Raw genomic sequence first — 72089 nt, 5'->3', positions numbered from 1 at the left:
CAGCTTATATATCATTTTGTGAGATTAAAACATCATTTTATCCGTTGATAGTATCATTTTATCAGCTTATATGTCATTTTTTCCAGCTTATACATCATTTTATAAGGTTATTGTCATTTTATTTGCTGCGAGTATCATTTTTTCAGGTTAAAGTATCATTTTATCAGTTTATAAACAAAAGAATGATGTTATCAGCCAAAGTATCATTTTATCAGTCAGAAGTATCGTTTTATCATTTTATCTGCTGAAAGTATCATTTTATCAACTGCGAGTATCATTTTATAATTTTATAAGCCAAAAGTATCATTTTATCAGCTTATATATCATTTTTTATGTCATTTTTTCAGGTTAAAGTATCATTTTATCAGTTTATAAACAAAAGAATGATGTTATCAGCTAAAGTATCATTTTATCAGTCAGAAGTATCATTTTATCAACTGCGAGTATCATTTTATCAACTGCGAGTATCATTTTATCAGCTTATATATCATTTTTGATGTCATTTTTTCAGGTTAAAGTATCATTTTATCAGTTTATAAACAAAAGAATGAGTTTATCAGCCAAAATGTCATTTTATACACCTAAAATACCTAAACTATATCAAATGGCTTCAATCTGACTTCTCATTGACTCTACCACAATTTCTTGAATCATGACGACCCATCTCATGACATTTACCACACCGTCGTAGAGGCTTATTTGCTTTCCTTATTGCACTCTGCCTCTTTGCTACTTTGCCACTAGCTGATCCTTTAGTACTAACAACGTCTGGAGGATGTACATCAATTACATCAGGTACTGCCATTCCATAAAAATCCTCAACCATCTTCTTCTTTTCAATGACTGAAGGTGCTGCACAATTTCCAAACATATGCTGTTCCAAATCATCAAGACCAGCACTTAACAAAGACAAATGATCCATACTTCCTTCAGACTTTTGGACTAATCGATAAAAGTTGGAGAACAACTTTTTCTTAACTTCCTGCTTTTCATCCAAATCTGCAAGATAAAAGATAACATTATTACAATAAGTACTATCATTTCTCTGACTGAAAAATAGAATTTTTACAAATAAAGGTTAAAAATGGAACACACGTTCAAATGGTTGTTGTTCCTCAGATGGTAGACCATGTGCTGCCTTTAGTAAAGAGCTCTTCAACCACCTTCGACCAAAATATTTCTCAGGAATGAGATTAGCAGACTTATTCTTCAACAAACAAAATATATGACAACATAACAAACCAATTCTGGAAAACTTCTTGCAACTACAGTCGAATGTGTCTTGCTTACAATCATACATAACATCCAATGTTCTACCATATTGGTCCTTGACCTGATGCTTCTTGATGTTATCCTCAACAGTAGTTATAGAAACAATCTCACATACAATACTTATTTCCTGTTGTACATGTTTGAAAATAGAATCAGTGTAGATTGTAGATGCATGCTTCTCAATAGGCAATTGGGTTGACAAATCAGGAATAGTTGAGTAATCCAAGTAGTTCAATCGTGAATTGGCATTCCTTTGATCTCCCACAGCATAATTAAAGAAATTGATGAACTGTACAAGATTTGCACGTGGCTTTGTGTAGTTTTTAAAAAAGCTATTCTCCGATTCAGACATCGATGTAGTCCTAAGAAGCGACCCCATGGGAAAATCTCGAAAATAAGCAGGAACCCAGAATTCTCTACCTTCAAACATTGATCCAAACCAGTGCACGTCTTCTAATCCATACCGTTCCATTATATCATTCCATATTATATCAAACTCATCAGGCTCTAACAAATCAGACCAAACACATGCATTCAACTCTTTTTTGAAATCTTCATTACCAAGTAAAGATTTGGGCAACTTATCTGACACCTTAACCATGATATGCCACATACACCATCGGTGCCTTGTTTGTAAAAGTACTTGTTGAACAGCAAGTTTGATCCCCCAATCTTGATCAGTGATAATCAATTTGGGTGCTACCCCCATGCATCGAACAAAACAGCCAAACAACCAAGAATAGGATTCTCTACCTTCACTTGATAACAAGCCAGCTCCAAATGTAACTGGTCTAGAATGGTTATCTTTTCCAGTGAATGGAGCAAAAATCATGCAATACCTTCAGAATATAACATAAAAATGAATTATATTTATCAGCTATGAGTATCATTTTATCAGCTATGAGTATCATTTTATCAGCTATGAGTATCATTTTATCAGCCAAAAGTATCATTTTATCAGCAATGAGTATCATTTTATCAGCCAAAAGTATCATTTTATCAGCAATGAGTATCATTTTATCATTTTATCATGCAAAAGTATCATTTTATTAGTAAGAAGTATCATTTTATCTACTGCAAGTATCATTTTATCAGCTATGAGTATCATTTTATCAGCCAAAAGTATCATTTTATTAGTAAGAAGTATCATTTTATCAGCAATGAGTATCATTTTATCAGCCAAAAGTATCATTTTATCTGCAATGAGTATCATTTTATCAGCCAAAAGTATCATTTTATCAGCAATGAGTATCATTTTATCAGCTATTGACAGAAGGGATACTATTTTATGATGCAAAAGTATCATTTTATGATGCAAAAGTATCATTTTATCATTTTATTATGCAAAAGCACAATTTCTATCATTTTATCATGCAAAAGTATCATTTTATCAGCAATGAGTATCATATTATCAGATATGAGTATCATTTTATCAGATATGAGTATCATTTTATCAGCAAAAAGTATCATTTTATGTCTATTAGCAACAAGAGTAATATACCTGTTAGTGTTGTATGTTGAATCAAATGAAATTACATCTCCAAACATATGATAATTTCGTCTTGAAATAGCATCAGCCCAAAAGAGTCTAGTTAACTTTCCATGAGATCCTATCTCAATTTCATAATAGAAGGCATCAGATGATTCCTTTTGAGAACGCATATAATCAAAAATCATTTGAGCATCTGAACCATCAATATTGGACATAATATCACGATAACCATTTCTAATATCAATAATATCACATCCAACATTTTCAGGTCCACCCATTATCTCCTTCAAAAGTTTGAATGTGAGAGTGGGACCAATATTACACCTGCCACAATCCTCCATAAACCTCCGATGAATAGGATCCAGATTGCGATTGGCCATCATAAAATGCCTATGCTCATCCGCAACCATTAAGTGATTATGATACTCAACAAACTGATAAACCTCATATCCTCTGCTCTTGCCATCTGAATAATATCTCAAATTGAGCTTAGCAAGACATTCACACCTAAATGACCGACACCTACGCTTCTTAAAAGACACTTCAGTTGATTGGGATGCATGACCAGGTATAAAATTCTTAGAGCCTTGTCTGTTGCAAGCCAAATACTGCCACTTAGTAATACCTTGAACTGATTTGTTACCCATTTTACGAATGCCAAAACCAACTGAACGAGCATAATGTTCATAGAAACCAACTGCTTCTACTAATGTATTGAATTTCATACCAATCATTGGCTTCAAAGCATCATCACAAACAGGAATGTACATACCTACAAATCAGTAAAAGTATCATTTTATCATAATATCATTTTATGCACTAAAAGTATCATTTTATGCAGTAAAAATATCATGTTATGCAATAAACCTATCATCACAAACAGGAATGTAAATACCTACAAATCAGTAATAGAATCATTTTATCATAGTATCATTTTATCATAGTATCATTTTATCCGACAAAACTATCATGTTATGCAGTAAACCTATCATCACAAACAGGAATGTACATACCTACAAATCAGTAATAGTATCATTTTATCATAGTATCATTTTATCATAATATCATTTTATCCGACAAAACTATCATGTTATGCAGTAAACCTAACATTTATAAGCCAAAAGTATCATTTTAACACATAATCGACAATACATAATATAATCAAATAAGAATTTCAGTACATCAGAAACATAAACCAATCAACAACTAATATTAATCTAAAATCAAATTCAATACATGAATATGAACACAATCAATAAGCTAAATAATAGATAATGATTGTTACCTTCGTTATTTGCTACAGATTCCATCGAAGCAAATTTTCACAGCAATTGAAGAGGTAATCAATGAAAATAAGAACGCAAAATTGAAAACATCTTCCCGATCACAATTATGGAAACAAAATCTGAAGACTATGGAAAATGAATCAAATCTGGAGCCTATGGAAACAAAATAAGCGAGAAGTATGGAAACAAAATCGCAGAGAAGAGGAGAGAATCAAATTGAGTGATCTGGATCAAAATGGAAACAAAATCACAAAGAAGAGGAGAGAATCGAAAATCGCTGAGAAGAAACCGATGAGAAGAGCGTGAAATCTGGAGTGAATCTGGAGCGAAATTCAAAAATTAAATTAGCGAAATGACATATTTACCCTCTGCGCCTTTTTTTATTAAGTAAATCTAAGTTTTAATCTCAACCACAAGATTATAAAATATGTGTGGTCCAGATTTAGTTATAGAGTTATCATGTGATTTGAGGGTTATGATATGATCGCATCTCTATATATATATATATAGGATTTGAATATATCCATATATATATATATATATATAAATATTGTGATCAATTGAGAAATGAGATGCAATATCAGCCACTCATTTTTCATTTTTATTAAATGAGTGGTCCAGCTTTTACCACATCAAAAATATTTTTAGATTAATTAATTATGAAAGACCACAATGGTAATTTCATGGTAATTTGCCAAATCTCCTCAATTTCATCCTCGCCGACAGCAACACTTCGTCGGTGGCGCTCAGCTGGTTCTTCTGGCTGCTCACGCTCAATCCGGCGGTCGAGCTCTGCACGGTCCTCAAGGAGTCTCGCGGCGGCGAAATCGACAAGTGGCTTGCCTAGGCCGTGCACCTCGTCATGGAGCTCTGCGAGGGCAGGGAATTGTTCAACTGAATCGTGGCGCGCGGTCACTACAGCGAGCGGGCGGCCAGGACGATCGCGGAGGTGGTCAGGATGTTGCACGAGCATGGGGTTATGCATTGCGATTTGAAGCCGGAGAACTTCCTTTTCGCGAATAAGAAGGAGAATTAGGCTCTCAAGGCTATTGATTTTGTATTGTCTGTGTTTTTCAAGCCTGGTGAGATAATCTCTTTCTCTTCTTATGTAGAATTAGGTATTAAATTCGCTTAATTCACGAGGCAGTTTTCATCCCCCCTTTGAATTTGGGGGTTTTGTTGTTCTTCTCTCCAGTGGGTTTGGTGTATGTTATGTTTCCCCAAATTCGACTGTTTCAGTGATTTTTGATTACTCTTTTTGGATTGTGGCAGTATGTTTTCACTCAATTCCTATCGATTTGATGCTCTACTAATATTATAAACTCTTTAATCTCTATTATTGAAGCAGTTGTCCCCCATTTCAATTTGGGGGTTTTGGTGTTCTTCTATCCAGTGAGTTTGGTTTGTGTAAATTTCCCCACAATTCAATCGTTTCAGTAATTTTTAATTCTCTTTCTGATCGGTTGCTTTTGATTGTGATTTGGTGATGGTAGTCGGGAGGAATTGGATTATCAATTGTGTTGGATGTGAGCTGGATTAGGGAATCAAGCTTGCAGTCTGGGTGTTTGGTATTCTAACTATTGATATGTGAATTATTAGTCTTACTTTTTAGTGGTTGACATTTTAATACGAGTTGTTGACATTTGATATTTTGGCTATTGATAGGTAAGGTGAGTGACGGATCGCGTAGAAGAGCACCTGGAGCTTTGACCATTGAAATGCTCTGTTCCAGTTCGCTTGCTGCCTCCCTCTGCAACTGGGCCTTCTTCGGCTTCAGTCTGTCCAGATTCACAAGGCATGTAAGTAGCTAGTAACACTGTGTTTATCTTTGATATCTTTGTTGCTATTTTGTGCTGTTGTTTGGTGTGTTACTGGAATTGCTTTGAAGTGATATGAAGGAAAATGAGTTAAAATAACTGCAATTGATCACTAGTTAATTGATGAAGAAATTATTGAATCTTGCTTTGGCAAATGAGTTAGATAATAGAGTATATTATTGATGAATGTAACTGATTTACGTAGGTGAGGTAAGAGAAGCGTATGATAGGGTAGGATTTGAAGTGGTTACTGTTCGAATTACTGATTGCCTTTTTAATTCGAAATTTGTGAATTCATTTGTTAATTCCGTGGATTCGATTTTTCTAAAATCGAAAGCAAATTACAATAATTTGTGAAATATATGGATGCAGCTTTGAATTCGATTGTGTTGCTGGAATTTTTGAGTTGTGTAGATAAGGTGTTTGTGATATTGCCCAAAATATTATTGTTGACATAAATTATATAAGTTGTTGACATGAAGATGAAGATGTTTATTTTTGACATGAATTATATAGCTCGTTGACATAATAACATTTATTGTTGACATAAATTATATAGGTCGTTGACATAAATTTTATGAAAAATGTTGTTCACATAAATTATATGTAAAACATTGTTGTTGGCATGAATTATATTTAAAACGTTGTTGTTGACATAAATAATATAGGTCGTTGACATGAAAATATTTGTTATTGACATTAATTATTCGTAAAATGTTGCTGTTGATATAATAGTTGACATAAATAACGTTTGTTGTTGACATCGTAGTTGACATGGATAATGTTTGTTGTTGACATCGTAGTTGATATGTGAATTATAAGTGTTACTTTTTAGTTGTTGACATTTTAATACGAGTTGTTGACATTCGATATTCTCAGTATTGATATGTGAATTATAAGTGTTATTTGTTAGTTGTTGACATTTTAACACGAGTTGTTGACATTCGATATTCTCGCTATTGATATGGGAATTATAAGTGTTATTTTGTTAGTTGTTGACATTTTAATAGGAGTTGTTGACATTCGATATTCATGTGAATTATAAGTGTTATTTTTTAGTTGTTGACATTTTAATATGAGTTGTTGACATTCCCTAATCTCGCTATTGATATGTGAATTATAAGTGTTATTTTTTAGTTGTTGACATTCGATAATCTCGCTATTAATATGTGAATTATAAGTGCTATTTTTTAGTTGTTGACATTTTAATATGAGTTGTTGACATTCGATATTCTCGGTATTGATATGTGAATAATAAGTGTTATTTTTTAGTTGTTGACATTTTAATACGAGTTGTTGACATTCGCTAATCTCGCATTGATACGTGAATTATAATTGTTACTCCCTCCGTCCCATAAAAGTTTATACAAAACTTTTGGGCACGGAGATTAAGAATTTATATTAAATAAATAGGAGAGATGAAAAAAAGTAGGAAAGATAAGAGAGAGTAAAGTAAATGATGGAATAAAATAAGAGCGATTAGATGTTTTGTCTTTTGTTAAAAAAGAAAATGACTCAACTTTGTTGGGACGGACTAAAAAGGAATACGACTCAACTTTTATGGGACGGAGGGAGTATTTTTTAGTTGTTGACATTCAATAATCTCGCTATTGGTATACCAATTATAAGTGTTATTTGTTGACATTTTAATACGAGTTGTTGACATTCGATATTATCGGTATTGATATATGAATTATAAGTGTTATTTGTTAGTTGTTGACATTTTAATATGAATTGTTGACATTCGATATTCTCGTTATTGATATGTGAATTATAAGTGTTATTTGTTAGTTGTTGACATTTTAATACGAGTTGTTAACATTCGATATTCTCGGTATTGATATGTGAATTATAAGTGTTATTTTTTTAGTTGTTGACATTTTAATAAGTTTATTTTATTGAATGTTGAAGATTTGAAGATTTGAATGTTGAAGATTTGAAGATTTGAATGTTGAAGAGATTTGAAGATTTGAATGTTGAAGATTTGAAGATTTGAATGTTGAAGATTTGAATGTTGAAGAGATTTGAAGATTTGAATGTTGAAGATTTGAATATTTGAAGGTTTGAATGTTGAAGATTTGAGAGTTTTAGAGAAGATTTTAGAAAATGATTTCAAATACAATTTAATGAAAAGACAATTATACCCCCGTGTTGACATAATGTGATAGTTGTTGACGTTAAGTTAATCTTATGAATTAGTGGCTGAGATTGCATCTCATTTCTCAATTATGCCCAAAAATCTCATTCTAACAAGACCATATATATATATATATATATAGGGGTGCATTAAGGTCCTTACACCCCCTTAGTCTTAAACACAACACTAATATCATCCATTAGATGATATTTTCGGATGGTGGAGATTTAAAAGCAAGTTGTTACATTATTACCAATTTTCGGATACATTATAAGGGTAAAAATGGAATCATTCCAATTAACTGAGTGTCGTTCCAACTGCATGTCCATCATTTCGGGATTGTAATTAAACCCATGATACGTTTCACTCTCTCTCCTTCGTTTCTTCATTTCGTCTCCCCATATTCTCTCAAATTGAAGTCAGAACCCGCCTCCACATTTTGAGAAGCGAGAACCCTAGATTTCACAAGCAAACCTCGATACCCGACGGCGCCGGCGAATTTGTTTGGAATCGAACCCGTTTTCTACATTAATTTCCATAGTGGTGTTGATTTTATCATCTGGGGGAGCTTGGGGGAGCTTTCTGGGTAGGGTTCGCGCGTCGGTGGAACTAGGTAACAGTAGTTGACCACGAAACTGGTGGAAAGTTGTTTAATTGAAAAAGACTTGATTTTTGTGTTGTTGAGAAATATTTATTGGTATGATTTGCCAGTTGGGTTTACATTGCAGTCTCAATTTCATCGATTTAAAGTATTCTGTAAACCATTGTTGTGTTTTTGTTCAGTCGATAGTTTCAACTGAAGAGTTTTTTTTTTAGTCCATTATCAACAAGGTTGTGTGCGCCGAGTTAGGATCGGTCCATGTCTAAACATTTGCTACATTATTTAACTAAATCTCAGTAATCCTTCTTGAATAGGGGAGTTGGATTTTGAGAAAATGGCGAAGCAGGGTAAGACTTTGAAGCAGCAAGCAATCCAAGATGCGAGTGAGTAAAAAATATATTGGATCTGAGAAATTAACGGTCATTTTTTTAGTATCTGTTGGCTTGGTAGATGTTTTATGCGTATGGTGTTTTTTTGATTTTGTAAAATTTTGCTGCATAATTCGTTGAATCATGGAATGGTACTTTGTATGCTTGTTTAGATTCGTTGTTTGTGGTAATGTAAATGGATGAATTTTCCGGTTTATAAGCTACATCATCTGGAAAATTCAAAACTTGGATGTTATGTGTACATTGTTCAATTGATATGCTGCATCATTCCAGATACTCAATTGTGGGTTTATTTTGTATATTGTTTATGAAATTAGCTGCATTGTCTTTTGTAAATTTAATGTTGTGATGTTTTATACATTTTATACTTGTTAGGCTACATTATTTAGGAAGCACCATTTTATACTTGTTTAGCTACATCATATACACTGTATACTTGAATCTGTAGTGTGTAATGTGTATCTACATTTTAGAATTGTTTAGTTACATAAATCAGGTACTCAATGGGGGTGTGTAATTTTTACATTATTTATGAAATTAGTTGCACTGTCTTTTTTAAACTTATTGTTGTGATATTTTCTACATTTTATACTTGTTAGGCTACATTATTTAGGAAGCACCATTTTATACTTGTTTAGCTACATCATTTACCCTGTGTAAATGAATCAGCAATGTGTAACGTGTATCTACATTTTAGAATTGTTTAGTTACATCATCCAGGATACTCAATTATTGTGTTTAATGTGCACATTGTTTATGTAATAAACTGCCTTATTTTTGTGACCTAAATTTTGTGATGGTTTCTACATTTTATGCGTATTTGGCTACATTATTTAGGAAGCACCATTTTATACTTGTTTAGCTACATCATTTATCCTGTATAATTGTATCTGCATTGTATAGTGTCTTTCTACATTTTATAATTACTTGGTTACATCATATTGTGTAGCTACATCATCTCCCTTGTGTAATTTTGTGATGGTTTCTACATTTTATGCTTATTTGGCTACATTAGCTAGCCATCACCACTTTTAAATTGTGTAGCTACATCATCTCCCTTGTATAATTGTATCTGCATTGTATAGTGTCTTTGTACATTTTATAATTACTTGGTTACATCATCTTGGATACTGTCAATTCATGTTTTTAATGTGTACATTATTTAAGTCATAAGCTGCATTCATCTTGGAAAACTAAGGGATGTGTTGTTTTCCACATTTTATACTATTTGTGCTACATTTAATTGAAAAAGCATTAAACTACATTGTTAACTTAGTAAGCTACATTTTTTGTATGTGTTCATTTTTTGGCAGATTAAACTACATTGTTAACTTGGTAAGCTACATTGTTATGCTATCATCTATTGTATGTGTTCATTTTTTGGCAGATTAACTACATTAAATTATGCAGTACATTATACGATGAATACCTTACATTAAATATGTAGTACATAAGAGCATCTATTATTTACATCATGGCTCAATATCTGATTTGTGTGTACATGATTTGACTGAAGTAATCACTAAATCTTTATACAATCTGAATAGGTTCAAAGAGGGCAAGAGTTGAAGAATCTGACGACTTTGTCGACCCACCAGGGGAGATCCAACAACAGCCACAGAAGCGAAATAAGAAGGACAATGTTCTCTATTTCAGGAGGACGTCATAAGAGTTTGTGAAGATGATTAAGAAATTGAACCCGAGACAAATCCAAGCTGTCCACGAAATAGGGTTCGGGGGAATCCTGCACTTCAATATCACACATATTCCAGGCGATTTAGCACACTGGATTCTATCTGTGTTCGACAAAGCTCGGTGTAGAATCAATTTCTCTGAAGATGAGTCCATTCACATTGGTGAGGACGATGTGCATCTAACATTTGGGTTCCCAAAGGGGCATCTGTACATTGAACGACCGAAGCAGCAGACAAACTTTGTGTTTATGGACTCAGTAGCACACTGGTTAAAAAAGACCCGATATATGTGCACCCCAGGAGAGTTGGAGGAGCTGATGTTGATGGATGTAGATGGTGGTCCCGAGTTCAAGAAGCTGATCATGTTAATTATGGAGAATGCAATTATCGAGACGCCCGGAGACTCAATGTGCAAGACCAAGATCCTGCACTTCATTGATGATGTTGATCAGATCAGGAACTTAAATTGGTGCGGTTATGTTATATCAGTCTTGGAAAATGCATTCAAAAACTGGAAAGAGGGGGAAAGTGTTTCATTCACCGGGCCAATCAGCTTACTGGTGGTAAGTAATGTACTAATAATACAGTGTACTGCATTTTAATTACGTTCAGACCCTAATTCATGATTCTTTTTTGGGTTTCTTCACAGTGCTGCTATGTGGATAGAGTTGTTCACTGCAGATGTAAGGTGATTCGTGCCTGGCCAACCATAAAAGGTTGGACAAGGGAAACACTCCATAAACGGCAAGCAGAAGAAGTGAACTACGGTATGTTTGGATGTGGGAGCAAAGAGGACCAAATAAACAAAGAGGAGTATTTGAGGGAGGAGGAAAGGATGAGGCAGCAACAACCTGTGGTTGAGGACCGGCCAGAGACTAGCCGAAACAGAGAAAAACGTATCCGTGATGAGTGGACGGCCCGTGTATCTCAGTTGGCAGCAGCTGTTGAGGGCTGGGTAGACGATTTCAAGAAAATACCAATCGAGCTTATGGAAGAAAGTTGCTTCCGATTAGGGACACAAATGGGAAAAAAACTACTTGGGCTAGCCGACGAATCAGTACCAACAGACGAAGTTATTGTTGAGACACTAACTCAAGCTAAGGAAGACGAAGAGGAGTTCAATCCTGAATGGATTTCAGCAATTGAAAGGATGATGCAGGCGTACGACAAAAAGCTGAAGATAGAAGATGACTTTGAGAGGCCGTCGTTTGAACTCGTGCCCGAGTCAGGTGGGGATGATGAGAGAGCTGAAAGGCAGCAAGATGGAGTCGATGTACCAATAGGGGACGGGCCAGAAAGTGGTACAAGTGATCCGGTTAATCATGTAGCTGGTGACGGAGCAACTAAAGGCATGAATGTGGATATTGTACCAAGTGTCACGATTGAAACGGTATACATTAAGAAGTCAATTCGTACTGTAGTTGTTTAATCTACTTTGCTTAGATTAGGTTTGTACATGCTGACTACATCTATGTACATTACATTATGATTACTAATTTGTTAAAAAATTACAGGAAAGTGTTGAGCAGCATGGTGGTGATCTTGTTAAGACTATCCCCAATAAGGTAGTAGGGGAAAATCAAGTGGGAAACAGTGGAAAACTGGCTCAGTCAAAACCCAGTACCGAAGTTGCAAACGTGGCAGGACATCAAGATCCTCAGGGTAATGATGGGAAAAAAGTTTGTGGTAAGACTGTCAAAGGAGCTTCAAAGGCGAAAGGAGTAGTGATTAGGGAAGAAGTTGAGGTGGGACATCACTTGTTCAAACTTTACATTCGTTACATGATTATGCAACATTAACTCTCACAATGGAGTACTGTTAATTGATTTTCTTTTAATTGTACATTGGTGATTGTCTAGTGGTACATTGCTGACAAGCAAGTTGGTGGAGGTGGTAAGTCTAAGGGGAAGGCAGTAGCGGATGCGACAAAGGGGAAAGGAGTTTTGAAAGATCCACAAGTTGAGGTCGGCCATCAATTATAAAAATGTCACATTAGTTTTGTAAATGTATTACATTGCCTCTTACCAATCCCGTTTGTGGCATCTAATGAAGTTTTGGTGTATATTGTTGCTTGGTTTAATCTACATTACTGGATTGATTTCAATTAGTGCACATCTGTTCATCATGTAGGTTGAAAATACGAATCCAATTCAGAGAACAAAGAAACCAAGCCTTGTGCTTAGATCTCCGTTCAATGACAAGGCTGTGAAAATCACAGCAAGGGCAAATCAAGTTGACAAGGAAATGTACTACTGGATTTTGAACACAAAGAACGAGCATGAGTATGTCGTATGCAGTGTATTTTTACTTTCATTGTATGAATTGAATAATATTACTTCTCACCAAAACAATGTACGTATCTTTACAGGAAAGTAATAATTTATCAAGACACCTATGCTAAGACTGCAAAAAAAGAGTTTGTTTCTCTTGCACCATTTAAGGAAGTCTCTGTTGCTGTGCTTAATGCATGGAGCTCATACTTAAACCACACGGAGTTAGTAAAGGAACCAGAAACCGCTTCCAGGCTGTTTTTCTCTACCGGACCAAGTGTGAGTATAATACTAGCATTTAGTTTGCATAAATTTATTGACATTGATGGAGTTTTAAAACTATATAATGCAGATGCATACCATTGTGGATCCACCAGCTGAATGGGAAGAACAAAGGTTGTTTGATCTATTCCACACCAGGCATCTGGGTGAAGTATTAGCTGTGAAAGATTTTGAATGGAATAACTATGAACTGGTGAGGTGTATTTAATATTCAAATTTTAAGTATCTAATTTTGTGAATATGTTAGATTTTCTTCCCGATTCAAGGACCCGAACATGTATATCTTTTGTGCTTCTATGTTGCTGCTGGGAAGTTGAATGTGATTGACAACACACTTGCTGATTCACATGAAACCTTCAACGCTAAATATGGGAAAACACCTTCTTTGTTGGTAAGTACATTAATTAGCTGATAAGGTACATTATCTAAGTCAGCCATGGTGTTATATTTGGTACAGATTCAGAGTATATGCTATTGTTGTTGCCTACGGTAATTGCACAATTGAATAGTTTTATGGTTGAGAACTATAATTTAATGTAATTGAAATTATGCAGAGGAAGTACCTTGCTGATGCACTCACGAAATTCAGAAGACCCAAGCTAGCGGGTATGATTCGCAAATGTTCAACGCATCTACTCTGTATGCCATGGAGAGGCATTTTCAACAGGGTGGACTGTGGTGTGTACCTGATGCGCCATATGGAAACCTTTTTCGGAGATAAGGACAAAGATTGGGACTGCGGGTTCACGGCAAGGGGAAACAAAAACGTGGAAATGTTAAGGATTAAGTTCAACACGGCCTTACTCACGGTTGACCATAATATCAGAGAAAAGGTGAATAAAATTGCTGCAGATCGGCATTGGAAAGAGAAGCCTGCAAAGTTCAGTTTCGAAAAGTTTGTTCAAAATTATGGTTTGGAGTGAGTGATGCGCCTGTCTGAATTATTTTGTGAGAAACAAAGTATGTTATGCAGTTGTTAAAAACAGTTTCTGCCTTTTGTACGTTTGCTATTTCGGATTGTTGTGTTAGGGACATGCATTAATTATGAACTATGTTAAACATCTTTTGTTAAGCCACACTCTATCACATTATTGGAGATTTGGGGGTACTATCATTATGGTTTTTACATATATGTGTTGACCATGAACAGGGAAGAATTGTAAGGCCGAGGAAAAGCCTAATGTACACATTACTATGCAGGAAAGTTCTGTTGCAATTAAACACATTGGTTATACTAATGTTAGTGACCAATGATGCAAAGTGTTTTAGATGAATGTAAACTTTGTTCATGAGGAAAGTTGTTTGAATGCACTGAAGCGCTTTAAGTTGTGTTTATTCCATCCATAATACTAGCTTGTTGGAATTGAAATTTGTGAAGTAATAAATTGGAAAAAAAATCAGTTGAATCTGGGACCGCGAAGTATAATGTAAAAATCACAACAACCAAAGACAAAATTTCGGTATGAAGCATAAATAGGCAACAACGATTAAACTATTTGAGAAATTAAAATCCACATATTAGGCTGGAACGAATACCAAATATCCAATATAGTTACATTATTTGACAAAATATGGACATTGCTGATTCATCAATTATACTTCTACCGAACTCCACTATGTTATATGATGTACCACCTGAGTAGTTTATAATAACATGAATAATGTAGCTGCACTGGAATTAATGTAATACGTCCAACAACTGAACCGTGAAAAAATGTAGCATTTAACTTAGAATAATGTAATACGAAAAAAGGTTTATTGGAAAACATAAATACGACAGTTCAAACAAAACATAATTCTTGATCGACTTCTTGAACATACATTCAGCATTTCTCCTTGCCCTTACCATTCACGTTTTCTGGGCAATTCCGGGAATCGTGATGGCCCATCTCTAGGCAATTCATACATCTCCTCAAAGGTCTATTGTACTCTTTTATAGCCTTCTCCCTCTTTGAAATTATACGCTTGCTATTTGTACTACATGACCCCTTTGTTTGGATAACGTCAGGAGGGTGAACTTCAACAACTTGTGGTCTGACCATTCCATAAAACTCTTCAACCATCCGTCTTTTTTCAACTGCAGATATAGGTGGAGAATCAGTGTCTATACTAGTCTTCAGATCTCTCATACCACCAGAAAAAGCGCGCAATTCATTTGATAAAATCAATTTCTCATCTTGGGCATCAGTGTTTTGAAACACATTAGCCGTGTATCCATGTACAGCCTTTGCCATCTTCATCCACCTGCATTCAGAGTACTTGTTTAGGGTTTAGGGTTTAGAGTACTTGTCTGGAATGACCTTCAATTCGTTGTTCTTGAATAGGTAAAATATGTGGCAGCACAAAAACCCTTGCCTGCCAAACAACTTGCATTCGCACACGTAAGACTGGTCCGTCTTGTCATGCGTCACAACAAATGTGTTTCGGTGGCTATCACCTACTTTATAGCAATCAATCACACCTTCGGATGACATACCAACAATCCGACATCTGTTACAACCCTCCACAATTTCTTCCTGCACTCTCCTGAACATAGAGTCGGTAAACAATGTGGATGCATGCTTTTCGAAAGGCTGGTCAGTGGCCAAAATTGGCACAAGAGTAGAATCTGCATAGTTCAGCTTTGCATTAGAATGACGTTGAGATTCCAACGCATTATTGAAACTCAAATAGAATTCAGCAAGATTTAATCGAGGCTTAAGAAAGATTTTGTAAAAACTGTTTTCAGACTCGGAAACAGATGTGGTCCTAATCATCGATCCCAGCGGAAAATCCCGAAAATAAGCCGTACTTCCTATGCCGATACATGGTTTTGAACCAACCCACATTTTCTAGACCATATTCTACAATAATTGCATCCCACATTTCTTCAAACTCCTCCGGTTCGTGTAATTCGGACCACACACAAGCATGGAAATCCTTCTTGAAATGTTCATCTGTGAGGAGCCTCTTCGGAGCTTTGAACGAAAGCTTGTGCATTATATACCACATGCACCACCGATGTCTAGTGCCAACTATAATTTCCTCAATAGTTGACCGCATGCCCAAATCTTGGTCTGTGACCATCATCTTGGGTGCGACACCCATGCACTCAATAAAATGTTTAAACAACCAAGCAAATGCACATGTCTTCTCATTCGAAACTAGACCAGCAGCGAATGTAACAGGTCTCCCATGATTATCCTTACTAGTAAATGGACAAAAAATCATACAGTACCTGAAATGTCAAACCATCAAATATAATGTAAAAAAACTATACATAATGTACAACCGTAAGGAGAGCATATTGTTTAATTACAATGTACCTAATATTGAATATAATGTAACAATTCGAAATCAACAGAATGAGACACCAAACATGTGGTAATTCCTTTTCGAGACAGCATCGCACCAAAATAAGGCTACCAACTGATTTTCACTATTAACTTCAAAGTGATATGTAAATGCATCATATAGTTCCTTCTTCCTACGCATCTCGTCCAAAACCATCTGAACATCATAACCTTGAGCGTAAGCTTTAATGTCTCGAGATGCATTACGTATATCCCCAACGGTGCACCCCACCATTTGGTAGCCTCCCAATACCTCTTTCAGGAATTTGAAAGTCAACGTGGGGCCGATATTAGCCCTTGAACAATCAAGAATGAATTTCTCATGCACTTCAGTCAACTTTCGATTTATAGTCATGAATGGCTTATGTTGCACCTCCACCATGGTATGGTTATGTGCCTCTACAAACTCATGAATCTTATATCCGGGACGTCCGCCTTCGGAGAAATAACGAAGTGATATCTTCGCTGGGCAGCAACACCGGTTGGATAAACGTCTTCTTTTTAGCGTGAAACCATGTCTGGCGTTCACCATATCCTCCTCCTCTGTCCTCTTCTTACCTTGACGAGTACATACAATATACTGCCAAATAATAACACCTTCTACTTTTTTTACTCCTTGTTTGCGCGTGTCAAAACCAACTGCTCGAGCATACACATCGTAGAAAGCAAGGGCAAAATCAAGTGATTTGAAACACTGACCCACAACAGAAATCTTCCGAACATTCAGGCACAACAAAAACAGTTTATGCAATAAAATACATTAACTACTAGTTTTCGCACATCTCCAAACAGTAGCTCGTACATTAAAATACAATTATTGCATGAAAAAAAACCAATCCCAGTCAACTAATAAACCACAAGAGAAATGCAATAACCTCGGCCATCTGTAGTTCAATAACTATTATACTTTACTTACAAACTGACATGTACATTACCAAATGTAAGTCTTACATTAAACATAATATTTGAAATACTGGGGACTACAAACTTTTGTGCAAAAAATTGACAACAACAAAAAACGAAAAAGATACAAAGTTGATAATTTAAAAGGCACACTAACAACAATGAATTCAGTGACGTTGACTACTTCAAAATTACGCTTCGACATTACCTTCTTCCATCGTGGCTTGTGTTGGTCGAGTTAATGAATGTCCAGGGAGATATAAAAATTTGGAGTTCGTGAGTTTCTGCGTAAGTTTGTATAAATCGGGAATGACTATTTAAATCTGCGTGAGTTTCTGTAGATAGGAGATTAAGAAAGGGAATAAAATCACAAAAAAATAAAAGGAAATCAACAAGAGAATACACATCTTGAATGGAAGGAGATAATCAAGGGAAGTGAATAACCGCTGCATTGAGGATATACCTAATCTAACCTTTACGAATTTTAAAATTAATATTATAATTACTAATGGCATCAAATTCGGCCATTAGATTAACAAAATCAATGATTCAGGATTTGTTTTATGTTTTACAAATACTTACTGTAATGACCTGAATACATTCCTATATATATATATATATATATATATAGGGATGCATTACCCTCCTTATCACCCCCTAGTATAAAACATAGGGCATTTTTGGTATCAATTTTTAGGAATTTCATTTTTAAATATAGCATGACCAAGATTTACGGGAATTAATATCAGAGATGATTCAATTCCCTCCCACTCTCTATCCCTCTCTCACCATTACTTCAAGCTTTTCTCCTCCCCCATTAATCGTCAACCATCAAAAACCCTAACATCCGCCCCATTCTACATCATTTTTCCCTTCTCTCTAAATCTGGCAATCATCAAAACTGTAAATGACGGCGATTCAGTGGACAACACAACACCCGCAAGGTTTCATTATTTGGCGGTTGTTCAATTGAAATCGAAGGAAACCGCCGTCGGTCGTGTGATGGATAAGGCCCAAAATGAAATTTTTTATTCAACTTTGAGTAGATTCCGACTTGAGAAACCGGTTCTTCATGTCAATTTTAATGTATTACTTACTTTCACCATAAACCATCTCTCCGATTTCGATTTCGATTGAATTTGTGTTAGTCCTTTAAAATCTACTGTTTTTGGTACATCATGTTTAAGTACATTATATATGTTTATTCATCTATTTGGCGTGGATTTGATTTTGCAGTCGGGATTCACCGTTGAAAATTTCTTCATACTGTGCTCTATTTTTCCCCTCTTGTTTTTGTATAGTGCTTATTTAACATTATTAACTTCATATTTTTACATGATTTAAGAACCTCTATTTACGTTACATCATGTAGGCAATGTAGAACATGAATAGCTTCAGATTATATGTCTCTTTTCGTGCTACATCATGGTAGCTTATCTGTACATTATTGGTTAATACATTATTCTTTGATAAATGTACATTATTGTAAACCAAATCTGTTAATTTATTCCTACTCCATTGTATATTGTTTGTGTGCGGTATTTTGATTAAAAAGCTACATTTGGGGGTTGTATTTGTACAGTATTTCAGTATGAAACAATGCTACATTATATATGCGTACTTGTACATGACTTTAGAACATCATTTACTGTTAAATCATGTAGATAGATTAGTACAATAATTGATGCTAATTTCATGCATCATGTTTTGTTACATCATGTACCTACATCTGTACATCATGTTCTATTACATTATTTAGTCATAGATGTACGTTAACTGATATTGCGTTGTATGTGTTTCTGAATAGGTTTAACGAGTGTAAGAATCGATTCGAGGATGACTTTGACGATGATATGCCCATTGCATTAACGCAACGACAAGCTTTAAAGATGTTCAAAGATGTGCTACATTATTATTGTGTTGTAGATTATAATGTGCGAAATTTGTGTTTTAATGTAGACTATAATTTGTATGATGAGGGGTAGAAGTTATATCCATTCCCCAAGGGTTTAATAGTTCATGGGGCTAGGGTGTAGTACCAACCCAGTAGCACAACGTTCACTAAGGGCAAGGAGTTAGAGTCGTTCTCGTAGGATTCAATTATTTATTGTTTTGTGTAATAGTCTCTGTGGTGTTCTTACACTTATTAGGTTACATTATCAAGGTTAATTGTTACATTATTTGCTAATAATGTACTGTACATTAAAACCATAAATATGTACATTACCAAAATGACTGAAACCAAACTGACGAAAAAAACATTCATTAAACTACTACATTCGTACATTATTCACTGTAAGGCATATACATTATAAGACTATATTCGTACATTATTTTCTGTATGAAATCTAAAACACACATTAGAAAGCGAAATTTTATGCATGTGGTGGTACTATACCCTAGCCCCATGTATTGCTAGGGGAATGATTCAAACTCCCTACCCTTGGTGATGGTTTCATTTTGTTAGTCGGTACTACAACCTAACCTCATGGATTGTTTAACCCAAAGGGTATGGATTCAAATCCCACCAAACATTAAATTCTTACATAGGTACATCATTTAGTATAATGCATGTACATTAAATCCAATTTTCAAACATTATTTACTGTATAAAATCCTAAATACACATAAAAAAAATGAAATTCAATGCATATGGTGGTACTATACCCTAACCATATTGATTGCTAAACCCCTAGGGGAATGATTCAAACTCCCTACCCGTAGTGATGATTTCAATTTTTGTGTGGGTACTACAACCTAGCCCAATGGATCGCTAAACCCAAACGGTGTGGATTCAACGTGTTGCAAGACATTAAACTACTTCTTATGCACATTATTGTATCGTTTTCATACATTATTATACTGTTTACGTACATCAGAAACAAACAATAAAAACAAAATGTATAGGCAAGCATTGGTAATATGTCCTACCTCGATGGATTACTAAATCCTTGGGGAAAAGATTAATCTCCCTACCCTTGGTGAAGGTTTCGTAAGTGAGTCGGTACTACAACCTAGCCCAATGGATTGTTAAACCCAAATAATATATAGATTCAACGTGCTGCAAGACATTAAACTACTTCTTACGTACATTATTTTATTATTGTCGTACATTATGGTACCGTTTACGTACATTATTATTTTATTGATGACCAAATACTGAAAGTAACGAAGTAGATGAAAACCTAGAGCTCTTGTAATTGTTGGAAGAAATATAACTTGAATTATACTATTTAGAATTAATGATTGTTGGAAGAACACTATTATTCACGTTGATTATTACATAATTAAGGAAAAGAAATCTCAAATATAAACCGACAATTATTTCTCTCCATAACTAACGTGAATCATGGGCTTGCGTAACTGACAATTTTCTTCTCTCTCAATCTTACCCTTTTGGATTTTTTTTATTAATTAATTTAATTCTATGTGGCTTCCATATCAACCATTAGATCACACCTAATCAAGGGATGTAATTAGTTTTTCTTTTTAACAGTTTTATACACATTAATCTGAATACATCCCTATATATATATATATATATATATATATAATGGGTTTTGATCTATAAAGACCAGATTTAAATACAGAAACGCAGAACACGGTCATACGTAGGGCATTTTTAGGTCATAGTTAGTTTATTTTTAGGTCATACTAACAAAGCATGACCTAAAATGATCTTAACATGACATAAACCCAAATCTGACCTAAAACTACTTAATTATGACCTTCCGTGTTTTGGGTTAATTATTGACCATTAGATCATCTAATCCTAGGGCCAGAATTTGGGCTGCATTTCTGGATTTAAATGCATTCTTATTTTGATCATCTCCCTATAATATTATATATATATATATATATATATATAGGGGAGCATTAGGGTCCAAGTGACCCTTTAGTGTTAAGTTCAAATGTATTTCCAGCCTTAGGATTAACTTGATGGACGGATTAGATGTAAAGTATATATCATACCCGAGTTACATTATTTAGGAGTTGTGGTTACATTATGGGGGTAAAATTGGTACATCTTATTCAGGATTCGGTTTTTAAACGGAAGGAGCAAAATATCTGCTATTTCTCTCGATTTCTCTCTCTCATTTACCCCAAATCGACGAAAACTTAGTTTCCCACTTTTGCTCTCTATATTCAATCCTAGTTTGTGGCGATTCCTTATCAAATGAAGACGAAGACCTCAATCCATCGCGAAAAAGTGGAAGATGAAGCTTATATCAACAATCGGCGACCGGAATTGTGGTGTAGACGTGTATTTGTTCAAAATTACGCCGAGTGTCGTAGGCTAGAAACTTTCAGTTCTGGGCCTCTATTTTTTAAATGATTTAAGGTAATTTAGACATGTGATTCTCTCAATCATCTCCTATATATGTTAGTTACTCAAATGCTCGATTAGAATTGTCCAATTTTATGTTTACATTACCGAGACAATCCCTAGAATTTTTGTGAAAAGAATCGATTTTTAAGGTAAAGATTCGTTTGTTGCCGATAAGCATACTTCATTTCTCTTGTTCGTATTTAATTACTAAGCAAGGTTATGTACATTATTGATGTTCATTGTTTGTAGTTGTCTATTAGTAGTTGTCGTTACATTATTCAAGGTTGTTGTATACATTATTGCTTAGTCAGCATACATTAGTCGTCATGTTTGTACTACATTATTGTGAATTGTCGTGTACATTATTTGTGCTATAATTTACATTATTTACCCCGGTGTGATAAATTAAAACAAATCCATTATGTAGTAATGTATGCTCTCTACGGCAATAATGTAAACGACATAAGTCTTCATGTTGGTGTGTAGATACATTATTCATCTGGTGATGTAACATTATTCATTTTCAGCATGCGATTATAATCTCAGTTTTATTATGAACTTTTGAATAGGGTCGAAGATGACAAGAGTAGATTATGAAGATGACTTTGATGATTACTTTGAGGAGATGGATGTAGAGGATGTAGGGGATGGAGGTCGTCGAAAGAGAGATGATGTGCTCTCTTTTAGGAGGACATGAACAGTACTGTAGCAAGATTTTGTACTACGTTTAGTATTGCAAATGTATATATATTATTTTCTATGTTGACATTATTCGTGGAACATGTTACATTATTTAATAGATTATGTTACATTATAACATATTCATCATGTATTAGAGTTTGTTATCTTAAAATAATGTAAACCTACAATATCAATAATGTAGTCGTTACAACTTTGATGTATGGATTGCTAAATTAAATAAAGTAAATAGTATATCTCAAAAATTAAAATTTTCTATGCTTTCAATTTCAGCGGTTTACGTGTTATTTAATTATAATATGCTATAACAATTTTATTGTAGAAAGATGTGGTTTAGATTAAGATTTATTCTTGATTTATGAATAATGTAACATGTTAAGTTGTTTGTTGGCGTTATTTGCATGCCCTTTGTTTCATTATTTACTACTTAGTGATATATTTTCCAATAGGCAACTCAGAATAATGTATAGCATGTTTGTTAACATTGTTGTCATGCGTATGAGCTTTGGAATGCAAAGTGTTTGTGATATACGTTACATTATTAAACTCAATCACAACATTACAACAACTTAAATACACTAATATATGCTGCTAAAAGCAATAATGTAAACATGATGCGTCTTCATGTTGTTGTTATATACATTATTCAGTTGGTGCTTCAACATTATGCGCTTTCAGCATAATTATATTTAATACAATTGTGAAATATATTATTACCCTGAAGAAACATTATGCACACTCTCTCTCTTCCATTAAAATTATCTCATGCTCCATCTCTTTCTCCACAATTTTACTTATTTTTCCAACTATAAAAATGATAAACATCTAGCTTGCATCGACCTCATCGATAATAATTTCTACACGTATAAGCTCATTTCTATTAGCCGAATTTCACTCGAAAGAAACAATTTTGCCGTCGACTTCTTCTTCTTTGGGGCGGGCCGGTGCGACGGAGGGGGCAACCATGGTGGATTTCTGTCGGAGGCAAAGGGAAATCGGCCGGCGGAGGGCGCGACCGACTTCTTCTTCTTTGGGGTGGGCAGGCAAGACGGAGGGGGCAACCATGGTGGAGTTTTGTCGGAGGCAAAGGGAAATCGGCCGGCGGAGGGCGCGACTGCCCCCTCCTCCACTGCTTGAGATATTGAAAGACGGCGCAGAGTTCTTACTGTGGTTGTTTGATTTTGTTTTATTTACGGAAGGGAGACTTAATCTTGCTAAAAAAAAAGAAGCGTGAATCATGGAAACTTACTAACTGCATAATATATCATATGCCAACCTTACCCTTTTATCATTATTATAATTATTAAAAGAAAAGATAAAATGGAGCCATATAAACCGTCCGATCCATAAATTGAAGGGATGAGATTGACTTGGATATTTGACACAAAATGAGTTATGGACCTGATCACTCCCCAATATATATATATATATATATATATATATATATATATATATATATGGGTGCGTTAGGCTCCTTTGCACCCTAAGTGTCCTATTTCCTTCTTAATCTCAGCCCTTGGATCCTTGAATTGGATGGTTGTGATCAATGCATTATTAGTCTATAATGTTGCATTGTTAGCCGTTGTGCATTATTAGAATGAAAATGTGCATTATTAGTCTATAATGTTGCATTATTAGCCGCTGTGCATTATTAGAATGAAAATGTGCATTATTAAATGACACGTGACATTAATCTAACCGTCAGATGACAAAATCGTGGGGCTAGGATTAAGAAGGAAAAAGGACAAAAGATATGAAAAGGATTTGAATACATCCCTATATATATATATATATATATATATATATATATATGGATAGGATTATACTAGAATGACAACACTATTTCAAATGACCCTGTACCACCAAGGACAATTGTTAGATTTCAGACCTGATGCATTCTTAAACTGCCACTTGGAAGACTTGATTTTATTTAAAAAATAATGAAAAAATGCAAAAGGCTATAACTGGAAATCATAATTCCAGCCGTTTCTCCCTAAACGTAAATCACGGTCTTTCCTCCTTCCCTCTTTCTTCTGTTTTCGAAATTTATCTATCAAATCTTTAGCAAAAAACCTCCATCGTTATTTTCTATCTCTGCAATTCTTTTAATCTCCTGCGCTATATTCATTCTGATATGTGTAATTCCTCCTTCAATCTTCAGTCAGTAGTCAACCCATGGAGAATTATGTTCTTGCTGACATCCATTTCACTGATTTTGCAGACGGTAAGAAGCACTTTCATTCTGTTTCTTCAATTTCAGTGGATATTCAATCTCTGTAATTCTTCCTTCAATCTTCAGTCATCAATCAATCCATGGAGAGTGATGCTCCCGCTGACATCCTTTTCACTGATTTCACAGACGGTAAGAAGCACCTCTAATTGTGTATTTACCGCACTTCTAATTGTATATTTACAGTTTGTTGGTTTTCGATATTTGATTCAATTTTATGTAATTGTGTAATCGTGAATTTTGATATGTGAAATCAATTTCATGAATTTGATATATGAAGTATCAAATTTGTATCTTCCTAGTTGAATTCGTAAATGAAGTTTATGAATTTGTGACTAAATCTCAGGGAGTTCATATTTGATGGGTTATAGAAAATTTGAGCATGAACTGTTGTATTATACCATACAAAATTCGTAAGTCAGATTGCTTAGTTAAATATGTTCTGTTGCTTACGTATGGGGCTGAAATTGCATGGCAGTGTTTGTTGTTGAAACCATCGAAGCATTTCCAGCCGTAATGCAAGATTTTGGGAAAAGAAAAAAGAGCAACTCCCTGTTTTTTCCTGTTACTGAGAAAAGGAAAAGAGTTGAAGATTTCTATTTCATTGGAAGACCGAATGTAGTTGAAATTCAGCCACTGGATGTGGTGAGGACCAAAGGTTCGTGCAGCGACTCTGGCAGTCGTCTTGTGTCGCTAAAAGAGAAGCCTATTATGTTGCAAACCAAACCAAAGTGTAGTTGTGTGAAATGTCGTGAATTATGTCCCCACGACCCTAAGAATTATGGAAAACAAAAAGAAAAAAAAATAGTCAATAATTACATATAACTACGTATATTAGTTTGCTTAGTTACTTTATTTTTATTGCTGACCACTGAATCGCAGTTGTATATCATTGTGATAGATTGCTTTCTTATTTGAATTCAGTTGTAGAATATCAGTGTGCTTAGTTACATGTTTATTATTTCTTAATTAGTAGTTTAAAATTGCTTATCAGTGGTCTGTATTTCGAATTCGTCAATAATATTCTAACCAAAATTATTAATCGCATATTGCATGACATTTTATACTGTATTGGTTTTTACTAATGTTCTTTCACATACTATCAATACAATTCGACCACCCATTAATCTGGTTTACTACGGCTTTGCTTCATCTTGCTTAATGATTACTTGTATTAGAAGGTGTTAGATATTTCTTATATCATATTGCTTGGTTACATTTATTTTGTTGCTTGCTTCTTCTTTCCGAATTGCTTAACATATATAACATGTCAATTTGTAATTAATTCTATTCGACTAGTGCTTGATGTACTTTCATAATCCACATTAAATTCATGTTACACAATGCTTGGTTTGTAAGTTTATTTTGCTTGCCTACGTTGTAGCATTTGCGCTTGGTTTGCAAATCATTACTACTTATTTTGCTTGCCTATATTAAAGTGTTCTAACATATTATTCTATGCATGTTATTATGCAAAAGGCACAACCAAAAAAAATATTCTAAAGCCACCAATGACTATACCAAAACAAACCAATATCCCTAACAAATTCAAAACAGAACAAAGTTATTGTCATTTTTCTAAAACAAAATCATTGACAATTCAAGGTTTGGGATACTCTGCCGCCATATTTTCAACATCAACGGGTCCCTTCTTTCGTGCCTCTTCAGGGTGGCTTGTTGCTGGCCTGTTGCTGTCCTCGTCATGTAATCCACAAACTTGTTTTCACTACTATAAACCATAGCTGTGAGAAATTTTTCAAGGAGCAACTGGAATGACTTGGACGGCTTGTTAGTAATGTCGCACTTCCATTCATTAACTTTAGTCCCATATACGTCTCCATATGTCGCATAGTGAACACTCCACAATCGTTGGTAATGCCTTTTGTTTTCCACTTGAATTCAAGGTGTTCAAGTATAGCTTTTCTTAGCATCCGTTCATAGCTCACACACGTGTTGTGCTCCAAAAACTGTATAAAAAAGGTTGTCTGCAAGCAAGAAAAAAAAAGGTTAACTCAACATGCAAATTGCAATATGCATTTTCATCTTATTTTTTTTTGCGTGGAGCATACCGGTTTTTCAACCACAATGTCATATCTAGTTGCAAGAAGCTTCCACTATGTGTGCTGTCAAGCAAGCACACCGCACCAGATTTACAAATTGTACTGAATTTATTGCCAACCAAGCAAAAAACATAACAGAACAAAGCAAATACTAAGGCTCAATCAAGCGTCATAAGTTTGTTGGAGCAATTACTACGGCTCGATCAAGCAAACAATATATTAAAACCAAGCAATTACTACAATTCTATCAAGCAAACAATATAATAGCACCCAGCTTGATCAAACAATTACACGGCTCGATCAAGCAATTACTAAGGCTCAACCAAGCAAACAATATAATAGAGCCAAACAATTACTAAGGCTCAACCAAGCAAAAAACATAATAGAACAAATCAATTACTAAGGCTCAATCAAGCGTCTTAAGTTTGTTGGAGCAATTACTACGGCTCGATCAAGCAAACAATATATTAGAACTAAGCAATTACTACAACTCTATCAAACAAACAATATAATAGCACCCACCTTGATCAACCAATTACACGGCTCGATCAAGCAATTACAAAGCAATTACTAAGGCTCAACCAAGCAAACAATATAATAGAGCCAAACAATTACTAAGGCTCGATCAAGCATAATTAGTTTGTAGGAACCATACCCAACAACAACCTGAAGTTTCAAAACAAGAGACATATATCCGATAAGAAACCATACCAGACGAGATTCGCAGCACAAGAATTTGACCCGATACCTAAATGTAACAATCCTTTTATCAAGCAATTTCAAAGACATAACAAGCAAAAACCGAGTAATACAAATGCAATCCAGAAAGTGATTAATTATACATCAATTATAGATTCTAAAATAAGCAACCACAAACAAAGCAAATACTAGGTATAAACAAGCAATTTTGAATACATTAATATGCAAACCAGCAACAGTCCGTTCTGGCAATTAGCAATTAACGTGGCTATAGAAGTAACAACCAATCAACAGAATCAATAAACAAACAGAATTTTGGAGGCATTGTGGTGAATTCGAACATTTTGATTGCTTAAGCAGTCTGAAAATAAGGAATATAACAACAATCAATACTCAATAAAACCTAAATAATCACTAAGCAATCAGACTAAGCAATAATCAATCCGAAATCGAACAAAAGGATCATCCGCAGGCAGCAATGTCGGACGACGAATTTCACGCGACGGAAAAAAACAACGCAGAGCTTCACCGCGGTGGAAGTCAATGATGTGGAGAGAGAAAGGTCGATTGGGGAGAGAGAATGGTCGATTCAGTTTTCAAGTTAGTGGGAGAGAGTTATTGCGGAGTGGATACCGGGATTTTCCATTCCCGTATCAGTTTTAATTTCAGCTAAAAGACAGAATTACCCTTGTAAGCAACAATTTGTGAAAAACCAAGCAATCCGTACTCTATTCTTACAATTCATCTATATTGGAGATCGGATGGCTATAGATAGTGTTATATTGTCACTTTAATTAAGGTGGCACCATAGTGTGCCATATATTACTTAATTTATTAGTGCTATCATCCAATGAAATAATAATGGTTATTCTTATCAAATTATTTTGTTATCAAATAATTTTACTAAACCATAAAAACTAGTAGTAATGTGTATATTTAATGAATTCATGGTAATTAAGTGTATTTCCTAGTGTAACATCCTTACTTAAAAATTGTTTAATTGTGAAACACGACTGAATTTTTTATATATAATTGTATTATAAGTAAACTAGAATTATAATAGTCATTTTCATCAACTATTTTCTTATTAAATAACTTTTTAATTTTAAAGTTATAAAAAAGAATACTTTCATATGCACTTACGTTTTTAATGTTACCATTCAAAGAGTTAATCATAATAAAGTGAATTTTCTAGTGTATTCTGCATCGTCACTCAAAAATCGTGAAACGTGGCTAAATTTGATATTATAATTGAAAGTAAATTAAAATTTGTCCGAGAGGTCATTTTTTTACAGTTTCGTAAAAATATTTACGGTCATGCCACTGTGCTATTAGCATTAACTGTTAGTATTTTTTACCAAACGGTCAAAATATTGATACTTCGGCGACATTTTTATTTGTAATGGAACTGTTTTTCGAAAAGTGATTTTGGACCAAATTCATATTTTGGTCATATGTTTAGGATCAAAATTGACCTTTACTTTAATTAATAATATTTAAATGTATGCTACATTATTTTATTCAAAAAATTAAATAAACAGATATAAATATAGTTGGTGAGAACCCTAATTCTTAATTCACAAAATATACGCAGCTACTAATTCGTTTTGTCTCAATAATGGAGGTTGATTACTTCACAAATCTACCAACAGAAATTACCACCGATATCCTGTCACGCCTCTCTATCAGAAGCCTTGCAATCAGCAAATCCGTTTGCAAACCATGGCGCGATCTTTTGGAATCCGATGATTTCATCAAAATCAAAATCAAAACCCCACCCGCCCTAGTTCGATTTTACCGGGAGAACTCTCGGTTCGAGATTTTCGAAATTGAAGACGAAGACGAAGCCAATCTGGAGAGCCACGATCTTCACTACCATCCGCTCACAGATTTCGATATCCCTCACGGAAACACAGGATCAATTGAGGGTATCACTGCCAGTGCATTGCTTCTTCTCTACTCACCATCGGTTAATGGTATTTACATATGCAATCTGATCACTCGTCAATTTACAAAGCTCAGTTACCCTGATTACTACAATTCGATTCAGACGGTACAATTTGGATTCGGTGTGAGCAAAATAAGTGGGCAATATAAGGTGGTTTGGAATAATGCGGACTTTCATTGTGTATTCACTTTCGGAACGGGAACACGGAGGCGCGTTGAAGCCGGTCCTGCTTCGGTTGTCCGTTTCTGGGATTGACCTATTTTATGTAATCACAACCTCCATTGGACAACATATGATTCGAGGAATAAAATATGGACTTTTTGTAGTTTTGACGTTGAAACAAAATGTTTTAACATCTTCTCTTATCCTCCTATCTGTTTTGAGGGACTGCCTGTGTTATTCTTATCATGCATGCAATAATGAAATTGTCATCTGGATGATGAAAGAATACCAAGTCGATTAATCTTGGACTATGGAGTACAAGATGAGTACTATTGGTTTTGATTTAACAAATTTTTATAAACTAAATATACATGTCGCTGCAATTAACCTAACCTTTATAAAGATGGTGATCTTTTGATGTTGCTGGACTATTCAATTTTAGTCTACTACTCCAACAACACAAGAACTCTCCAACGAGTCAATATGTTGAATGATGCAGACGCAAAGAGGCCGGGTTATGCCCTGATTTTCAATCCTAGCCTTCTCTCACTCAAGAGTTTCGGATTCGAGAATGTGATCTCGTTTTAGTCCATAATTATAGTCTACGTTTATGTGTTAGTGTTGAATGTTTGTTTGTCTGTCTTTGTAGGCTCATTTGTCTTTTAGTGTTCGGGTTTGAACTTGTCATGTCGAATAGAAATTGTTGTTTAATTTTTTCATTCGAATGAATTTATTGCGATATTATCAGACTTCTAATTTCATTACCCCATCAGCGACTCTTTTATAAATAAAAGCTGGGTTTAAGAATTTTTTACCAAGCACTTAGAGTGAAACTGAAATCATGGGAAATATTTATGGATTTTTCTTCGACAAGTGAATAAACAAAGGTAAAATAAAATTCCACTGATGGTGCGCCGTTGAAGCTGGAACATATATGCACCCTTGGAACAGGAACATGGAGACGCGTTGAAGCTGGCGCCGTTCCTGGCTGCAGATTCTGCTTTGGTGAACACATTGAATGTAATGGTAACCTCCAATGGATACTATTATGATCCGAAGGAACCCTTACGATCTGTGGTTTTGATATTGAAATAGAGTGTTTTAGCATCTTCTCTTCTCTGAAGGGAGTTGGAGAGTTGGAGTTGAATGTTTTGAAGGACTGCCTGTGCATTTCATACAAATGGGAGAATGAAATCGTGATATGGTTGATGAAGGAATACCAAGTCGATGAATCTTGGACCATAGAGTACACTCCTATTTCATGAAGTTCCCATCTTTCTGTGGCTCAAACCTCTATATATCACCTAGCTCTGTTAATGCCAATCGAGCATAGAGTGGTGTCTTAATCGAGTGTTTGACCACTGGAAATTGCGAACCCGAGTATTAAGCATTGAACTAATACTTGATGTTCGTCACATTGTCGTCATTCTTGACCTTCTCTTTGTTGGTGGGATGAGACTTAACATTGGTTTTGGCTAAATACGCACTTTTGTCCGTCATTTTGTTGAGAATTTGCGTCATCTTAGTTTAGGAAAACAAATCCTATCAGAGAAATTTAAGAAAGTATATCAAATCCTAACAACTATAACAATTAATCACAAAATAATAATATGGAGATTATAAGGTCTCAATGAAACCACAGTAAATTAATTAAAGATAGCCAGAGTAAAGATGTGAACGAGAATGAAAATTCCCAGTTCCAGGGGCAAGGAAAGCTTTGCGCGTGAAAGAGAATGAGAATAATTATTTTAAATAATAACAAAAAACTCCACACATATTAATATATGAAAAAATAGATTACCTATAAATCCGATCCGGAGAGACACAACGATCTTCACTACATTCCTGTGTAATGGAGTTGAGTGTTTTGAGGGACCGCCCGTGTTTTTCTTATACGTGGGAAGATGAAATTGTCATCTGGTTGATGAAGGAATACCATGTCGAGGAATCTTGGACCATATTGTACAAGATAAGTAGTAATGGTTTTGATTTTGGTTTGAATTGTCCTTTGGAGGTAATGCCTGTTTATCCTCTCAAACTTTTCAAAGATGGTGATGTTTTGATGTTGTTGGACGAGCGACTCATCTACCACTACAACAAGACAAGAACTACTCGAGACATCCGGATATTTATGGATCTTGTTGCGATGGATCACCATACCTATGTCAAGATTTTCACTCCTAGCCTTTTCTCACTCAAGAGTTTAGGAATCGAAAATGTGATCTCGTTTTAGTCTACATTTATGTGTTCGTATAAAGTTTCTTAGTCGTTTAGGGATCAGGGTCTTAACGTTTATTTGCTCTGTAGTGTTTGCGTTTGGCCTTATCATGTCGACCAGTTGCACACGTTAGGGCGTAGCTAGCTAGTATATATAATGACGGATGCTATCAATAGTCACGTTATAATAGCTCATAATGTTAGTCAACATTCATGTTTTATTGTCATCTGGTTGTGTTTGTGACGAAGGTTTTATTATGTGATCGATGTTCGAGATTTTTGCCTTATTGTGTCGGACTCGGACGACAAACACACACACACACAGACACACCATATGTTGAGCCAGTGGATGCTCATACTCAGAGTTCCAATGCAATGTAAATACTCAACTGATGGTGATGATGTCCCTCAGGTGTTGATGACGTTTACAGCATTGGACTTGGTGTTGATCTCTTCGAATGCCTTGTTTTTACCTTGATGCAACACGTTCATCAAATCAATTGATATATTGAGTAAATCTTATGTTTTCTAAGAAAACTAGCTCTTGGAATGAGGAATTATTTATAGGACACATACAAGATACAACGGTGAACTAGGAAAGTTAGTGAACTTAATATGAACATGGAAACAGATCCTCAAATATGGAAAGTAATCTTCAGGCAATCTACTTACAAATGAAAACAATCTCAAGAGACAATAGAACTTAGACGGGATGGAATTAATTGGAAGATAAGTCAGAGCGCAGATACAATAAGGAATAAAGTTGATTAGGCAGTATATATTTGAAACTAATTAACTAAAATAAAAAAAATTGTAAATCCTAAAAATAAATATACCGGGTATTATTGGGTTTACGGAAATACCCTCAAGGGTATCTGTACTTATATATTTGATTGCTGTACATGAAGCTAAGTCAGATTTTCTTAATTTCTTTGAGAATTTGCTTAATGTGTTAATTATTTTGCTTATTGTGTTCGAGAAATTGATCTTTTTTTTTCTTAATTTCTTCTAAAATATGCTTAATATGTTGAAAATTTTGCTTATTGTGAGTGATGAATTTACTTATTGTATTCGAGAATGTGCTAATATTATTGGAGGATTTGCTTAATGTGTTAATTATTTTGCTTATGGTTAAGGAGAAATTGATCTCTCTGTTGTTTGCTTAATTTCTTCTAGAATATGCTTAATATGTTGAAAACTTTGCTTATTGTTAGCGACGAATTTGCTTATTCTGTTCGAGAATGTGCTAATATTGTTCGAGAATTTGATTATTTGCTCACTATGTTCGAGAATGTGCTTTTGTAGTGAGAAACAGTTTGATTTTTGCGTAATTTATTCTTCAATTCACTTAATTTGTGCGTTCAATAATTATAGTCAGGATTGAATTTGATTATGCAATTATGTTGCTTAATATGTGTAGACTATTGGAATGCGGCCAACGATGCGTAATTATCTTATTAAACGTGTGCTTAATTTGACCTCAAACACGCCTAATATGGTTAAATTGTTGCATATTGAAATTTTTTGGATAATACCATTAGTTTTGCTTCATTTGTTTTATAATGAGCTTGATTTATGCCGAACTTTGCAGTAACTTGATTGCTCTTATTCAGTCCACAGTTGTTAAGCGACTTAGACGATGGAAGAAACAGGATGATCCATAAAATGAACCGAGGGGAAAGAGGTTCAAAATAGGAAGAAGGAAATAACATCATTACATGTACTTTACAGAAGTTATTGTAAAACAAATTAATGCTTCTAGTGCAAAAATTATGCTTTCTCAAGCAATTAATCGTGCGTTCAATGCATTGAAATTTAATTCAACAAAACAGGTCTTATTTTGAATAAACATTACTCCCTCCGTCCACAAACAATAGATCTATTGTTGTTCGGCACGAGTTTTAATGTAAAATTGGTAAAGTAAGAGAGATGAGGAGAAAAAATAGATAAAGTAAGAAAGATAGGGAGAAAAAGTGAGTAAAGTATGAGAGAGAAGAAAAAATGGAAAAAATATGAGAGATAAACTTTTCATTTTTAGAAAGTGATCTATTTTTTGTGGACGTCCCAAAATGACAAAAGTGATCTAATTTTTATGGACGGAGGGAGTATGTCGTAATTCTTTTTAACACGATTATATTAGTTTGCATTTATTATTTTAACTCAATCTCAAAAGTAACAAAAATCTGTTCTTGAATGTTAATATCTCATGAATAAGTAAATTTTGGAAGAAATTTATTGTATGCCATGACAAGTGTATGGTATAAATATGTATTTAATCTAATTAACACAATTAAATTTTATCGTTTCACATCTACCATATATTGCATCTCCACTATAATATTATTGCATCCATCATATCATCATTGCACTGCATTATACTCTCTCCGTCCGCCATTAAATGTCTCATTTTTCCTTTTTGGTCTGTGCAAATAAATATCCCATTTCACTTTTACTATATTTGATTATTGGACCCTACATTCCACCAACTCAATTCACTCACATTTTATTATAAAATCAATATATAAAAGCAGACCCCACATTCCACTAACTTTTCTACCTACTATACTTTATAAAGTCAAACAATTTCTTAAAACTTGTGCCGATCAAATATGAGACATTTAATCACGGACGGAAGGATATGAAACAGTATGTTGCATTATTTGTTTAGAATGTTGCATGGTCGACAAGAAACCAAGATAGATACAACTACAATAATAATAGGAATTAAATAACTTATCATATCATATAACATGAAAGACTAAATTTATAGACGAAATAGAATATTAAAATCCAATAACAATCGAAGAAAGCATATAATGAGAATCCAATATTCTGTTCACCATAGAATTAGGAATTAATTTCATATATTGGGTGGACGAAAATGGTAGGATGTTATTTTTTCAAAATATGTTATTTTTGAAGTGCATCCCTAAAGGCATATAAATATAATTGATGTGAAACCTAATTCTTAATTCACAAAACATACGCAGCTACTAATTCTGTCACGCCTCTCTATCCGAAGCCTTGCAATCAGCAAAATCCGTTTGCAATGGCGCGATCTGTTCGATTTTGTCAAATCCAAAATCAAAACCCCACCCGCCCTAGTTCGATTTTACCGGGAGAACTCTCGGTTCGAGATTTTCAAAATTGAAGACGAAGACGAAGCCAATCTGGAGAGCCACGATCTTCACTACCATCCGCTCACAGATTTCGATATCCCTCACGGAAGCACAGGATCAATTGAGGGTATCACTACCAGTGCATTGTCAAGACATAATAAAAGGCGAGAAGATTACAGAATTAATGGTGAAGAATATTTGATTGACTAGGATTGATACCATTACATATTTTCCTAGAATAGATTGATTGTATTTACCATAGATAGAAAATTCTCACACCTATATAATAAGGTGATGAAGTCTATTGTAATACAAGACAGAAATATACAAAACCGATCTTCTACTCCCAAACGCTTTCTCAATATGAGTTACCCTAACCTCGCCTCTCTCGATTACCATCTTTAAGATGCATTGCTTCTTCTCTACTCACCATCGGTTAATGGTATTTACATATGCAATCTGATCACTCGTCAATTTACAAAGCTCAGTTACCCTGATTACTACAATTCGAATCAGACGGTACAATTTGGATTCGGTGTGAGCAAAATAAGTGGACAATATAAGGTGGTTTGGAATAATGCGGAGTTTCATTGTGTATTCACTTTCGGAACGGGAACATGGAGGCGCGATGAATCTTGGACTATAGAGTACAAGATGAGTACTATTGGTTTTGATTTAACAAATTTTTATAACCTAAATATACATGTCGCTGCAATTAACCTCTATAAAGATGGTGATCTTTTGATGTTGCTGGACTATTCAATTTTAGTCTATTACTCCAACAACACAAGAACTCTCCAACGAGTCAATATGTTGAATGATGCAGACGCAAAGAGGCCGGGTTATGCCCTGATTTTCAATCCTAGCCTTCTCTCACTCAAGAGTTTCGGATTTGAGAATGTGATCTCGTTTTAGTCCATAATTATAGTCTACATTTATGTGTTAGCGTCGAATGTTTGTTTGTCTGTCTTTGTAGGCTCATTTGTCTTTTAGTGTCCGGGTATAAACTTGTCATGTCGAATTCATTCGAATGAATTTATTGCGATATTATCTGACTTCTAATTTCATTTTTATGAATAATTTTTTTTTTAATTATTAATTTATGACATAATTTCTCTCTCTTCTCCCCCAAATCCTTCTCATTACCCCAACAGCGACTCCTTTATAAATAAAAGTTGGGTTTAAGATTTTTTTGCCAAGCACTTAGAGTGATCCACTATTTCATATAGCGGAAAAAGGAATGACCGACCGGTCTCAGGATTTCTCCCCACTAATGGCTCAGATTGCACCAATATAAACCAAAATAAGAATTCAACAACCACTTAAACAAAATAAAAGAACTATTCATACGTTGTTGAATAGAAATATGGGATACCAATCATTGATAGTTTTGTCATCATCTAATTGTTTTCAAATGGGTCCATTCAATGATGTAAAATATCACAATCGTAATGCGATAAAAGAATTAATTCAAATTACAAAAGATCATGTAATTCCAATTAAGAATTGTCGAAGCCTTTAGGAACAACCCTTATAATTGCGAATGTTTATTCATCTTACCATTTAATGATTCATAATCTGATCTTGGTAAATAACTATTTGCAACTTAACAATTTAAAACAGACTTTTCAAGTAATTAAATTTCAATATTATTTAATCAATGAAAATGAAAAAATTTATAACCCTCGTCCGTGCAGTAACATTATTTTCAATTTGAATTGGTATTTTCTCAACCCCAATTATTGTCAAGAAAAATCTACAAAAATGAATTTTGGACAGTTTATTTGTGCAAAAATATATTTAGCCAAAAACACACCACACCTAAAATTAAAATCGGATCAAGTAATACTTGTTCAAGTTGACTCTGTAGCAATAGGATCAGCTAAGCCTTATTTGGCTACTCCAGGAGCAACGGTTCATGGCCATTATGGGGAAATCCTGTACGAAGATACTTTAATTACATTTCTATTTGAAAAATTGAGATCAACTGAAATCATTGGAAATATTTATGGTTTTTCTTCGATAAGTGAATAAACAAAGGTAAAATAAAAATCCACCGATGGCGTCGTTGAAGCTGGAACATATATACACCCTTGGAACAGGAACATGGAGGCGCGTTGAAGCTGGCGCCGTTTCTGGCTGCAGATTCTGCTTGGGTGGACACATTGAATGTAATGGTAACCTCCATTGGATACTATATGATCCGAAGGAACCCTTACGGATTTGTGGTTTTGACATTGAAACAGAGTGTTTTAGCATCTTCTCTGCTCTGATGGGAGTTGGAGAGTTGGAGTTGATTGTTTTGAAGGACTGCCTGTGCATTTCATACAAACGGGAGAATGAAATTGTGATATGGTTGATGAAGGAATACCGAGTCAAGGAATCTTGGACAATAGAGTACAAGATGAGTGCTCTTTGTTTTGGTTTTTATTGGAAACCTAACTTTGATTGTGAATTTTTTTTTGTTAAGCGACTCATCTACGTGTACAACAAGACAAGAACCACTATACAAGTTGGTAGGTATGAGGATGCAGCTGCAGTTTATTACCTTGCCTATGCTACGATTTCCATTCCAAGCCTTTTTTCAATCAGGAGTTTACAGTGTAAAGTCCTTCTAGTTCGTGCCTGAGGTTTCTTTGTTAGTTGCTGTCCGGGTTTTGTCTTATCATGTCGCCCGACACGTACTATATATATATATATATATATTAATGTGCGTTGTTGATTGTAATCTCATTCTAGTTTGTAACGTTAATCTACATTATGTGTTATCGGGTCGTGTCAACGCGCATTATTAAATCATATTGTTATCGTGACCGTGATGAGACTTTTCTTATCGTGTTTTGGTTTGTTATGAAGTAAATGCTAGTAAACACATAATTAAAGTTAGCAGAGAAAAACACAAGATAAAATCTAAACTAGGAAAGGAAATCAACATAAAACTAAACAAGGAAACAAATTCTCAAACATGAAAAGTAATCTATACACAGATGAAAATGATTTCAAGAGAATGGAGATAATACAGTCTTGATCTCTATCAACTGCCCCGATGTTGAAACAGCTTCGCACACAAGGCTACTGCATGTAGACCGATGGAACTGATAGAATATGTTTTCATACACTCGTCAGAACGCCAAATGATAGAACTGATCGAATATGCCTAAAAAAATCAAGGAACTGATCCCACGGACTATCGTGAAAAGAATGGAAACTGTCGCCAGAAGAGAAATTTTTTCAGTGCTGAGGTCTTGTGAGGATGCAGAACACCAGCTCCAACAGCCTAAATGCTTTAAAGATGGTGATGTTTTGATGTTGCTGGATCATTTTATTTTAGTCTATTAGTCTACATTTATGAATTTTTGTCGAATGTTTGTTTGTCTTTTAGTATTCGGGTTTGGCCTTACCGCGTCGAATAGAAATTGTTGTTTAAAGTTTTCATTCGAATGAATTTATTGTGATATTATAAACATAGTTGTTACAATGGTGGAATTATGAGACTTCTAATTTCATTTTTATGAGTAATTTATCTAAGACCATGGAACCATTAATCATACACATACAAATTAAATCTGTCCACATAAAATATACTACCTCTAAAAAAATATGGACCCCACAATCCATTAATAACTCCTACCACTTTTTCTTCTCCGATTTTATTTTATAAATTGCGTATTAAAATTCGTGTCATTTAAAATTTTGTCTATTTTTTATGGACGAAGATAGTGTTAGTTTTAACAATTTGGACGTCCACCAAAACTATATCAATTCTAGAAATGAAATATTTTAAACACTACTAACACCACTAACTTTGCTTAAACCACTTTTCCCTAACTCTATCTTCCTTTACCAGTTTACCACTAAAAACTCTATCATTAACTTTGTCTATTTTTCTTAGATTTATTTACTAACTAAGAGTAATAATTGACGAAATCCCTAATTCTTATTACTGTAGCAGAAGAAACCCTATTTCTCACTATTTAGTCCTCCAAAATGAACGCCGCTGCTGCTTATTCTTCTTCTTCACCATTCTCATACGCATTCCATTTCTACCATCAATGGAGCGTAATTTCTTCAGAAATCTGCCATCAGAAATCACCTCCAACATCCTCTCGCGGCTCCCTATAAAAAGCATTGCGTTAAGCAAGTGCGTTTGCAAATCATGGCTCAATCTGCTCGATTCCGACGATTTCGAATACAAAACCCCACCCGCCCTAGCTCTCTTGCAGCAGATGAACTCAATTCGGTGCTCAATTTTCGATATTGAAGACGAAGACGAAGCCGATGAGGAGAAGAGCCATGATCTTCACTACATTCCGCTCACAGATTTCGATATCCCTCACGAAAACTCAGAACAACTGGCGGCTATGGCTGCTAATGGATTGCTTCTTCTGCACTCAAAGTTAGGGTTTTCTCAAATTCCTCTTTTTATATGCAATCCGATCACTCGTCAGTATATAGAGCTATGGGGCCCTGAGGATTACATCTTAGATGATGATGCTGTTGTTGTTGATGATGATGATGATGTTGATCCGTTGTTTTGTTTTGGATTCGGTGTGAGCAAAATAAGTGGGCAATATAAGGTGGTCTGTATCAATGCGGACACCGACTTTCACTATGTATACACCCTCGGAACAGGAACATGGAGGCGCGTTGCAGCCGGCGCTGCTTCTGGTCTCGGATTCTATACAGCTGCACACATTGTTTGTAATGGCAACATCCATTGGACAGGATCATATTATTCGCCTCATGCCTTACGGATTTGTGGTTTTGATCTAGAAAATGAATGTTTTAGCAACTTCGCTGCTCCTCCTCCTCCGCCTCCTGTAAATGGACGTAGCCGTCTAACCGGGGAGTTGTCTACTTTGAGGGATTGTCTCTGTTATTCATACACATGGGAAGATGAAATTGTCGTTTGGTCGATGAAGGAATACCATGTCGAGGAATCTTGGACTATACTGTACAAGATGAGTAGTAACGGTTTTGATTTTGATCGGGCTTCTGTTTTTGGTTGGAATTATATGTGCGTTAAACCAGTTAAACTTTTTAAAGATGGTGACGTTTTGATGCTGCTGGCCGAAAAGCGGCTCATCTACTACTCCAACAAGACACGAACTATTCAACAAGTCGGTATGTTTGAGGATGCAGCTGCGAAGGATTACGTTAGTGCCCTGATTTTCACTCCTAGCCTTTTCTCACTCAAGAATTTCGGATTCAAGAATGTGATCTCGTTTTAGTTAGTATACATTTGTGTGTTTGTGTGGAAGGATTGTTTGTGGTGTAGTTTTTTGGTTATAAGTCTTCTTTGTCGTTTACTGTTTGGGTTTGGCCTTATCGTGTTGACCTGATACACACTATATATAATTGGGATGTTGTATGTAATATTGTTGTTGCTACTGCACCTATGATATCTCTTGCAATTTTGCAATAAAGTGACAATTAGCCCCAATTTGTACCTTAAATGGCATTATTTAGTGGCTAATTTTGTTAATTACCTCTGATATGGAGAGCCTGTCATAGGCTTTTGTATTATAATAACAGGTTTTCTTATTGTGTGGTGTTAGGGTTCGAGCTGATCATGTTTTGTTGTTATTATTTGACTATTATGGATTTATATATATCATGGAGTTGGAACTGAAATGGACTCAGTTTTGCGGATGTATCAAAACTATAAGAAATGACCTCTTTTTTTAGAAACAAAGGAAGTATAATGCGATCTCGATCTAGTTTATAATGTTAAATTACTTTTTAGGATTACCATACTTCTGCATAATTTTGACACCTTACTTTTTCTCACTTAAGAGTTCAGAGTTTATAATGCTAGTCTACATTTGTGTTTTGTGGTTATCTGGTCATGTCCGTGTCTAAGGTTTCTTTATCGTACGGTGTTCAGATTTGGCTTTATCATGTCAACCTATTCTGGTGTGGCTAGTAAATATATTTTGGGATGCTCTCTATGATATCATTCTAAATGATAATGTCAATCTACATCATGCTCATGTTCATTTTTAATGTTATCTTATTGTGTGTTATTCGAGTTTGGCCTTATCATGTCGTCGAGTTTATAAATATTGTTGAGATACTATCTATAAATAAAAATGGACTAATTTCAGTGGACGTAACAAAAATGAACTACTGTGGCAATTGTTTATAATTTCATTCTTGTTCATAATGTTAATCTAGATTTTTTGGTCGTTATCGAATCGTGTAAACGTGATATCATTTTGTTATCGTGTGTACGAGACATTTTCGTGTTGAATGCTTTTTTTTTTTTATTATTATTAAGTGGTGTTTATGTTTGATCTTATCATTATGAGTTGTTTCATGTCAGGCTATTATTTGAAGGATGTATAATAGTAATATAAAAAAAATTATTTTTCATGAATGAGGAACTGTACACTTAGAAACACTATCTTTGTGAACCTAGTGTTTTCAAAATTTGATCGGCTTGCAACTGGTTCATTGAACTGTTGAATACTTGAGTTGTCTTGAACCAAATAATTCGGCCTCCCAAATTGAGGGGATCTTCTCTGGATTGACATATCTGATGAGAGCTTTGCAGAGAGGTCGGTTGCGTTTTCCTGCATCGAGAGGGGATCTTCTTCTCTGGAACATTCTGCATAATTTTTGGGTTGACGAAGCGCGGGTTCATGCCTGGTTGCCGTGAACTGCAATTTTATGCGTTTAAATGCAAATAATTATATGTAGAAATTAATTATTGCTTGCCACTGCCTCTCTTCTCCTTTCACATTGATAGTAACAGAATTTGGTTTTGCAGAACGGAGATTCTTTTTTCCACACATCTGTATTTGCAGTATACTATTTAAGTACCTTCTACCCAATTCTCTCGACCGCATGAAATTAGTTTTCATTGTATGATTCTTCTAATAATGTGCTAGAATGTACAAAAAATTGCAACTTATTCGTCCATTGTTAGTTTACTTATAGATCTTGGTCATCCAATCGTTGCATGTTAACTAATCTTGCATGTGTATTTATACATACGTAATTTTTCATGACATGTGGTATCATTGTCCTAATTGAGTATGTAAATGTAGCGCGATCGGCAAAGCTCATTCATAGAACATCATTAGCTTTAAGCTTTAATGTTTCCGTTTTCCTTATTTGCATACGAACGATAAGAATAAATAATTTCAAATTTACAACTAATTACTATTACTTGATGCAAGATGTTCGTGCTCGATCAAGTGTTTAATCATCGAACTAACATTGTCCATTTTTTGATGCATTATGCTCGATTGTGTGCTTGCTTAGCATTTTGAGGTTGAGCATCGTGCTTTCAAGCATTGCCCGGTTAACCATCAAGCGTAAGCAGCATTAGGCGGTGTCGTAAGTATGGGTATGTATTTAAGCCATGTTAGATTGTTGAGATTTTGACCTTGCAATCTACTGAATCAGCGGATGAAATCTGTGAACTTCTCACTAAGATGGCAGGCTTTACCAGTGAAGAAATGATTGAATTCACCAATTAAGGATTTGGGGTTCTTCTCATTCCTTCGGAACTTCAAGGAACTCAGATCTATTTCGTTGGACTTGACATGTCCTCGTAGCATCTGCAGTTCCTCACATTGGAAAGTGAGGGTGAAATTCAGCCATGGTGGAACTTTTTCTGGAATTACCAGCTTATGTTCCCCGGCAGACTTCTTGATCTTCATCTGATGAGGCTTATTCATCTGTGTGATTATTTGAATTTTTCAGTTTATAACTTTATTCAAACTTCACAATCAAGTGAGGAGGGCAGTTGTGAGCTTTTGGTACATCCCTGAAGAGAGCCTGGATGGTTAAATGGAAACCCCCGGACCAAGGATGGATCGAACTCAACACAAACGTTTGGTTCTCGGCTCAGGAGATAGATCATGTGGAGGTGGACTAATCCGAGGTTGTGATGGTGCTCTCATACGAGCATTCTGGACACCGCTAGATATATCATCTGGCCTTGAGGCTGAGCTACTTGCCTTGGGTCATTGGAACAAATATGCGTCCACCTCAATCCAGATAGTGGAATTAGCGGTAATGGAATATGATGTTCATTTTCTAAAATGAGAAGTTCTTATATTTCTAAGAAACGAATTAACAAAAAAAAAAATTCTATTTTTAAATGGAGGAAGTATTAAAGTCGCCCGGCCTAGCTCAGCCCAGGCCTGGCCCACCAGTGAAACGAAGCGGGCTTAGTTAGGATGGCCTCATTGGTTGAAATGGGCTCCAATTTGGCTATTTTGCAAACCAGGCCCAGGACTATTTGAACCGTGGACTTAGGCGTCCGTGCTGCTGAAAAACTCTTTGACATGATTCCGAAGCATGATGGGACATATATCCTTTTGGCGAATATGTTTGCCTCTGCGGGGCGGTGGGATAGTGTTGCCACAGTCCGTAAATTTATGAGGGATCGAGGAGTGAAGAAGGACCCGGGGTGTAGCTGGCTTGAGGTTGAGAAGAAGGTTCACGTGTTTTTGGTTGACGATGCTTGAACGGCCATGTTCCATGGCACCAGGTACAACTCCTGATAACTGCATTTTTGTAGAATGAATGAATGGCTATTAAATGAATTGCAATAAAAATATGTTAGGATTTGAATACATCCCTATATATATTCTGTCAATTTGGAAATAAAATACTGGATCAAATGGTCATGGAACTGATAAATGCATAGCTAGTTGCATAATTTTGTTGCTAAACTATGTCAAGGAGAAGTTATAAGTCTGAATAGACTACCTTCTTTAGATCTTTATGGATGAAAGTAATGATAAAGTGCCTCATTGTAACTAAGTACTAACTGAAATTGGAGCAAATACTTCTTCAAGTGCAATGTTTTATGGAACTGTGGAATACAAAACCTGAGCCCCGTGGCGATGAGGAGCCTATTAATCAAGGGGACGAGATCGAGTCAATAAGGGAAGCAGAAGAAACGAGACGAGAGGAAGATGGCAGGGAAGTTGAAAGAGCAATGTCGCTTGGAGGCACTTGCAACCACCAATGAGGCACGCGAAAGGTGAAAAAAGCTGGAAGCAGAGAAGACGCAACGAGCAATCGGATCGTGTGTTTTTAAATATATATAGGGCCGAGTCCCCCAAATTTTATCTCCTATTCCAATTGATGATGAGAGGTGAGAGATTTTCTTGATTTGTATGGGATGCTGCTATGAATATGCCATTGGGTTCAGTTGCCCTGTCTCTATTCCAATTGAAGCTATGCTCAACTTTATTTTCTATATAGTTTTAAATTTTAATCAAATGAAGCAAAAAAGTTTTTATGTTCAAAATTTAATCTTAAAATTTACATTAAGAGCTTCTCGATCAAATTTGATGCTCCCTCCTATTCTATTATCTAAGTACTCCCTCCGTTCCAATTAAGATGATATGTTTCTTAGTTAGACATAAAATTTTAGTAGTTGTTGGTTGTGTGTTTAATTGAAAAGATAAAAAGTGACTGTAAGTAGTAAATGTAGAGAGAAAGAAAGTTGAAAATTTCAATTAGAGTGAGAAAAAATGGTTGAGTGAAATAATAGGAAAAATAATCTTAGAGAAAATATTACCAAATATTGAAATGTGTGAATTTTATTTAAGACAAACTAAAAAAAAATGCCATCTTAGCTGGTAAGGAGGGGGTATAAGTTAATCTACTACGCACAACTTCTTAATTTATTTTTTTCCTAAAAATAAATATGATTCATTTTAAGTGGGATCGTAAAAGGAACGTAAATCACTTATGGTAGGATGGAATGAAGACTCAATTTTTTATTTTGTTTTGAAGTTGTATTTTATTAGTAACTAGTATCACCCCTGTGCGTTGCACGACTCTTTGAAATTTCTTCACATCAAATTGGAAATGTCAATTTACTTAAATAAATAAAATGATAAAAGATAAAATTATACGGAATTTATAATCACAATTAAAATTTTATAGAGTTTATAGATCACATTAATTAAAAAAAAAAAAAAAAAAACAAAAGAGCTTTACATATTGTCTTGTTGATTATTTTAAATAATATTGAAAATAAAATATTGTATTTATATTTGAATTGGTCTTTAATCTCATTAATTACTAATCAATAAACATTCAATAATTCTGTTAATTGAGAATCGATTAACTCGTTAATCATCTTATTAAAAAATATTCTCTCCGTCCCGCTTTAGGAGTCCCGGTTGATCAATTTTGGGCGTCCCGCTTTAAGAGTCCCGGTTGAGATAAATTAATAAAAAATACCTACAAAGTGTTAAAAGTGGGTCCCAACATCCACTACAACTAATAAAAAAGTGTTAAAAGTGGATCCCAACATCCACTAAATATTTATTCATTACACACTAAACACTTTTTTCTTAAAATATGTGACCAACTCAACTGGGACTCCTAAAGCGGGACGGAGGGAATAATGGATTAGGATGCAACCAAGAAATGAAATTTTCAATAAAAAATATGGATTCCCAAAATCGCCTATGCTCATGCATCTCTATCCACCGGATCTTCTCCGTTCATCATCTCCAACACTTTCATCGTCAGGCGTCGACCCCATCTTTTCAATTTAATAAAACACAAACAACAAATATTAGTAACAAAATATAATCACACAAAAAGAATGTACAAAGTAAACAAATTGTTTTTTCCAGAAAATTCAGTGAAGCAAAAGAAGGTAGTAAGTGATGTACAAGCAAACAAAGTAGTATATTTATAGCCATGGATTTAAATTGTATCCATGTATTCTTTATTTATAACGGCTTTAATGTTAAATAGTGCAACGAATAATAATTGTTAAGGAAAATAAAAATAATTAGTAGTAATTAAATAAAATTAATATCATTAAATCTTAAAAGTTTTATACTCCCTCCGTCCCGGATAATTCGGGTCACTTTGACCGGGCACGGGTTTTAAGAATTGTAATGAAAAGTGGGTTGAAAAAGTTAGTGAAATGTGAGTTCTACTTTTATATATTAGTTTTATAATAAAATGTGAGTAGGAATGAGTTAGTGGAATATGGAGTCCACTACCATAAATGGTAAAAGTGAAGTGGGACAAATTATGTGGGACAGACTGAAATAGAAAACTGGGACGAATTATCTGGGACGAATGGAGTAACGTTGATTCATGATTCACGGTATAAGCATGAACGATGATCTATATCAAAATTTATTACTACGTGTATATTAACAGTTAATCTAATTGTTGTAATTTGATCTAAAATGGAAGATAATCTAATTATTTTGCTACACTAATGTGCGGTTACTATATTTTGTGGCCATGAAATCTATTCACACAATAAAAGAATTAGATGCAAAATTAAGATGATTTAATAATTTGTTTACATAAAAAATTATGGTAATTTATAGGAGAACCATTTCTCCACATAATTTTTAAGCAACAAAATCGATTGATAATAATAATATGTTAAAAAAAAATCATTGTAGCTAAGACATAACAAATTAAAACAAAACTAACAAAAAAATAATTAAAAGTAAATAAAGTTTAAATATGAACTAACATAATGTAAAACACAAATCAATCCTCAAATTGGATTTCAAAGTGCTATGTTCATTTCACCTTCTCTCACACGACTTTCTTTCCACAGCCTCCGATTCGCTTCTTCCATGTCATCGCCTTTCACTCTCTCTCACATGAGTAATCTCCACTGTCTCCTTGACTCCGTCTTCATTGATTGAGTTATGCTAGATTGTAGGTCTTCGAAGAAGGTGAATAATCAAACAGAAAGAATAAATAAATAAATAAATATAAATATACGGTTTTTGGTAAAAGAGAAAGAAACCCTAAAAAACTTTTTATGCAAGCAATGAGGAAATGAGGAAGTGAGTAATAAGAATGGAAATAACAAATACTACTATTTATAGACAAAAAATAAAGAAATGTCTAGAAATTCACCAATTAGCAGTCATAAATTTACATTAAATTATTTTTCTTGAAATGTATCATGCCAAATTCCTTACAATTTCAAAAGATTGTTAATACAATACAATTCTTAATACACATGGCGGTTACAAATTAATGTATAATTCAATTCTTAATAAAGCAACGGTTATAAAGCTTATAATTAAATATTCTATGGCTTAATTATAGAGGCCATTTATCATTCATATTTAAATTTTATTAATAAGGCAAAGGTTATAAAGCTCTAAATTATAGAGGCCATTTATCATTTATATATTTGAATTTAACTCCAGAATTCATAAATATTCAAATTAAAGCCAAAACTTGTCTTTTATATATGACTAGTGTAACACCCGTGCTATGCATGGATCATTAATTTGTATATTTATCTAAATTTTAAAAAATTAAGCAATACCTACATGCTATAAAGAAATTAATACAAATAAATATGTATGCAATAATTTAATCTAATACTACAAAATAATAGTAATAAATTTAAGAAATTCATATGGAATATAATACACAAATATTGTGTATGAGTAATAAACCTAAAATTAAATTAAATTAAATTTTTGTATATTAATTACAGAAATAAGAATTTAAATTTCATAAATTCATATATTCATAAATTATAGTTTAATTCATTTATCACTCTACTTAATAATGTACACATATTTATCAGTGCACAAAGGTTATCAGAATGATAATTCTAATCACTGGTTAGGCAATGTCCTAATCCATTCGTGTAATAAAAATTTGAGATTTTATTCTCTTTCTTATGTTACATATTTATAATTCTATTTTTCATTATATAATTTATTCTTAATTGATTTCTCATTAGTCACCTATATAAATAGGTCATTCTATATTTATTTTGCATTAACTAATTTTCTTAATTTTTCTATATTGCTCCAACATTATTTTGATATACTATTTCGTATGTTAAAGTTAGATATCCATATAATATGTACTCTGTTTTTAGTACGAGTCACATAGAAATACATTGAATAAGATAATCAGTAAATAATATAATTCTATTTATTTATGTATTTTATGTGCTTTTAATATATAGTACGGAGTAATATTTAAAAGTAATATTACCTTTTATTACATATAATTCCCTATTTTTTTCAAAATATTATAAATGGAAACCCAAATCCATATGCTAAAACTCAAAACCTGAATCTATATAGAAAATTATGGAAACCCAAAACTCTAAGACCTAAAACCTCTACAATAATTTCTTAGCATTAAATAATTAATTAGCCAAATACATTTATATTACAAATATAAATTGAATTATATAAATTGAGCTAATTTATATTGAAACCCATTAATTGAATTAAGTTAACTAACAAATTGACCTATTTCTATTTAGTAGAGTCATCGAGGTTAAATAAATGATATACAACTTCCTCTTCTTCACGCTTAATAGCACCTCCATCTTCTGCCTCACGGTTAATCTTCTGCAATGTTCAAACCAAACATGAAATAGTCTAAATTAGATTATGTCAGGATTCACAAGTAATAGATGGTTATATTAGATTTTCAAACATATAAAGTATTGATAAGAAACGGAAACACAATAAGATATGAGCACCATTTCGACATCATGGACCATGAATCCTATTTGTGTTGTTATCGCATGTACTACTAACCTTGCAAGACCTTGCCATTTAATGCTCATTTTTCAATATCGTCGACATGGAGTGCATGCTTATTTGCATTAAGCCTTGCACATTAAAAGGACAACAAAATAAAATTTAGATAATAGAAAAGATAACACCCTCAAAAAATACGGAGACTGTTGCCACACAAAACTTCCTCCTTTCATTGCTCTCTCTTTTATTCCAGTGTCATATCAATTGTATTCGTATCAGAATTCCTAAGCTCTAAAAGAAGACATAAAAGTGAATAAACCTAATTAGAAACATAAACAATTAAGAAAAGAACAAAAGAGAGAAAACTTGAAAGAAAATTACCATAAAAATGGAGGTTGAAAATGAGGACTCGATATTTAAATATATATATGAAGCAAAACAGTGAAATAATTGGGCATTATTAGCATTTACTAATATTAAATTTAATTGCGCAACGGCATCACATTGATTTAATCATTAATATGCAAATTATATTTGCAAAAAAGACGTGCACGATAGATTCAATTAAGTTTGGAAATTTGTAACGTTCACGGCGCTAAAATTGGTGTATAACAATATTTTTTGTGTGTCACCATTTTTCATCAATCATGTAAGTATATTTAATTGATAAATCTTGCTACCCACGTGTTTAATCTATATGATTTTTCAGTTATTCAATTACAAAAATCTATAGTACTCTTTTTTATAAATTAATTAGGATAATATTTCAAAAGTTTTCATTTACTCCACTTACAATAAGATTAAAAAATATTGTAATTTCCTAAGTTTAAAACTATTTTATTCCATATTATACATTACAAATTGGAATAAAGTTTAATATAATTTCAAAGGCTGATAGTCATGTGTGTATTTAATACATTATACTAATGAAAATTAATTTTTTATTTGAATGTTCTAAATGCGTGAGTGCGGAAATTAATACTACTGCATAATACATGGAGTATTCATAAACGGATGATTGGGAAAATTAATGCACATAGTGGATTACAGGACATATGAAACTGCTGTATGTGATTTTAAAGTTGTATCTAAAATTAAATTTTGATTAATTGCAATGACACCCAAAATTAATAAATATTTAAAACTGTGCCCAAAACTCGGCTTTTATATTAGTATAGATAGATAGATAGATAGACAATTTAATTTAATTTGTAAATATTTCTTTATACTTATTGAAAAGAAATTTTTGTATCTGAAAAATAAAAGTATTTTGTCTATTGCCTTTTTGTATATCTATCTGAAAAAATCCAGATAGATTCTGTATGTTTAGATTCTTTTAGTCAATTGCCTTTATCTTTTTGGTTTTGTGAGAAGATGACTGTGCACAAATGTTACCCCCAAATTGTTGATTTCATATCTATTGAAAGCCCTATCCTAGCTAGCTAGAAAGCTTTTGGATTAGAAATTGCTACGATGAAACTACTAGAAATTCACTAGTAATAGGTTTTAACTGTACAGAAATTGATTTCATACGGCTTGAGAAATAGTGAAGAAATTGGGATAAATTTTGCAGATTGCAATAATCTGGATACACTAACCATCTAAACTCTGGAAATTACTTCTAAATAATGAAGAAATGTTACTCCCAAATTTTGATCTCATATCTAGTGAAAGCCCTATCCTAGCTACAGAGGTTTTGGAGTTTGAAATTGATACCATGAAATTACTAGAATTTCAATAGTAGAAGGTTTTAACTGTGTAGAAATTGATTTCATAATGCTGAATTTACTCGTTGCGAAATGATGAAGAAATTGGGATAAATTTTGCAGAATGCAATAATCTGGATATTCTGACCATTTAAACTCTGAACAATCTCGAAATGACGAGCGGATTCATTGTGAATTTACCGTTGGAAATCGCTATCAATATCCTGTCACGGCTCCCTCCTAGAGCAGTTGTTTGTTGCAAGTGTGTTTGCAGATCATGGCTTAAGCTACTCGACACTCGCGAGTTTGTCAAGTTACATCTTTCTAAATCAGTCCCGGGGATGGCTGTTGTTCGGTCTTGTGTGTTGACTAACTCGTACGAAATCTTTGAATTTGAAGACAAGCTTGATCTTGAACACCATCATCTCCGCTACAGCTCGGTCACCAAGTTTGTTTTCCCTCACGCTTCACGGATACATGATAGGTACTCAGCCGTATCTAAGAGCTAAGAACCTAAAAATAGCAATATCAACGAGAATAACACACAACAGAGCAGATTTGGAATAAAGTGAGCTTTATTGATAGGAACTGAAGATAAAAACGATACACTCCAAATAAGGAAACTAGCACTGAAAACGAGAATGATACTGGAAATTGAGAATAATGACTCTGCCTCGGATCCAAGATCCTAGCCCATGACACTCACACAATTGACAGCCTTCAGAGTTGTGGTCCCCCCTCTTCTTATACTCGCTCTATCCACATCACCATTCTGTTACCAGCAGCTCCACACGACTCCACACTCCTCCCACATGCCAATTCGGATGTAGCACGCGCTTTATTTGACATACTCCCCTACTAACATGACTAGGTTCATGCGTCACCATCTACGTCGCGTGCACACGTCAGCTCTCACGTTGTGCATGCAACAATACAGGGTTCAGCTAATGGGTTGCTTTTCCTGACCGGCGACCAACCTTGTCATCTTTATGTATGCAACCCTATAACACGGCGCTGTATCAAGCTTCGTCCGTATCTAGACTCTCTCCACTCGTCATCTGATGAAGTCGCGTATGGATTTGGAGTGACCAAAACAACTGGACAATATAAGGTGGTTAGGATTGTCTATGACTATGATTTCGGAACAGAGGATTCGCCTAATATTAGGCTTACCAAATCTCATTGTGAGGTGTACACTCTTGGAACTCGTACATGGAGAAGCGTCATACCCGCTGCCCTGGTACTGTTCGACGCAATTGGGATATTTTTTAATGGAAATCTTCACTAGTTGCTGGCGGATCCAACACAAATTTGTTGCTTTGATCTCGAAACAGAGCTTTTCAGCACCTTCTTTCACCCCCCTCTGGTGAATCCAGGGTCTCTAGGGAGCTTGTCGGCTTTGGCGGGTAGCCTATGCCTTTGTGATAATTCATTTGAAGAAAAAATCATCATCTGGGTGATGGAAGAATATGGGGTTGACACATCTTGGAGAATGAAATATGTTATCAACAAAGATCAGTACGTTTGTGGAGACTATATGATTGTTTCCCCTATTAAAATTTTCGAAGATGGTGACATTCTGATGGAGTATATATAAAGAAGACCTGCTGTTCTACTACTCTGACAAGACGAAAACTATTAGGAAGATTGAGATGTTTGAAGGTTATAGTGGAAATAATTTTCGTGTGAATGCAATTCTCCACACCCCAAGCTTTCTGTCGCCTAGAACCGGCTTTCACTGACGATCACTATGAGCTTTTAACTTAATCTAGGTTTGTATGCCTAAATGTTCTAATATGCTCGAGTATCCCAATGTAATTATGAAGCCTTGTTTACTATTACGACACAAAGACTGTCTTCAAGAAACGATGTCGTTGCAACAAGATGGGAGTTCATATTTATTTTGCCCATTTGATTCCAACGACATCATTTCATACACTTTGGATGCCATGTCCGGGCTGACAATTGTATTTCTAGTGCAGGAAATTGGTCTAGGAATAATTGAAGCTAAAGCATCTGTGATTTATGGATACAAGAGCCATGGAGCATCTGCTCAAGTTTGAATCTGTGATGGTAAGCACATAATTTTATTGAGATTATGTTTTGAGAAGAACTCCTTTATAATAACATTGCGTAATGACCATGATAATACATTTATAATCCAATCTAGGCCCTCAATTTTCTGATCCAATGGCTTATAATTGGTCTTTTTGCTTTGCACTTTGGGGCCAATTTTAACCTAGGGTGACTCCCTGTGTATGTATTTGCATCACTCCCGACTCGCTCTCTCGATTTCACTATTTGTCTTCGTTATCTCATATCAATGCTCTTAACAATCGTTCTATAGAAAAAGGAGTTCGATGATGTTGCAAATATATAAATCTATATTAGAATGCATGTTTCCTGTTTTAGGAGTACATGTTCTTTTATCATTAATTATAATTTTTGCTGGCTTCTTTCCATTTCCATAACTTTTAAAATGCGAATAAAACCATAATTTTTGAATCTTTCGTATTTGTTCCATACGATTTAAAGTCGATGAAATTTGTCATTTAAATCATAATCATAACTGTAAATTTGGCCCAGAACAGACCAGCTGCTCAGGTTTTGCAACTGAAAATTTCATAAATGGTCTATCGGGCCTGACCTGTTTTTCAGATGATACAGTTCGGGTGCCATTGTTCTAGAATTTTGAATTGGTGATTTTGGTTCAAAATCGTTAACAATCGGAAAAACAATATTAGTACGTCTCATACAAACACGGACATGATAACTATACAATTTAATTTGTGTTGACACAGTTCAATACTGACAAAATGCAGATTAACATTATGAAAGCACGAGATTATAGACAACAATCCACAATATAGCATTAGCTAGCCTTGACATATCATGAATGTTGGATATAAGACCAAACCCGAACATGCACCACGACATAAATTCGACACAAATACGACCAAATAATAATAAAGCACAAATGTAGACTACATTATGAACTAGAACGCGATTATAGACGACATCCCAAAATATATATGCTAGCTTGTGTCTTGTCTACACGATAAGGCCAAACCCGAACACTACAAATAATGAAACCTTAGATATGACCACAATCGTAAAAACACGAACTCACAAATGTATAATATTATAAACTAGAACGAGAACACATTCTTGATCCCAAAACTCTCGAATGATAAAAGGCTAGGAGTGAAAATCATGGCGAAGGTACACTTTTTAGATGCATCCTTAAACATGTCAACATTTTGAGTAGTTCTCGTCTTGTTGGAGTAGTAGATGTGCTGGTTGCTGTTCAGCAACATCAAAATGTCACCATCTTTGAAAATTTTGATAGGTATAATATAGTGAATTTTAGTTTTATCAAAATTGTAGGGATCAGATCACTCGGGATTCGCTAATTACCGGGACCTCTTTATTGATAGATCTCTGAGATGGCTAGTCTCAGAAATTACAAGCCAAGTACAACAATAGCTACAAGATAGTAAGATTACGAAGTACACTAAGTATAGAGAGTACAAATCAGGAACCCTAGCTACTAGCCAAGCCTTCAACCAGGCTGGACTCCACAAGCTTTATCCGATTATACACCTGCACACTAAGTAGAAGTATTAGTAATCAAACGCAAGATCCTTGTGGATCTAAACTGAAATAACAACAATGTTCAGAAGATTTAGGATATGGCTCAGGTCGCACACACACGACTTCACAGGGCCAAGGACCTCCTCAATCTTCACCAACTAGTCTCAAGGGAGCACCACGAAGTAAACAAACCCTAACCCTAGGGATACTCCGACTGCTACTACACAGGAGACCACCTGAGTCACACAGAACTCACAACAACCACAGGGCTCTTCTCTACAACACAAGAACTCTCAAGGAAACCTCCAATCTCTCAAGAATCCAACGAAGAGGTTGGACAAACCCTAGATCTGAGAAGGAATGCTCAAAGACTCACACACTTAGAAACTAAACCGATGATTCTCTCTAGAACCGAGAACCAACGAGGTAAACAGAAGATCGGAGAAGATGGCCGGCGTTCAGTGCCGGAATCCAAAGAGAGAGAAGAGAGAGAAGCAGCTCACAAGAGAGAGAGAGAGTCTGGTATCGAATGAGAGAAAGCAAAGAGTCACCAGACTCTAAACTAACACACCAACAGATCCAACAGCCTGCATCCAAGATCCGAGTGAGGCATCCACGTGGCAGCCATCGGAGCATCCCTCTAAGTTATTGGGCCAAAACCAATCATGGGTCACCAATAAACACTTGGGCCTCTGAATTAAATTGGCCCAACCAACTTAATCAAGCCCAATCACAATTAGAGTCCACCATACTTCACATACTCCACCTTGGACTAAATTGGGTAAATAGAGGAGAGCCACGGTCATGTGTTGCTTTCATCATAGCCTACAAGGCCCTCTCAAGACACCAAAGAGTTTTAAAGCTCATTAGTCAAGAGATAAGGCCAGGTTGCCTAATAAGACACCAGATGACAAGCCAATTAGTCTTATAGGACTTTTACTGCCTTGTGATTTCAGCTAAGCCAAGACTTAATGAATCATCAAGGTCTTTCCCCCGGGACATGCATATGCACATGCTAACCACAATCAAAATGCAGCCTTTTAATGCAAGAAAGCAGTTTCTCCACAGGTAAGCACTTAGTGCCCATGTCTGCAGGGTTTTTATCAGTATGCACTTTATGCAACAAAACCTCACATTTTTCAACAACATCTCTAATGAAGTGGAACCTAACATCTATATGTTTAGTTCTATCATGAAAAACAGGATTTTTGCACAATTGGATAGCAGACTGGCTATCAGAATAAACAACAGGAGTATTATGCAAGAATTTGAGTTCAGAAAGAACTCCCTTTAACCAAATAGCCTCCTTCATAGCCTCTGTGATGGCTATATATTCTGACTCAGTAGTGGAGAGGGCAACTATGTGCTGCAATTGTGATTTCCAACTAATACAAGACCTACACACAGTAAACACATAAGAAGTAGTGGACTTTCTCTTGTCCTTGTCATTAGCATAGTTAGAATCAACAAAACCACATAGCTCAACACCATCATCACACTTAGAAAAACACAGACCATACTTGGAAGTATGTTTCAAATACCTAAGCAACCATTTAAGAGCCTCCCAATGCACAGGTCCTGGATTAGACATGTATCTACTTAAGCAAGAAACAGCATAGGCAATATCAGGCCTAGTACTAACCATGAGATACATAACAGAGCCTATAGCATTAGAATAAGGGACCTTCTTCATAGCTTTCACATCAGACTCAGACTTAGGACACAAGTCCTTACTTAGCAAGAAATGAGCAGCTAGAGGAACAGAAGCAGTTTTAGCACCAAGCATATTAAACTTTTCAAGAATTTTTTGCACATAAGGCTCCTGATGAAGAATCAGAGATGAGGACTTCCTATCCCTTAGGATATTGATCCCCAAAATCTTTTTGGCATCACCAAGGTCTTTCATGTCAAAATTATCACAGAGAGCAGATTGCACATGTTTAACAGACTTTATGCAAGGACCCATAATAAGCATATCATCCACATACAGCAGCAAGAACACAGGCACTTTATCAAGATCTTTCACATACAAACAAGCATCAAATGAGCTCCTAACAAAGCCTAACTTCTGCATGCAAGTATTGAACTTAATATTCCACTGCCTTGGAGATTGTTTAAGACCATACAAAGCTTTCTTAAGTAAACACACATGATTGGGAAAGTTTGGATCCACAAAACCATCTGGTTGTTTCATGTAAATGGGTTTATCCAAGTCACCATGAAGAAAAGCAGTTTTGACATCCATTTGCTTTAATTCCCAATTAAAATGAGCACATAAGGCAAGCATCACTCTTACAGTAGTAAACTTAACCACAGGAGCAAAAATTTCTGTATAGTCTACCCCCTCTTGCTGTGTAAAACCCTTTGCAACCAACCTAGCCTTGTACCTCAACCCCTCAATCTCATCTTTCAACTTAAATAGCCACCTGCAGTCAACCACAGAGGCACCAGGGGGCAGAGGCACAAGAATCCAGGTTTTATTAACATACAAGGAGTGGATTTCATCTGTCATAGCTTTGAACCACATGTCCCAAAACATGGACTTCTGAGCCTGCTTATAAGATTGGGGCTCATTTCCATCAGACTCAAAAACATTAAAAGCGAGATTAACCAAGTTAACAAGGCCTAAATACCTAACAGGGGGATTAGGATTCCTTCTGACTCTATCTCTAGACAGGAGGTAATCCTTCAAATCTGGACCAGGATTAGGAACATGTTCAGGCTCAACAACTTGGTCATCATGAAGAGACATTTTGGGGTTCAGGGTCAAGCTGAGGCTCAAGCTCAGGTTCTGGTTCAGGGTCAGGGGCTATAGGATTTGTATTCCAGAAGTGCTCCACCTCACTTGGAGCATCATTAGATGGCTCCACCTCAGTGAGAGTGTCAGTGGACTCCACCTCACTAAGAGGCTCATTGTCAGCACTTATAGGAGAGGTATCAGGGTCAGGCTTAAGACAGGGGAACTCATCCTCATTAAAGACCACATCCCTACTTATTATGACCCTAAAACCAAGTTCACTTCTATTCCAAATCCTATAACCCTTAACACCTTCTGGATATCCAAGAAATACCCTTTTCTTGGATCTGGGATCCAGCTTATCAGTTTTAGAGTGAATGAAAGCACTACATCCAAAAACTTTTAAATGGGATAAAGAGATTGAATATAGACTCAGGACATTTACCCTTTAAAGGGACTGAGGGGGACCTATTCACCAGGTATGCTGAAGTCAGAAGGGCTTCACCCCAAAATTTTTTAGAAAGACCACTTTTAGACAAAAGACACCTAACTTTTTCCAAAAGGGTTCTGTTCATCCTTTCAGCAACTCCATTTTGCTGAGGGGTATAAGGAGTGGTCTTGTGTTTTTTAATTCCAAACTTGGAGCACAAAGCATCCATTTGGGAATTGCAAAACTCAATACCATTATCTGTCCTAATGACTTTAATGGTTTTTCCAGTTTGATTTTCAACAAGAATTTTCCAAGTCAAAATTTTTTCAAAGACTTCAGACTTATTTTTCATTAAAAAACACCAAACTTTCCTGGAGAAATCATCAATTATGGACAGAAAATATACAGACCCTGAATGAGAAGAAACAGAGGCTGGTCCCCACACATCCATGTGGAGATACTCAAGAATACTCTGACTGACATTGTCAGTCATAGGAGTGGGGAAGGTAACTCTGTGTTGTTTGCCCAACACACAAGTGTCACAAAAGGGGAGATTATTTTGAAAATCATTTTCAGATAACAACTCATTTTTCTTCAAAAAATATTAAGACCCTTTTCACTCATATGACCAAGTCTATTATGCCACAACATGGCCTTATTAACCCTAACCACATTAGCAAGATTACTCACACAGGTCACAGATTGAGCAAAACACACATAGAGATTACACTTCTTCTCAGCTTTAAACAAACACATAGCACCCTTACAGATTTTCATAACACCCTGCCCCCACTTACCCTCAAAACCTTCTTGTTCTAAACATGTACATGAGAGCAGGTTGTAACACAAATCAGACACATATCTCACATTCTTCAAATTAAGCACATAGCCATTACTGAATTTCAAACACACTGTACCAATGCCAAGAATCTGACACTTTTTGTCATTTGCCATAGAAACAAAGGTATTTTCCACAGGTTTGAAATCAGAAAACACATTTTTGAAAGGAGAGATATGATAGGTGCATCCAGAATCAATTAGCCAGTCATTGATGGAAAAAGAACAGCCAAGAGTAGAGTTAACAGAAAGAATATCATGAGTCATGAAGCAAACACCTTCAGAATCACTATCCTTAGCTAGGTTAGCCATGGAATCCAGTTGATTATTATTATTTTTCTGCTTTTTAGGATTAGGGCACTCCTTTTTATAGTGACCAACCTCACCACAGTTAAAACATTTTCTATTAGCCTTAGGATTCCTGCTCTTAGACCTAGACCTACTCTTGCCCTTCTTTTTACCATTCCCATTAGAGTTACTGTCCTCATTACCCCCTCTATTTTTAGATCTGCCCCTAACATTTAAAGCCTTTGACTGAGCAGTTTTAAAAGCTTGATTTTCCTTAAGCTCAATTTCTTTGGATTTTAAAGAACTAATGATTAAATCAAGGGGGGCAGAATCCCTACCATACTTAATGGCAGCTTTAACATCATTATAAGAATCAGGGATAGCATTCATTAGGGCAATGCTAGTATACTCATCAATGGTTTTGTCACCAGACCTTTTAATGTCTTGAACAAGCTTTTGAAAAATGTCAATATTATCCTCAATGTCCTTTGAAAGATCAAGTTTAAACTTAAAGAGTTTTTCCAGCAAATACATTCTTGATGACATTGAGGTTTCAGTATACAGAGTATCTAGCTTTTCCCACAGCTCAGAGGCAGACTCAATGGTACCAAATTTTCTGATCACAGAGTCAGAAAGGTTGAGTATAATAATAGACCTAGCTAATTCATTCATTTTTGCAGCCTTATCTGCAGACTCAGTGTCAGGGACTAATCCCTCAACAGATTTGAAAACCTTATGTTGAATTAAGACACACTTCATTTTTTGTTTCCAAATCACAAAATCATTTTTCCCATTAAAGGGGACAATGCCAACTGGCTGGGACATTTTGAGAAAGATTTTAACACACACAAAAGTACCAGTAACCCAGAGAGCACAGCAAGCAACCCTGCTTTCACAGAGAGTGGTCTTAAACACACAACAGTCAAGTAGACCACTTAAAACAGATATGCAGGGGTTTCTCATGCAAGAAACACAGAAGCACTTATACAGCAAAGGCACACACGCACAGGAGTCACCTCAAAGTGATCTCAGACTCAAGATTCAAGTCCAGAAGGAGTTCCTCCCTATCTGTCACGTGTACCCCGGCAAGAGGATTTCCCAGTTCACAATCACCCAATGTATGGGGGCGCAGGGGGTCACTCAAGGCGGTTAAGGCACAGGGTGGATAGGTAATTCACTCAAGGACACAGATTCAAGCTCTGGGATACACACTTTGAGATTAAAGAGACACTCAAAGAAAATAGCAACGGAAGCAAGAAAGTTGTAAAGAGCAACTTGAACATGCAAAACAAGTAGGAGAACAGAGAGCCTAAGCCACGGCCAGTGGCAACTACCAGCAACAACTGCCCACCCCTAAAACTAGAAAGCTATAAAAGTTTTAGAGATTCAGCCAATTTACCTGAGCGGAAACCCTTCGTTAAGGAGAATCCGACTTACCTCAGAGCCTGTACCGGAGGCCGAGCCTTACTCTGACGAGCCCACCTCCTTATTTTGCGACCCGGCGCGCCCAAGTGATCCCCCCGTGGCTCTGATACCACTGTAGGGATCAGATCACTCGGGATTCGCTAATTACCGGGACCTCTTTATTGATAGATCTCTGAGATGGCTAGTCTCAGAAATTACAAGCCAAGTACAACAATAGCTACAAGATAGTAAGATTACGAAATACACTAAGTACAAAGAGTACAAATCAGGAACCCTAGCTACTAGCCAAGCCTTCAACCAGGCTGGACTCCACAAGCTCTATCCGATTATACACCTGCACACTAAGTAGAAGTATTAGTAATCAAACGCAAGATCCTTGTGGATCTAAACTGAAAATAGCAACGATGTTCAGAAGATTTAGGATATGGCTCAGGTCGCACACACACGACTTCACAGGGCCAAGGACCTCCTCAATCTTCACCAACTAGTCTCAAGGGAGCACCCCGAAGTAAACAAACCCTAACCCTAGGGATACTCCGACTGCTACTACACAGGAGACCACCTGAGTCACACAGAACTCACAACAACCACAGGGCTCTTCTCTACAACACAAGAACTCTCAAGGAAACCTCCAATCTCTCAAGAATCCAACGAAGAGGTTGGACAAACCCTAGATCTGAGAAGGAATGCTCAAAGACTCACACACTCAGAAACTAAACTGATGATTCTCTTTAGAACCGAGAACCAACGAGGTAAACAGAAGATCGGAGAAGATGGCCGGCGTTCAGTGCCGGAATCCAAAGAGAGAGAAGAGAGAGAAGCAGCTCACAAGAGAGAGAGAGAGAGTCTGGTATCGAATGAGAGAAAGCAAAGAGTCACCAGACTCTAAACTAACACACCAACAGATCCAACGGCCTGCATCCAAGATCCGAGTGAGGCATCCACGGCGCATCCAAATGAGTAGTACTCAACTTGTACTCTATGGTCCAAGATTCCTCGACTTGGTATTCCTTCATCAACTAGATGACACTTTCATCGTCCCATGTTTATGAATAACTGAGGCAGTCCCTCAAAGCAGCCAACTTCCCATTTAGACGGCCACCAGCGGCGGATCTAGGTGGGGTCGAGTGGGGTCGGCTGACCCCACCACCCTGCCCGGAGTGCCGCTGGAAAGCTCCTTTCTTCGAGCTCCGACCCTACGGCGTTCACGTCTCTGCCCTCACCTGATGAGACTGAGCAGAGAGAAAGAAACAAGGTGAAGTGGGACAAAGTCCAAAATGCGGAGGCGGCATCAATGGCGGAGGCATCAGTTTTTTTTGGCTGCAGAGAGAGAAAGAAATTGTGGGTGAGGAGAGAGAAAGAAGTTGTCATTATTGGTTTTTCTTCCCAATATTTACCTAGGAACCTAGAATTAAATGACATCATTTGTTAAATTTAATAAAAGATTATATATCTTAAAGATTATATATCTTAAATAATGTATTTTAATTGTTAAATGGCCTTTGAATTTTTTGTTTCTTTATTTGTATTAGTTCTCAGAATTCCATTAAACATATCACTAAATAAATTTATCTAAACAAACACATATTTATATGAAGTAAATATTTCTTAATTTCTTCTAATTTCAGTTTTATAATTTAAATTTCAAAATCATGCAATGTGACAACCAATTATTCGACGTCACGCGAGCTAGGATGGGTGGGGTTTTAATTTCGAAATGGCTGGACTCGAGCAGATTGAGCCATGGTTTGCAAACGCACTTGCTGATTGCAACACTTCGAAGAGGGAGGCGTGAGAGGATGTTAGTGGTGATCTTGATGGTTGATTTGTGAAGAAATCTTACTCCATTAATGGAGACAGAGTTTCTGATGTTCAAACACGCTGAAGTAAAAGAAAATAAGGTGACAAACAAACTTATGTGTTTTTCTATATTTTTCCATTTATTTGTCTTCTACATTTTCTATTTTATGGTGAAATATGTTTTTTTTTAAAATATTGTTATTTACAGCATTTTATATTGCAGATTTTGATTATAATATAAAATAGGGTATTCTATATATTCACTTCTAGTCAAATTGAAAATGTAGTTTATTATAAAAAAAATAAATATTACTATCACTTATCTAGTCAAAATTGAAATTGATGACTACCATAATATGATGATTATATGATGAAACTATTATAATAGGCACTAAGTTGAATGCTATAATTTTTCGTATTTTAATCAAGGAACGAGATTATATTCCGCAAATAATTTTGGTGCTCAAATTCATGAATATTAAGCACATAATTGTCCATTTATGGAGTAGTACTTACTACATGCATAAGGAAATCTAAAAAATGAAGATTATATTTTTGTGGAGCAAAACTCCACTCTATATTCTATATGGTCTTAAATTTACAACATCACTTAGAAAGTTCAACATAACATGCAAATAAATGTTAAGTAAACGACAATACTGTTGAAGCCCAACCTTGTTATCTTCTTCTATGGCTTCTCATCTTTTTCCTGTAAAATCTATAGATCCATTCCACCAACCATTTAGGCCTTGCAAACCCAAGAATCACACAACCTACAATCGCACCGATTACGAATCCACATCCATTCCCGGAAACAACAGCCTGCCAACAGAATCCTTCTAGAATACCATAATCATGATCATCTTCTTCCAACATCACTGGAGGCGAAGGCCCTTCACATTGTCGTGATAATGGAAATCCACACAGTCGAGAATTCCCAACATATGATGTGTTTTCGAATGTGGAAAACTGGCCATTGGATTGAGGTATCATCCCCGAAAGATTATTCATGGAAAGGTTCATCACCGAAAGAAATGTGAGCTTTGTTAACTCTGTTGGAATTTTCCCTTCCAATCGGTTTGAAGACAGGTCCAAAGACTCGAGTTCTGTCACGTTTCCTAAAGATGCAGGTATATTTCCCGTAAGGCAATTGTGAGACAGATTCAAATATATCAAGGAATTCAAATTTCCAATGGAGTGTGGGATACTGCCTGAAAATCTGTTGGATGACATGTCGATGGTTGTGAAAGTTGTCAGAATTTTCGTATATTCTAGATCACAACCTTTCATTGTCAATATGAATGACTTTGTATAAATTGGAATCTGATCTTGTTCTCCTCGATGAATCTCTCTTACATTCATCATCACCTTGAAATCCTAATATATCCGTGTGGCAGATTGCCAACGAATGCATTATGAGATATATCAAAAACTTGCAGCTTAGGGAATGGGAGCGAGAGAAGAAATGTTACCGGCTTACCGCTGAAGTTGTTGAATGCCAATATGTGGACTCGAAGATAAGTGAGATTTCCCATCCAAACCGGAAAAGTGTCTTGTATTCTGTTGTTTCCAAAATTAAGAAGCTGCAGACTTTGACAATTGGAAAGGGAATGGGATAATGATCCTTCCAACTCATTAATATTTAAGTAGAGTGACTGATGACTACAACGTATCGAAAATGTAGTTGGGATGGATCCTGGGAGTTGATTGTTGGATAAATCCAAAATCACCAAATTCCTCAAATTTCCAATTGCAGCAGGAATTTTCCCTCTGATGCTGCAGTAAGATGCTGAAAAGCTGAGAAGTGAAGTAGACAAGTTTCCAAAGGAAGACAGAAGGGTACTATTCATCATCGGATTGTTAGTAATATGCAAGACATTCAAATTTGGGCAGTTTGTAAAAGAAGAGAGAAATCTCAATCCAGTCAGATGTAGACTAAGGAATCGCAGCTGTCTTAGATTACCCAAGTCGGGTATGGTACCAACAAATGAGTTACTGCTCATATGAATAAAACCAAGCTGGGAAGTGTTGGTGATTTGAAGCGTTGGTGATTGAGGTTGGAATTTCGCCTGTGAATGTGAGTCTGTTATAATATAAATCAAGAACTCTGACAATTTTGACTTAACACAAAACTAAGTGTGATCAAGATAGATATAAGTTGTTCCTCGATCGCACCTGTTAAGTTGTTGTTGCTAAGACGTAACACTTGAGGTTGAGTAAATTATCCAAATTTTTGGGTATGCTTCCGGACAGTTCATTGCCATCGATGTATATGAATTTCAAACGCGTAACGTTGAAGTTAGAAGATGGAATATTTCCTATCAAAATATGGGAAAATGAAGTTAAGTAGAATAGTTAAATCAATGTGAAAGTTCCATTTCATTAATTATAAACAGATTAGTATAGTTACCTTGGAGATCATTATCATCTATAGATAGAAGTGTAAGCATGGTAAGATTCCCAACTTCGGTTGGTATGTTGCCATTGAACATATTTGTCGACAAGCTCAACTCCTCCATCTTGCTGCACTTGTGTATACTCCTTGGAATTTTTCCAGATATTTGATTCGTTATGAGAGTTAATGTCTTCAGTTTCGGAGTGTTATTGCATATATCTCTTGGGAGAGTGCCCGATAGGTTGTTAAACCTCAGATCAATATATTCCAATACCGACATGTTTGTAAGGATACCTCTCGGTATTTCTCCACTGAAGTTGTTGCATGTCGCGTTTACTATCTTCAAATGGCGTAGTTTAGATAGCTCAGCTGGTAAGACGCCTGTGAAATTGTTGGAGCTGACGTCCAAGGACTGGAGAAAGGTTAGGTTTCCGAGATGTGGAGAGAGGCTTCCATGGAGGCCGAAGTTGGACAGATCGAGGGCTGTGACTCTTTGGTGTTTGATGCCACACGAGGCGCCGGCCCAGTCACAGATGGAAGTGTTGGTGAGCCATTTCTTGCTCAACGCGCCACGTGTGTCGACAGTTATGGCTTTTTTGAACGTGAGAAGAGCATCTCGATCGGTGGTGAGATCGGTTAGTTGTGCAGATGAGGTGAGCATGAAGAAGATGTTTAATGTAATTAGAAGCATGAGTTCCAAAGGCAACAAGAAAGAGGTGGCCATGAAAATGCTACTAAATTTCTATTTTGATGAGGTTGTTGGTATAATGAATAGAGGCATGGGGGTATTAATTATGTATATATATATTTCCATCCCTTTAATAATTTGAATCTCATAAAAGTAGATGGTGTACGTGAGCATGTGTTTTCTGCCATGTTTTTCACATCAGCAAAACTAGAAGGGAAAAAAACACGTATAATGCGTGTGAGACCGTGGGTTGATAATTGCAACCTTTTTGACTAATAATAGTTATTATATGAAAAACTTACTTAATGTAGGACATGGGAAATACTATACGGAGTACTTAGTAGTTTACAGTGGCGGATCCAGAACCCAACTAAGGAGGGAGCGGAATTAAATATTAAAAAATTAATATAATTGTTAAAAATAAACTTAAATAATATATTAATTAAAAATAAAAAATAAAAAAAGTAATGCTACATTAGATAACAAATATTTAAACTCCATAAATATTTTATTTTGATATACAAGTAATAAGATGCAATAAAAATTACATAAAATAAGTACTTTATACTAGTAATACATATAGTAAAATGTAGTATCAGTACTATTTTTGAAAAAATATTTAACAAAAAAATGAATAGTATAACAAAATAATATGTGTAAACTAATAAAAATACAGATTCATAAAGTATTTCAATGGTTTGATAATTCATAAAAATATTAGTCTACATTTGCGTTTTATCGTCATCTTGTCGTATTTGTGTAGAAGGTTTCTTTATTGTGTGGTCTATGTGTCCGGGTATACTAGGCATGCATGATATCTCAACCCCAGCATGTGTATATATTGTGGGTTGTTGCCTATATTCTCATTTTAGTTCATAATATTAATCTCCATTTTTCAACAGGTTCGTATAAACACATCAAATCACATTGTTATTGCGTTTGTTCATGTTTGTGTTGAAGGATTTCTTATCGTGTCATGTGTGTGTTATCATTTATCTTGTTGTGTTGTTATCCTATCGCGCTAGTACTTTATCTTGTTCGTGTTTGTGTTACTCAATGATGTATTGTTCTCATTGATTCTAGGCTTCTAGCTATAGTAATCGTTGTTGGTGTTCGTGTTTTTATCTAAATCCACCTTGTTTTATCAATAATTAATTTTGCAGAGTGAACTTTAAATTTAGTATGTAAGTAAGCAAAAAATGGCACGAAGTTATAAATTGCTTGCGTTTTAATATGCAATGGATAAAACAAGGAAGATAGAGGGAAAATGTGATGGAAATAGTATTAATGGATTATGGAGTTCATATTTTAAATAATGTGTATAGTTAGTACTCCCTACGTGACTATGTCCGACAAAAGATGTCACACTTGTGGGACGACACAAAATTTTAGGAGATTTTGTTTTGTGTGTTAGGTGGAAATAGAATAAATAATATTTAATCATCGTGAGAGAGTACTTTTTCTAAAAATGTAGATGTGACATCTTTAGTGGGAATAACTAAAAAGGAAAGTGAGACATCTTTTATGAGATCGGAGTATTTTTTTTAAAACATTTTATATTTAGAATTGATAATTTTGGTGGACAGCTCATAATGTTAAAATTAATCGATTATTGTGGATGGATGTAGTATATATTTATCCCCAACACAATATATAAAAAAATGGAAAATAATAAAATAACTCCTTATTTTCCAATAAATTGATCATTTTAAATTAAATGGCATTGCTTTCGAAATTTAAATTGAACAAGGGAAAAATAACCTTCAAATTTCCAATTGATTAGCCCCAATTCCCAGCTCTGCCTCTTCTTCTTCATTGCGAGTGATTGAGTCCAAATCTGAGTCCATTAATGGAGCGTGATTTCTTCGGAGATCTACCGTCAGAAATCACCACCACCATCCTCTCACGCCTGCCCATCCGAATCCTCGCAATCAGCAAGTCCGTTTGCAAACCATGGCTCAATCTAATCGATTCCGACGATTTCCACAAATCCGAAATCAAAACCCCTCCCGCCCTAGCTCTCCTGACGCCGAATGTGATGAGGGACTCAACTCAGTGCACGATTTTCGAAATTGAAGACGAAGACGAAGCCAATGCGGAGAAGAGCGGTGATCTTCACTACATTCCGCTCATGGATTTCGAGTTCCCTCACCAAAACCTAGGATTTATGGACTGTATCAGTGCTGGTGGATTGCTTCTCTGGTACTCACTATCAACAAAAGGCATTCCTCTTTACATATGCAATCCGATCACTCGTGAATATGCCGAGCTCTGTTGGCCTGAGGAATACAACAAAGATCACGTGTTCCGTTTTGGATTCGGTGTGAGCAAAATAAGTGGTCAATATAAGGTGGTCGGTGTGAATACGTTCCCCGAATCCATTGCTAGTCATCACTTATACACCCTCGGAACAGGAACATGGAGGCGTGTTGAAGCCGGTGCTGCTTCTAGTTTCATGTTTCGCGGTCCAAGCATTGAATGTAATGGCAACCTCCACGGGATAGTATTTGATTTGAGTTATTACATGTGGATTTGTGGTTTTGATGTTGAAACGGAATGTTTTAGAGTCTTCTCTCTTCCACCTGGGGAATATCGAGATGTAGATTGGGATTTGTCTGTTTTGAGGGACTGCATGTGTTATTCTTACACACACGACAATGAATTTGTCATCTGGATGATGAAGGAATACCAAGTCGAGGATTCTTGGACCATAGAGTACAAGATGAATGCTTTTTATATTGGTTATAGATGTGTTCATCCAATTAAACATTTTAAAGATGGTGACATTTTGATGTTGGTGAGCGAGACTGGTCTCATCTTCTACTACAACAAGACAAGAACTTTTGAAGGAGCCGGCGATGCGGGTTACCATAACTACTTGATTTTCACTCCTAGTTTTTTCTCACTCAAGAATTTTGGATTTGAGAATGTGATCTCGTCTCAGTTCATAATTTTAGTCCACATTTGTGTGTTCGCGTGTAAGGTTTCTCTGTGCTTTAGTTTTTGGGTTCTAAGGTTTCTTTGTCATCTACTGTTTGGTTTTTTCCTACAATGGAAACAACACTATATCTAATTTTTCTTCTCTCTTACTTTAGTCTCTCTTTGTTAACTCACAAAACAACACTGCATAAAATCTAGTGTTTGGTTTTTTCCGGATCATGCGAACCTGACCCACACTTGTATATATATTTTGGGCTGTTGTCTATAATCTCATTGTACTAGTTCATAAGCCTGATCTAAATGAAAATGAAGAATGAAGATATGAAGAAAAGAAGAGAAAAATGAAGCTTCATAAAGGCTATTGAAAAGATGGTTTCGAATTCCAGCTTCTTGTGAGAGAGAATTTTGTATAGCTGAGTTCACCAGCAACAAAGGTTCAGGTGAATATTAAATTTTAGTAATAATTTTAGATTGAAAAATTAAATAATTTCATGTTCTTAAATACTTCTTTTATCCCATTAAAAATGAAACGTTTTCCTTTTTGGGTTGTCACAATGGAAACAACACCATCTCTAATTTTCTTCTCTCTTACTTTAGTCTCTCTTTGTTAACTCACAAAACAATATTGCATAAAATCTCTTACCAGAAACCAAATGTTTCATATTTATTAGGACGAAGGGAGTATCTTATATGTAGTTTGGAAAGGTAGTAAATAAAATATTTAAATTGAGTAAACACTTATGTATGGAATGTGAAATAAGGTTACTATCAATGTGAAACAATGAAAGGCTTGTCCCAGTAACATGGGTAATGTATCCTATTCCAGAAAAATGTTGTACTCTTGATTTTGATTGGAACCTCAATGTTGATTATCAATGAAAGGCTCTTCAATTTTGATTGGAGTCCAGAGAGTCTGTTCCTCGGCGGCGGACCGCTGCATTGATCCGCCCACTGGGCGCCGGCGGTCGCCGCACACATCCCCGGCGGTCGCCGGTCGCCGTCTGACTCCAGATTTCCAAACTTGGCATTTTGGCTCCCTTTTTCGGCTCAATTATGCACATTTCTCACAAAACATGTCAAAATACCAAAATACACAAAATATGCAAATAATGGACGTGTAGAGTGACTTTGACATTAAAAATGGACCAAATAATGGCCTTAAAATAGTGCAAAAACCGAGCGTATCATGGGTTGAGGGTTTTGAAAAGCAGGAAAAGATTGTGTGCCCAACGACCGAAGGTTTCAATGATCCTCTGAGTTCCTAGACCTTGTGATCTAGTGGATTCTCTGGACCTGAGAAGTCTGATATTATTTACAAAACACACGACACTTATCTAGGCTCTTTCAAATGGCACCGTTGCCGGGGACGGATGGCGTAGATTGTTTACGTGTTTAGAGATTTGGTGTATATAGTTTTAATTTCATGTTATTTGTTCTTCTTTGCAATTTATGAGCAGAGGCTCACGGTTTGGAAACTGGAGTAACTCGTCTGGGTCAAGGAACGTTCAATTCAGGTGGCAGGTCAAGGAGTCAACATCCACAGTCACCACCAGATCGGGGTTAACAAAAGGAGATCCATTTCCGTTTTGGCTCAGAAAGTGACGAAGAGTGGAATTTGTCAGGCGGAGAGGACCCAAAGTCATTGTAAAAAATAGAACACTCAGAAACAGAGGAGGAAGAAGTCGTTAATATGGCAAACCTAGTCCCTGATCCTGAGATCGGTTCACTCACCGCACATCTAGATGGTGAGCCAGCCGATGCTATTGTCTCAAATCAGTGTCAAAGGTCCATCGACATTAAGACGAACGTGCTAGACGTTCTACCAACCTTTTCAGGATGGAGGAATGAGTGTCTATATGAGTTCCTAAATGAGTGCAGCAAGTTATGCAGCATCAAAAAAAGGCCGAATGATGCAATGGAGGAGGACTATCGCCTGCGCGCAGTCCCATTTGCTTTGAAAGGAGAGGCCAACACATGGCTGTTGAGGTTGCCACCGGACTCAATTCACAACTGGAAGGATTTTAAGCTGGAATTTCTGGACTACTTCTTCCCGTCAAACAAAACCAATGCCCTAAAAAATGAGATTCAGGAATGTAAGCAGGACTACGATGAGTCCCGAAGACAGTGCTGATCTCGGTTTAAGGGATTACTCGATGCTTGTCCTAATCATAGAATGATGGAGGCTGAAACGTTTTACTTATTCTATGAAGGAGCTAATCCTGAGTCTAAGGATTTGATGAATTCCTCTAGTGGGGGAAATTTCACTAAGAACAAGGCAAGCGAAGCACGAGAGATTCTGGGAAGGTTAATAGATGCAAAGAAGGCGTATGATAACCCATGTACTATCATGAGGAGAAGCTAAGCTAATGCAATGAAGGAGCAAGAAGGAGAAGGGGTTGGGGACATAATAGATCGATTGGAGAAGGCGCTTCTAAGCGCAATTGAAAAGAAGAATTCCACTGCCTCGCAAGAGAAGGAGAAGTCGCCAGGTCAGGAGGACAATCAACTCCAACTTTATTATGGTCCACCACCCGACGGAGAATTCCAAGCCCATGCGAATGCAGTGGGGAATTGGAATCAGAATAATCAGAATACAAGCTGGAATCAGTGGAAGATTAAAGAGGCCCCATTGAGAGACAACCCCTGTTTCAGGTGGGCTGACGGGAATCAACAGCTTCAACTACAGTACCCGAGTCCAACCGAAACCCAGCAGACTTGGCCTAACCGGAATCAAGAGGGGCCGTAGCACAACAACTCGAACTGGGCAGGGAAAAGTCAAGAAGGGCCGAACAACTGGAGCTACCGAAATCAAGGAGATCAACCCAATTAGGGAAATAGAAACCAGAGTAACCAAGGGAATTCATATGTGCCACCACACCAGAAGAATGCCACTGGGAATAATCAGAATTTCCAGCCTAACCACCAAGGGAATCAAGGGTCAGGAAACCAGTTCAACAATAATCTAGAAGGTCAAGGGAATTATCGCCAGAATCAGGGGAGTGGACAAAACCATAACCAAGGGTCAAGTTCAAATCAGCCCAACTATAGGTCTCAGAGGAATTTAGATGACATGGTGCATGACCTAGTCAACTCTCAACAGCACATGCAGAACAACATGCAATCCAACAACGATGTGGTGCATAAAATTCAAGATGCAGAACAGGAACAAAAGGCCGCCATGGACATGTTGGCTAAGCAAATGTCTCAATTAGAAACTTCGTTGAATAAGATGAGAGGAAACGAAGGAAGGATACCAGCCTCGGTGAAACCACCTGACCGAGCAAACATTAGTCAGATTACTCTGAGGTCAGGATGTGGCTATGATGGTCCGATGATGAAGAATGATGAAAATGTTTCCCCTGTGATGAGTAATGAGAGTCTTGTCCCTAACAAAAGAAATACTGAGATAAGGAGCACCTGAGTGGAAGACGATCTTAAAGATCTGGAGAGGCCGCTGCCTCATACGGCCGATCCATTTTTCCTAGACCCAGAGCCAGAGGTGGAAAGTGAAGAATTAAGGAAAGAAACTGGAGAAACCTCAGCTGGAGGTTCCATGGGAACATTGAAACGCATGAAGCCGTTTCCTTACCGAGGGGAGACTAAGAAGAAAAAGGATGATACCGAAGACTTTATGGAAATTTTTGGCAAACTAGAGATAAACTTGCCGTTTTTGCAGGCTGTGAAGCTGCCCACCTTTAGCAAGTTTATCAAGGAGTTTATTGCTGGTAAAACCAAACCTGATGGGAAGATAGTGATTGGAGAAAACGTGTCAGTTGTGATACAGAAGAGGAGAATGCCTTCGAAATGCACAGACCCAGGTATGTTCACCTTACCTATTTCCTTGGGTGACATTAAGATTGAGCATGCTATGTGTGATCTAGGTGCATCAATAAATGTTTTACCGCTTTCAATATATAAGAAGTTGATAGGGGTTAGTATGGTTGAAAGGAAGGTGGTAATTCAGTTGGCTGATAGAACATGCTTTTCACCCGAAGGTGTGCTGGAAAATGTGATAGTCAAAATGCATGATTTCCAGGATATGAATCCTGCTGATTTTCACGTTATAAAAATGAGTGAGAATGAATCTGCTGAGTCTAGCATAGTGCTTTTAGGTAGACCCCTTTTATGCACCACTAAGTCAATAATTGATGTGTTTGATGGAACAATATGCTTGGATTATCATGGGGAGAAATATACATTTATCATTGATGAGGCCATGAAAAAATCATTGGATGTTGAAAATTTGCATGCTATCGATGTTATTAACCCCCTGGTCCACGAATATCTTGAGACTGAGTTAATGCAGGAGCAGTTCAACAATTCAGAGTTAAGTCACTCTATTGACAGAGAGGTAGCAGGGTGGTGTGAAACTCTATTGACTCAGGACATGACGGATGAATAGATCAATGAAGCGATCATGGCATTCTGCCACCAACCATTATCATTCAAATCAACTTGTTCTGCTCAAAGAAAAGGCCCAGACGAGGCAACCGACTTCGGGGGAATGGAAACCAGAATCTTGGAGAAAAATACCCTACCTCAGGAAGCCATCACACCCAATAAGGAATTGAAGAAATTGCCAGAGAGTCTAAAGTATGCCTACCTTGGAGAGGATGAAACTTTCCCAGTGATAATATACAACACTTAACAAAGAAACAGGAGAATGAGTTACTGGAGGTAATCAGAAGGAACAAGAAGGCCATAGGATGGACTCTCTCAGACCTGGTAGGAATCAGCCCTGATCTTTGTATGCACCACATCAGATTGGAAGAAGGTGCAAAGGCCCATAGAGATCCGCAGCATAAGCTGAATCCAAACAT

General features: G+C 35.7%; 4 protein-coding genes and 2 pseudogenes across 4 annotated transcripts; 3 read left to right on the top strand and 3 right to left on the bottom strand.

Moving 5' to 3' along the window:
• Nucleotides 1–449: 449 nt before the first annotated feature.
• LOC125203885 (protein FAR1-RELATED SEQUENCE 5-like) lies at nucleotides 450–4262 on the bottom strand. Its single transcript, XM_089060495.1, has 3 exons — nucleotides 2774–4262; nucleotides 1096–2111; nucleotides 450–999 (listed from the first exon to the last, which is right to left on the bottom strand). The coding sequence occupies exons 1-3, from the start codon at nucleotides 3532–3534 to the stop codon at nucleotides 611–613; spliced, it is 2166 nt and encodes a 721-aa protein (XP_088916621.1). The 5' UTR covers nucleotides 3535–4262; the 3' UTR covers nucleotides 450–610.
• A 10801-nt stretch (nucleotides 4263–15063) lies between these two features.
• On the bottom strand, nucleotides 15064–16954 carry LOC125206678 (protein FAR1-RELATED SEQUENCE 5-like). Its single transcript, XM_048105918.1, has 4 exons — nucleotides 16650–16954; nucleotides 16067–16457; nucleotides 15596–15936; nucleotides 15064–15484 (listed from the first exon to the last, which is right to left on the bottom strand). Exons 1-4 carry the CDS (start codon nucleotides 16952–16954, stop codon nucleotides 15064–15066), a joined length of 1458 nt encoding a protein of 485 aa, XP_047961875.1.
• A 22037-nt stretch (nucleotides 16955–38991) lies between these two features.
• Nucleotides 38992–40269, top strand: LOC125194754 (uncharacterized). Its single transcript, XM_089060077.1, has 2 exons — nucleotides 38992–39286; nucleotides 39560–40269. The coding sequence occupies exons 1-2, from the start codon at nucleotides 38992–38994 to the stop codon at nucleotides 40168–40170; spliced, it is 906 nt and encodes a 301-aa protein (XP_088916203.1). The 3' UTR covers nucleotides 40171–40269.
• A 10039-nt stretch (nucleotides 40270–50308) lies between these two features.
• LOC125206675 (F-box protein At3g07870-like) lies at nucleotides 50309–52301 on the top strand (annotated as a pseudogene).
• A 5189-nt stretch (nucleotides 52302–57490) lies between these two features.
• LOC125206672 (uncharacterized) lies at nucleotides 57491–64365 on the bottom strand (annotated as a pseudogene).
• A 1732-nt stretch (nucleotides 64366–66097) lies between these two features.
• On the top strand, nucleotides 66098–67418 carry LOC148923679 (F-box protein CPR1-like). The gene has a single exon (XM_089062097.1). It carries the CDS (start codon nucleotides 66179–66181, stop codon nucleotides 67400–67402), a length of 1224 nt encoding a protein of 407 aa, XP_088918223.1. The 5' UTR covers nucleotides 66098–66178; the 3' UTR covers nucleotides 67403–67418.
• Nucleotides 67419–72089: the final 4671 nt, after the last annotated feature.

This window comes from Salvia hispanica, chromosome 6 (genome assembly GCF_029641045.1).
Source record: "Salvia hispanica isolate PSC_SH4W2 chromosome 6, Shi_PSC_v1, whole genome shotgun sequence".
NCBI classification, from domain to species: Eukaryota; Viridiplantae; Streptophyta; class Magnoliopsida; order Lamiales; family Lamiaceae; genus Salvia; species Salvia hispanica.
The sequence above is the reverse complement of the archived record's forward strand: the minus strand, read 5'-3'. Positions and strand labels throughout refer to the sequence as shown.

What these genes read in the sequence shown, in the direction of transcription:
- LOC125206678 (XM_048105918.1), bottom strand. Translation starts at nt 16,954, where the DNA reads ATGGTGGAGGTGCAACATAAGCCATTCATGACTATAAATCGAAAGTTG. An exon ending in GAAGTTAATAGTGAAAATCA is followed by an intron (nt 16,458 to 16,649) that starts GTTGGTAGCCTT and finishes TTGACATTTCAG; the next exon opens with GTACTGTATGATTTTTTGTC. An exon ending in TAGAATATGGTCTAGAAAAT is followed by an intron (nt 15,937 to 16,066) that starts GTGGGTTGGTTC and finishes ATCTTTCTTAAG; the next exon opens with CCTCGATTAAATCTTGCTGA.
- LOC125194754 (XM_089060077.1), top strand. Translation starts at nt 38,992, where the DNA reads ATGGAGCGTAATTTCTTCAGAAATCTGCCATCAGAAATCACCTCCAAC. An exon ending in TATCCCTCACGAAAACTCAG is followed by an intron (nt 39,287 to 39,559) that starts AACAACTGGCGG and finishes ACTATGTATACA; the next exon opens with CCCTCGGAACAGGAACATGG.
- LOC148923679 (XM_089062097.1), top strand. Translation starts at nt 66,179, where the DNA reads ATGGAGCGTGATTTCTTCGGAGATCTACCGTCAGAAATCACCACCACC.
- LOC125203885 (XM_089060495.1), bottom strand. Translation starts at nt 3,534, where the DNA reads ATGTACATTCCTGTTTGTGATGATGCTTTGAAGCCAATGATTGGTATG. An exon ending in TCAACATACAACACTAACAG is followed by an intron (nt 2,112 to 2,773) that starts GTATATTACTCT and finishes TATATTCTGAAG; the next exon opens with GTATTGCATGATTTTTGCTC. An exon ending in GGAACAACAACCATTTGAAC is followed by an intron (nt 1,000 to 1,095) that starts GTGTGTTCCATT and finishes TTTATCTTGCAG; the next exon opens with ATTTGGATGAAAAGCAGGAA.